The 72,089-nt window shown below is 43.2% G+C and overlaps 1 protein-coding gene across 1 annotated transcript; it reads left to right on the top strand.

Moving 5' to 3' along the window:
- The first annotated feature begins 23,783 nt into the window (after positions 1-23,783).
- LOC124556221 (SR-related and CTD-associated factor 4-like) lies at positions 23,784-64,191 on the top strand. Its single transcript, XM_047130212.1, has 3 exons — positions 23,784-23,913; positions 27,188-27,601; positions 64,037-64,191. Exons 1-3 carry the CDS (start codon positions 23,784-23,786, stop codon positions 64,189-64,191), a joined length of 699 nt encoding a protein of 232 aa, XP_046986168.1.
- The last annotated feature ends 7,898 nt before the right edge of the window (positions 64,192-72,089 follow it).

Raw genomic sequence — 72,089 nt, 5'->3', positions numbered from 1 at the left:
CAGTGCACAGATCGATCAAAGTCCCATTTCAAATCGGGGACAAATAATCGCTGTCTCACACTCTTCTCTATTATTGCCTCTTTTTATAGTCCTTCAGTCCTAGTAACTGCAGTCTGCTCTCTGTACTAGCTACAGATAATCTTTCGCTCCCTGTATTTTATCCCTTACGACTTCATAATTTCAAAGGAAGTATTCCATTCAACATTTTCAAGGCCTTTTCTTAATCTACAAAAACTATAAATGTAGTTTTGTTGACTTCTACAATTCGTTCCATCGATCTGTAGATGATTAATATTTCGTTTTTTTTTCAGCCATCACTTACTAAAGAGGTGGTTCAATAATACTCACACCTGGATGATTTAATTAAATTGACGTAAGCATTATCTTGTTACGGAATGACGTTGGGCACATCGTTACCAGCTAGTCGCCCATCGAGCATCTGTGGATGCGGTTGGTCGGTATATTGTACGCCACAGTCCTCGAACCACCTCTGGTGATATCCCTGGCACTACTGTATGAATCGTGTGGATGCAGATCCCCAAGAAACAACTCGAGCCCCTCTTTGTTTCTATGCTAGACGTTAGGGCTCGATTACAGCACGCGGGGGCGTAACATCGTTCTGAATTTTCGAAGTCAGGGGTCATGTACAGTTCTCAGTTCAACCCTTTATGTATTGCAACGTAATTAACTTGTGATATCAAGTTCATTTCACTCACTTATATACCTGCTGACGTTACAGTCATCATAAAAGGTACACTATTATAAGGGGCAATCAAATGAAAACGAGACACATCTAAGAAAGTAATTAAACTGTTTATTATTTCAAAAGTAATCGCCGTAACTGTTAATACATTTATCCCACTGCAAGGAAAGTCAGTCGATACCTCCATGGAAAATGTATACCGTTGTCTACATAACCACGATTGTAACCAAAAACCAAACTCCGCCCGAACAGACCATGAACGACCAACGGTACTGACCGGCCGTCGTGTCATCCTCAGCCCACAGGCGTCACTGGATGCGGATATGGAGCGGCATGTAGTCAGCTGCTCTCCCGGCCGTATGTCTGTTTACGACATCGGAGCCGCTACTTCTAAATCAAGTAGCTCCTCAGTTGTGTCCCACAAGGCCTGATTGCAGCCCGCTTGCCAGCAGCGCTCGGCAGACCAGATGGTCACCCATCCAAGTGCTAGCCCAGCCCGACAGCGCTTAACTTCGGTGCTCTAACGGGAACCGGTGTTACCAATGCGGAAGGGCCGTATGATTGTAACTACGAGTATACCGTTTCGTCCGAAGCAAATCGACGGCCACGAGTGCCTTCCTTCAGTGTCCACTTGTGCCCAAGGTTGTTTCGACTACGCTGCAGGAGTTCCGCTGAGAAGTCTTTACACATCCTCCATACAGTACCGATCTCTCCCCATGCGATTTCCATATTTGTGGAGTCCTGAAGCAAAACATTCTGGTCGTCGATTTTCTTCGAAGAGATGCACGCCTGGGTACAGTCATGGTTCCGTAGGCAACTGCAAACATTTTTACACATTCTCCCGATCTGAACACATGCGATTCCTCTTTGTGTGGCTATATTAAAGACAAGGCGATTACTTTTGGAATAATAAACAGTTTACTTGGAGTGTGACGATTATTGAACTACATGAAATAAAATCATCATAACTTTTGAACAGTTTGCGTTACGCCGTTCGGACTGCATGGTTGGCCGCGGGGCGTGATGGGAATTAGTATGTGAATATGGTTTGTTTTAGCGACGAAGCCCTCTTTCATTTGGATGGATTCGTCAATACAAAAAAATGGTTCAAATGGCTCTGAGCACTATGGGACTTAACATCTATGGTCATCAGTCCCCTAGAACTTAGAACTACTTAAACCTAACTAACCTAAGGACATCACACAACACCCAGCCATCACGAGGCAGAGAAAATCCCTGACCCCGCCGGGAATCGAACCCGGGAACCCGGGCGTGGGAAGCGAGAACGCTACCGCACGACCACGAGATGCGGGCTTTCGTCAATACAAAAACTGGTGCATTTGTGGGACTGAGAATCCGCATTTCGCGATCGAGAAGTCTCTTCACCCTCATGCGTGACTGTGTGGTGTGCTATCCCCGATTACAGAATACTCGGCGCAATATTCCTTGATAGCACGGTGACTACCGAAAGGTACGTGAAGGTTTTGGAAAATGATTTTATCCCCATTACCCGAAGTGATCCTGATTTCGACAAGATGTGGTTCAGGCAAGACGGAGCTCGACCCCATCGAAGCAGGAGAGTGTTTTGATGTACTGGCGGAGCACTTTGGGGACCGCATTCAGGCTTTGTTATACCCAGAGGCTACCGTCATGGGCCACGATTGACCGCCACATTCTCCCGATCTGAATACATGCGATTTCTCTTTGTGGGGCTATATTAAAGACAAGGTGCACAGTAAAAACCCCACAACCATTGCTGAGCTGAAAACAGCCATTCAGGAGGTCGTCGACAGCATCGATGTTCCGATACTTCAGCGGGTCGTGCAGAGTTTCACTATTCGTCTGCGCCACATCATTGCCAAATTGCCAATGATGGCAGACATATCGACTATGTCATAACCTAAATCGGAATACGTGTAGTGACGTTTACATGATGATGTGACTTACTTACCTTTTTCTTTCCTATAGTTCAATAATTGTCACCCTGTACTTTACAAGAGACGTTCAATAATTAATGTAACACACTATTTCGGTCGAAAAAATGCAGAATTTGTTGTGGGACATCGTGGAATGTTCCCGCTCCATCCCCTACAGTTTCACAAAGTTCTGATAGGTGGCGGCACCGTATGTAGCTTTCAAAATGGCGTCTGTAACGGAGGCGCATTCCAAACAGAGAGCTGTCATTGATTTTCTTTAGGCGGAAACCAGAGCGTCGCAGATATTAATAGGCGATTGCAGAATATCTTCGGAGATCTGGCAGTGAACAAAGGCACGGTGAGTCGTTGGGCGAGGCGTCTGTAATCATCGTAAGGTGGCGTAAACCTGTCCGATCTCCCACGTGCCGGCCCGCCGCACATAGCTGTGTCTTCTGCAATGTTGGAACGTGTGGATACTGTCATTCGAGGTAATCCACGGATCACAATCAAACATCTCGCTGCACAACTGGACGTCTCTGTTGGTAGTGCTGACACATTCCTTCACCAGTTGTGGTACTCAAAGGCGTGTACCCGCTTGGTTCCTCGCCACCTAAGAGAAGACAAGAGCATCAATGGACCATCTGTGCGGAATTGATTGCTCGTTACGAAGCTGTTAGAGACATTTTTTTCGAACATAGTCGCAGGCGATGGATCGTGGGTTCATCACTTCGGACCGGAAACAAAACGACAGTCCATGGAGTGGCGCCCCACCACCTCTCCTCCGAAGAAAAAGTTCAAAACCGCATCTTCAGCTGGTACAGTCATGGCGACGGTCTTCTGAGATTCTGAAGCGATTATTCTATTTGATGTCCTCCCTCGTCGTGCAATGATCAACTCGTCAGTGTACTGTGCTACCCTCAGGAAATTGAAGAAACAGCTTTAGCGCGTTCATTACCACAAAAATGTAAACGAACTTCTCCATTCTCCATGACAATGCAGGGCCCCAAACAAGTCAGCGCATCCGAGAGGACGTTAGAAAACTTCATTGGATTGTTCTTCAGCCGGCCGCTGTGGCCGAGCGGTTCTAGCCACTTTAGTCCGGATCCGCGCTGCTGTTACGGCTGCAGGTTCGAATCCTGCCTCGGGCATAAGTGTGTGTGATGTCCTTAGGTAAGTTAGGTTTAAGTAGTTGTAAGTCTAGGGGACTGATAACCTCAGATGTTAAGTCCCATAGTGCTGAGAGCCATTTGAACCATTTTTTTGTTCTTCCCCGTCCACCCTACAGCCTGAATCTCTCACCTTCCGACTTTCATCTGTCTAGCCAAATGAAAGATGCATTCCGCGGGAACCAGTACGCGGTTGATTTGAAGGTTATTGATGCAGTAAGATGTTGCCTTCTATGGCGACCAATATGGTGGTACCATGTGAGTATACAGGCCCTCTTAGTGAGGAGCGGTAAAGCGTGGGCATTGAACGGAGATTATGTTGAACATAAGGTTTTGTAACCAAAAGAGTAGGCAGTAATATAGTGTATTAGAATCCTGAATAAAATCAATCTGCTTTCAGAAAAAAATGTGCTACATTACTTATTGAACGCCTCTCCTATTTTCATCTATCTCGTTTTCATCTGACTGCCCCTTACACCTTAAATTTCGGCGGGAAACAGTTGGAAGAATTACTGCACCTGTGATGGTAATCTAACAATATTTTCGGCATCATTTGTTTGCTTTACATGAAGATATTGTGAAGCTCACCTTGTTGTAGGAGGCCTGTTTTTTTTGCAAAGCAGCCATAAATATGTTACCATAAATCCTTCGCCATCGCAACCATAAAATCATCATCCGCTAATGTTCGTTCCTCAATACCAGCTCGTCCTCACGATTTTCTGGAGTAACTGACAGTTTCCTGCAATCGTTGCCCGCTTATAACTCTTTCTGTGTGCGCAGCCACAAAGACGATACAGGTGTGGACTGAAGTTGAAGTTTAACCCACTGTAAACGATCCCGTATGCAGACTATGTAAAAGCATAGTAAGATATATGACTTCTGGGAACCGATGGAATGGAAACCGCCAAGCGTGTTCTTTTTAGATGCCATCTGAAATTTAATGATATCTGAGCTCGGAAGAGAATCGCCGATAAACTGGGAGGAGGAAGTAAGTAGTTTGAGTGAGAAGTGACAGTTTCATCACTGGCACAATAATGTGGTATATTTCTGACCAATGGCACACAACGGAGGAAGTCGGGCATCACAGAAGATGCAGAGGAAGAGAGATAAACAGTTAAATAGGACCTGCGAAAATAAGAAACTATTATGATCTATCTGATAGCGCACGGTGCTGATCTGCTCATCACACGCTGATAGTCATACGCCAGCCGACTTTCTGCTGTACTCTGCAGACCCACAGTTCAACGAGACACGCAGCGCCGAACAGTCCGCTAACTGACGTCTTTACGAGATCCCGGCTGTCTCCAGCAAGGCATCGGACAATGAAAGCTATCTTCCGATATCACAGAGGAACTCTTGCTCTCTACCAAGAGTGAGATCACACTCCACTGCTGGAAGAGCTTCTGCAAACTACACTGCCGGAAAAAGTTAGTATACCTGGAAAGACGACGTCGATTTTGATCTGATGACGGCATACGCCTCCTGGGGCATAATAGATGTACTGAAAATGGCTTCAACGTCGTCCGCCAACAAATAGCGTAGTGGCGTAGCTTCCATAGCGACATCTGTGTCTACCCTTTAATAGGGAATGCTCACAGCCAGACTTTTCAGTGTGGTGCAAACGTGTGAAGCAAGCAGGAAACGATGCCACAGGGACTCACTTGTGCTTGCTACAGTCAACTTAGCGAGTTTCAAAGGGGTCAAATTGTGACCTTCCGAATGACGGGATGGTTATTTCTGAGAACTGCCACACAAGTTGGACGTGCTGCGTTAGTTGTGCGACAATGCTGGGATCAGTGGGCACGTGAACATTATTACACCCGTAGAGGAAGTTCTGGACGTCCTCACAGCACAGCTACTCCCAGGATAAACGTGATGTAAGGGCAGCAGCGGCAGATCGTACAGCTACCACAGAACGGATAAGAGGGCTTGTGAGCCCACACGTGTCAATACTAACTATTGCGACCCGGTTATTAGCAGTGGGACTACGGACGTGCATACCCTTTGCCCGTCTTCTACTCACGCCACAGCATCGACGTTCACGGTTCGACTGGTGCCGTCAGAGAATCACTTGGAAGATGGAATGGTACACCGTGGTCTTCAGCGATGAAAGCAGATTCTGCCTGCACGCAAGTGATGGTCGTCTGCGTGTACGACGTAGACCTGCTGAGTGTTCTCTCGTAGAATGCTTTCGTCCAAGACACACTGGCCCCACCCTGGCCTTATGGTCTGAGATGCAATAACCTAGAACTCTCGTTCATCTTTGGTGTTTCTGGAGGAGATGGTAACCAGTGCTCGGTAAGTGGAGAATATTGTTAGACCCGTTCTTTGGATGTTATTGCAACAGGAGGGTGATGTCATGTTGCCGCGCGGGATCAGCCGAGCGGTCTGGGGCGCTGCAGTCATGGAATGTGCGGCTGGTCCCGGCGGAGGTTCGAGTCCTCCCTCGGGCATTGGTGTGTGTGTTTGTCCTTAGCATAATTTAGGTTAAGTAGTGTGTAAGCTTAGGGACTAATGATCTTAATCTTAGCAGTTAAGTCCCATAAGAGTTCACACACATTTGAACTTTTTTTTTTTTTTTTTTTTATGTGTTGTTCCTACAGGATAATGCTCGCCCACACACTGCCCATGAAATTCATCGTGCTCTGCAAGACGAGCAGCAACTTCCCAGCCAGCACGATCTCCAGACTTGTTTCCAGTCGAGCATGTGTGGGATATGATGTGACGAGAAGTGCCTCATGCGACTCGTCAACCAACACCTTTTACAGAACTACGTGAACAAGTCGAACAGGCGTGGCATAGCGTATCCCAGGACAGTATTCGCTATCTGTACGATCGACTGGATGCCAGAGTCTGCGCCTGTATTGCCGCCCGTGGAGGCTACACCACATAAATTTGGGTGTCTCAGCATGGGTCAATACCCGATACCTCAGAACTGCTTGTTCTATTGATCTGCAATGTACTCATTTCATGTACTCCATATACAGGGTGGTCCATTGATAGTGGAACGAAAATCGTCTAGCTTGAAGGGGGAAACCAGATGGCGCTATGGTTGGCCCGCTAGATGGCGCTGCCATAGCTCAAACGGATATCAACTGCGTTTTTTTAAATACGAACCCCCATTTTTACTACATATTCGTGTAGTACGTAAAGAAATATGAATGTTTTAGTTGGACCACTTTTTTCGCTTTGTGATAGATAGTGCTGTAATAGTCACAAACGTATAAGTACGTGGTATCACGTAACATTCCGCCAGTGCGGACGGTATTAGCTTCGTGACACATTACCCGTGTTAAAATAGATCGTTTACCAATTGCGGAAAAGGTCGATATCGTGTTGATGTATGGCTACTGTGATCAAAATGCCCAACGGGCGCGTGCTGTGTATGCTGCTCGGTATCCTTGACGACATCATCCAAGTGTCCGGACCGTTCGCCGGATAGTTAAGTTATTTAAGGAAACAGGAAGTGTTCAGCCACATGTGAAACGTCAACCGCGACCTGCAACAAATGATGATGTCCAAGTAGGTGTTTTAGCTGCTGTCGCGGCTAATCCGCACATCAGTAACAGACAAATTGCGCGAGAATCGGGAATCTCAAAAACGTCGGTGTTGAGAATGCTACATCAACATCGATTGCACCCGTCCCGTATTTCTATGCACCAGGAATTGCATGGCGACGACTTTGAACATCGTGTACAGTTCTGCCACTGGGCACAAGAGAAATTACGGGACGATGACAGATTTTTTGCACGCGTTCTATTTAGTGACAAAGCGTCATTCACCAACAGTGGTAACGTAAACCGGCATGATATGCACTACTGGGCAACGGAAAATTCACGATGGCTGCGACAAGTGGAACATCAGCGACTTTGGCGGGTTAATGTATGGTGCGGCATTATGGGACGAAGGATAATTGGCCCCCATTTTATCGATGGCAATCTAAATGGTGCAATGTATGCTGATTTCCTACATAATGTTCTACCGATGTTACTACAAGATATTTCACTGCATGACAGAATGCCGATGTACTTCCAACATGATGGATGTCCGGCACGTAGCTCGCGTGCGGCTGAAGTGGTATAGAATAGCATATTTCATGACAGATGGATTGGTCGTCGAAGCACCATACCATGGCCCGCACGTTCACTGAATCTGACGTCCCAGGATTTCTTTCTGTGGGGAAAGTTGAAGGATATTTGTTGTCGTGATCCACCGACAACGCCTCACAACATGCGTCAGCGCATTGTCAATGCATGTGTGAACATTATGGAAGGCGAACTGCTCGCTGTTGAGAGGTATATCGTTACACGTATTGCCAAATGCATTGAGGTTGACGGACATCATTTTGAGCATTAATTGCATTAATGTGGTATTTACAGGTAATCACGCTGTAACAGCATGCGTTCTCAGAAATGATAAGTTCACAAAGGTACGTGTATCACATTGGAACAACCGAAATAAAATATTCAAACGTACCCACGTTCTGTATTTTAATTTAAAAAACCTACCTGTTACCAACAGTTTGTCTAGAATTGTGAGCCATATGTTTGTGACTATTTCAGCGCCATCTATCACAAAGCGAAAAAATTGGTCCAACTAAAACATTCATATTTCTTTACGTACTACACGAATATGTAGTAAAAATGGGGGTTCCTATTTTAAAAAAACGCAGTTAACATCCGTTTGACCTATAGCAGCGCCATCTAGCGGGCCAACCATAGCGCCATCTGGATTCCCCCTTCAAGCTAGACAAGTTTCGTTCTTTGCAGTTTTTTCGTTTGACGCTTATTTCGTGAGACATTTGGCCCGGTCACGATCAATGGACCGCCATGTATAGTATTGCAACAATAAATCTTGAGTGATTTAAAAAACCTCTGAAAGGGTGTCCAAATTTTTTTCCGGCAGGTTATCATACACCTGCATTCAGGAGACCACGTAGAATGACGAATGTATGATTTGTTTTCCACCCAGGTCAAGTGATTCCGAGATGCACTGGACAAACGTATAATTTTCTTGTTTTACGGAAAATACGTATTAATAATTAATCTGTTTGTTTAAAATGTATGATGTTCCTTGTTAGCCTCTTTGCAGTCACACAGTTTGCTCAGAAGTCCATATATCTGATGACTTTCAGTTTGCCTTCAGTGATCTGGCACTCAGCTGTGGTTTGCTGCAACTGGCTCCGCGCTGAGGAAAAATTATGTCTTTTCAGCCGTTTTGCTGACGGGACGGTCGCAACATAATTGTTCCCCAGCGTGAAGCCAGTTGCAGCATACCACAGCAAAAATTTAGTGCGCTGCGTAGTCCCTGCAAATGTAGTCACAAGCAACTAAGGAATACCAGTGCAATAACCCAAATGTCTTCTTCCTCGAAGCTCGACTAAAGACTTTCCATGCAATAGTAAAAGCATTTTGCATACTTACGCACATAACAAATGTAACCACTAGTAGTTAACCAAGCAATACCAACAGAACAAATACCGAGAGAGATATGCCGGCGGTGGTTCAGATCCAGCCCAGCCATCCAGGTTTCGGTTTTCCGTGATTTGGTTGAATCTCTTAAGACAAATACCAGGATGGTTCTTTGAAGCGAATAAGGCTGATTTTTTTCCCAACCTTCCCCGAATCCTAGCTTGCGCTCCCTTTGTAATTATATCGTCACTGATGAGACGTTAAACCCTAACCTCCCTTCCTTCTTTCTTTCAGTACCATAACTGAAATTTTTTTTGCTGAAAATATGATTGAAAACATGCCAGAAGGCAGCACTGAATAAAAAAGAATGTTCCATCTACCTTACTAGTTATTTTCTGTATCAACACTTGAGTAACAAGGTGCTGTACGTCGTTGACCTTGATGGTGGTGTACAATTACAGACTACAGACGACGAAAAAGCGCAGCAAAGAGGGAAATATGTGCTTTGCTGCAACAGCTGCGTTCCCACATCGCGGAAGTCATTAAGTTTCCAGTAATACCGTCATAACATGAAGTTACGAGGAAGAATGACTTATGATATAAGGACTGTTGCCAGGGTTTCCTGAAGGAAAACTGGAGACGTAAGTGAAGACAGGAAACATCACGTTTGGCGTGGACCATCCTCGCAAAGTGGCTGGACTAGATGCAAAACAAGCCCGATGAAATCTGTGGGCCACCATAATTTCTAGTGTCTAAATAGGAGTCAACGTTCTACATTTGCATCTGCATGACTTACTCTGCAATTCATGCTTAAGTGTCTCGCTGAGCGTTCATCGAATCACGTGTCAGACTATGTCTCTGCTATTTCACTCTCGAAGGGCACATGGGGAAACGAACACTTAAATATTACCGACCAAGTTCTGATTTCTCTTATTTTATTACGATAATCATTTCTATCTATATAGGCTGGCCTCAACAAAAGATTTTTGCATACAGAAGAGAATGTTGGCGGTTGAATTTACGTGAAACTTGTGTGAGTTATCGCGTAATCAAATGTTTTTAGTATTAATGTGGATGACCTCTCACCTTTCTTTGCTCAAAGTCAACTGCAGCTTTTCCCAACACACACATATCGTGTCTAAGTCATTTTGCAATTGGTTTTAATCTGCAGACAAATTAAGAGGGCTACTCAGGTTATCTCCTAAATCGTTTATCTAGATTAGGAACAGCAAATGGCTCATAAATGACACTTCCTTGGGGGAAGCCAGATATCACTTGTGTTCTACTCTGTGACCCTTCTGAAGGGGAATCACAAATCCAGTGGCATAACTGATAAGATACACCATAGGCAAGAAATTCGATTACAAATCTCTTGTGAGAAACCGTGCCTAAAGCCTACTGGAAATCTAGAAACATGGAATCAATTTGAGATCCGCTATTGATAGCACTCATAACTTTGTGGAATAAAGAGCTAGTTACATTGCACAAGAACGGTATTTTATGAATCGATGCTGGCTAGATGTCAATAGACCGTCTGTTTAGGGGTAATTCATAAGTTTTACTTGCATGTCTGAGAGAACAGACACTGTACAAAATACTTCGACATTAATTTGCTGAATGTGAATTTCTTGACATCAGTATATCATAAATAAACATTTTACCCAATAGGGACACACGAAAATTTGAGCCCGGATTTCCCGCTTATCGCGAGTGCTCCTTTAACCACTTTTTATTTACGATGCTTGGACCTTAAATAGAGGCAACTATTTATTCACAACCGATACAAAAGAGTTACATCTTTGCGCCTGTTACTGTCCTTCAAAGTAGTCATCAGCGTTGTGTAGAACCCGTTGCCAGCGATGTGGAGGGCGTAGTATACCGTTAACAGAGCCTGTTCTGTTGATGGTGCGAATGGAGCGGTCTACTGCCTGTCGAATCTCTGGAGCAGTTCTGAAGCGAATGCCACGAAGTCGTTCCTTCATCTTCGGAATCAAATCAAAGTCGCAAGTACTTAAGTGCGGGGAGTATGGTGTATGGTACAGTACTTCCCAATCCCATCCACCGAATACAGCAGCCACAGCTTGCGCTGTATGCGTCCGCGCATTGTCGTGCAAAAATGATGGGTGGTTTGTGCAGAAAGTGTTGCCGCTTTTTTCTCAAAGCTGGTCGCAGGTGATGCTCCAAAAACAAACAGTAATATTGTGCATTGACGGTGCCGTGGTGGAACGTAATGCGTTAGGATAACACCATCACATTCGTACACGAGAATCACCATAACTTCTACCATAATGGGGTTCTGACACACTTTCGACTTTCGCGGTGACCCATAATGAAGCCATTCGTTGGATTGGCATTTCAGTTTTGGCTCGTACTCTGTGGCCCATGTCTCATCCAGTGTTACGATACGGCGTAAGAAAGCCTCTCCTACGCGCTCATTGCGCTCCTAGTGCGTCTGAGCAGCGTCGTAACGCATCCATTTCTGCATTTCCATCAAGTCATGCGGAACCCATCGTGATGTAATTTTTCGCATGCCCAGGCATACCTTCAGGATGCGAAGCACAGTCGTATGCGCTAATCCGGTTTCGTGGGCGAGCTCACGAATCGTATGGCGTCGATAGCTGTCCACTAACGCGGCAGCATCATGCACTTCTTCTTCAGAGACGCTAGGACGACCTGCCGGATGCATGTCTTCCACAGTTTGCCGACCTTCGTTGAAGGCTTTTACCCAACGTGCCACTGTTCTGTATTGTAATGCCGATTCCCCGCACGCCTCTTGAAGACCTTGATGACACTGTCGTGCTGTACGAGCTCTAGTACATTCAATCTTGATCCAACTCCATTGTTCCTGTTTCCAAAACATAGTGACACGGTTACATTAGACCACTCGCTCATAAGTGACTGTGTTTCCCTCGATTGTGCGCACGCCGGTGACCTGGGACGGGCGAGTCCATTTGCTAGGAGGTAAGGTAGGTACGTCAACAATGTGTGCTATCAGCGACAATAGTAGATTCCATTGCATAGTGTCTCCACAGCAGTGTTGCCACTATTTAAGTTCCAACCCTCGTATTTATTCATTTTCGAAACCCGAGGCCTGACCACGATGCCTCCCCATTCCCGTCCCTGAACCCACCTCTCCCTCTCCGATTTTTTTTTTTTCTGTGGAACGGGAAGGCAGGTTAAGCAAACAATCTTGATTCGTACAATTGTGCCCTTCTCGGGGTAAAGGAAGTATTTAAATAGCAGAAACATACTTAAAGCATAAGTCCAACGTAAAGGCCGCCTTTCCAATGGAACCAACATTACAGCCTACAACCGCAACTACTAACGGTAAGACGTCCGCGGATCCTTCCAACCCGCCATTGAGACTGCGCACGTCTTCACTGACATAGGGTCCATATAGTTCTGTCACTTGTTCCGGTCCTTGAAATTGATATGCATGTAAGGTTAACTTCTCATGCTCAGCACATCCCCACTGCGGGGAGCACCCAAGAAGACACTGCCCAAATAATTATCAAAGGATTGGCGGTGGTGCGGGTGGCGTCGGAGAGTAGAGAATCGTTCCAATAGGAAGGTCCGAAAATTGAGAAAGTGCTTGTCACCATACTGGTAAAGATACAGTGCGGTCAAACCCTTGACCCTTGTCACTGCAAGTATCTTATTACATGGATAAAACGTCATGTCCGGGAAGCGAAGTGAGGTCGGAGTCACTGTAGTTGGGATCGTACACTGGAAGAGAGCTAGTATCAGTCTCTTCAATCTCCACACCTCCACGGCAGACCCACTTTCCAGAGAGTGTCTATCCGTATCAGGTAGATGGCACCGGAAACATAGCAGAGAGCCGGCCATACATCTGAAAGGGAGTCTCTGGCAATTCATGTATTCATGGTTGACCACCAACTACCAAACCACTCTGGCGTCAGAATCGAAGAGAGCACCGTGCACTGAACGCTAGACCACCACCCAAGTAACTGAGCGATCGGATTTCAGGGATGGCTTCTCGTCATCCGGTAATAAACATCATGATTCCTCTTCAGCCGCTCACTGAGCAGGTCAGTGTTTACGTAACTGAAGTCCACAAAAATATACTTAAGGTGAGATAGTGTCAGGGAAAATTGTGCCACTGCAATTGGTAGTTCGTGAGAGACTGGGCCTATTCTTCGACCAGAGCTCCCATGAAGGTGCGCTAGCGGCGAGTCCACATTTTCGTCATTGTGTAGACATGTAAAGCAGATGCTCAAACCCTCACACTTACCATTCCGAGATCGCCCTCGATGGTAGGGAGAGTGAGCGTATTGTGTCGCACTTTGATGATTATTCACTCGCTGGCGAAGTAACCAGTAACTGCGTGTAGCCTGCTTGCTATAGTATTCAGCATAAGGAGAACCGTAGCCAGATAGCGTACTCTCGCCACCAGATGGACACTGACATAAGCCACCCACTGGGCAAAGTTCAAAGGCCGCAGTAAACTGCTGCAGACATCTGTACATATGCCTTGTAGGAGACGATAATGGTTAACTTGCACCGTCCATTAACTGTCGCTTATACAGATGACCCCCAACCATTTGATCATATGCCTGAGTGGGTAAGGGGCTAAGCTTCTTTCCGAGAGGTCTCTTCCGATGACCATTACCCCAGACTTCTCCAAGCTCACGCCGCTTCCAGCTGTGACACCGTATAGGTCAATCCAGTCCACTGATCTTTGAACTTCATCTAGTGTACGCACTAAAAACATCAGATCACCCGCATATGGATGGCTGACAAAGGTATGGTCTCTCAACGTAAGTCCCTGCAACCAGCACTGTAGTCCGTGGAACAGCAGCTCCGTGTCAATGGCATATGTCACGGGAGAGGAATTCCGTCTTATGCAAGACACCTTTGTAGTAACAACATCACAACAGCAAAACTGACAAGCGGTAGACTGCATAGTAGACACAGAGCTACTTGCACAAACTTCCAGTAGCTTCATGTGAGAAGAAAAATAAACTAATAAATCCACTGAAGATATCACAAAAAGTGATGAAACATGTCTAATTGAAAACAAAACTGCAAAGGTGTCTTGTAGAATCCCTCTCCAAACACGGAAAGAAGAAGTACAGCAAAATTTACAAGATCGCATACATAACAACTGATAGGAAGCAACCTTGCCTCACAGAGTGGGTGATAGTGACCTTGGCTGCTGTATGTCCATTGATCACAACCTGTGAAGTCACATCAAGCAGAAGCTGCATGAAGGTGTTAATGAAGGGCTGGGGGAAGGCCAGTCCCTGCAGCAGCTTCACAACATAGTCATGGTGTACCGTATCGATGGCGAGGACAAAATCCACCAAGGCCCCACATACGCAACACGCCACTGCCAGTGCGATGACATCACAGTAATCACCTAGCGCTTTCTGGATGTTGCTGTTATCATTAAGACACATCTTGTCCGTGGATACAACTTGGGACAGGACACTCTGAATTTGGGCGGCCAAAATCCTCTTCAAGGTCTTGAAATCGCCGTTGAGCAGCGTAAGACGCCAGTAATGGTCACGTCTCCCTCCGGCAGACGGCTTGGGGCTGATATAAGGATGCTGTCGACAAATTCAGGTGGCATCTGCACTGCAGACGTCATCAGTTCTTCCTACATCTTAACCCATCAGGGCTACACAACATCGTGGAACATACAATAAACCTCCGTGAGGAGACCGTCTGGGCCCAGAAACTTGTTGGTCGCTTCTTTGCGGAGCGCGTCGGTGACGTCCTCCGCCATTATGGCGTCTGAGAGGATCGCCGCCGCGTCTCCATCAAGGGCTCGAGGTAGTAAGTGGAGGACTTCATTCCTCTCCAGAATATCGTTGTCTTCTACAGAGTAGAATCGCTGGTAATGATCCAAGAAGGCGTGGTGATACCCTTCTGAGCCGTCAGGCGCCTACCATCTGGCATATTCAGCATGGGAAGCAACGCACTGCGACATCTGTGACTTTCACAAATAATGTGATGTGTGGATGGCAGCTCACGCCCGATCTTGTCCTGACTACATGCACGCACAGACTACATGCACGCACATGCACTTCGTGTAAGGGTGCAATTGGAGAACCTCAGCCTGACGTCCTGGCGATCGTGGTTGGGCGGGTATCTCCCATTCTAGCATAAAATGATATTCCATGGTGTGTAGTAGCCAACATATTCCCTCTTGATGACAATGCCTCATCGTGAGATGCAAAACAGATTTTGCGCAATCGATCCGCAACTGGATCATGGAAGGAAACGTCGGATGCCACCTCTCACAGTTCCTCCACATCTCCACTATCTTATGCCGACACTCCAGGTCCTTGAGGAGCACGGCATTCATCTCCCACGAGATCACCACACCTTCTGTCGCAGAAGGGAGATGGTGCAGAGGTAGGTATCATGATCAGTAAAGACCGTCGGCCATATCTCAGCATCAAACATCTGTACCATAAGTCCCTGGGAGACATAGACCTGGTCAAGGTGACTCGCCGAATGTCTGGTAACGTATGTGTATCTATGTCAGGGACCATGAATATTCCGCCAGGTATTAACGAGGCTGAGGTTTTGCACTAGCTGTTGGAGTACCCGGCACACGCTAAAATGCAGCATTTGTTCCTGTTGTGATAGGGCACAACTAAAGTCACCCCTAGGATGATATGATTGTAGTTTCCCTCGAATAATGGTGCGACCATCTCTGCATAAAACTTCGAATGCTCTCTCCTCTTGTCTGTACTAGAGAGTACTTACACATACACGATTCTCACGCCCTGATACGTGATAGCAAGACTTCGTACTGGCAGGAGGTAGGTAACAGCACTGATCACGATGCTTTCCTTCACAAGAATGGCCTTACCACTGCCGCATGGCACCTGGTAAACGTCATATCCACAAATAGTCAGGAACTGGTCGAGGCACACATCCTGTAGGAATATGATGTCGAGATCCGCCACCCGCAACATGTGATAAAACATCTGCAACCTGACCCTTCAACTGATAGTATTGACGTTCATGGTGGAAATCCAGTAGACCTTTCATGGATTGGTGGTATTGTTAGCGCCCATTGGGAGCGGTGGAGGTGGGAGATCAGGAGAAGGCCCCTCTGTCAACAATGGGTCCCCTACAGTATCCATCGGCATTTAACTGTCATGAAATGATGCAACTGCTTTATCTATGACTGTAGACATCAAATCCTCAACATCATCGGCCCACACAGTTGGGTTTTTGTGGTGATCATCTCATGGAATTAACAACGCAGCTGAAGGCTGCAGCACATCTGTGATGAAGGTAGAGACCAAATCTGCCTGTTGTCCATCATCCCAAAGCGTGGCGCTACTAATCGAAACCCATCATGGGAGCCGATGGTCATATCTTCCTACTGAGGGTGGTCGCCACCATTGGGATCTTCATCCTCTGTAGACATAGTCCAGCAGGTATCAGAGAGAAGCCAGTCGGCGTTTCTTCTGTCACTTCATAGCCCATCATTTTTGGACACGAGCGTCAATATCAGGCAACGTCTAGGGGTTGTTGCCATGGGGAACAAAAGCGTCAGTCCTCATCACCAAGTCTGTGGCGGCCAACCTCTGCTCCAGAATTGTTCCCCTTTTGTCTTGCAAGACTGGTGCTTGGGGGTACTTGGGCAGCCCAGATTGTCCATCTGTAGTGCACTGCCATCGCATCAGGGGCTACTCAGGGTCGGTTCGAGGTGCCGGTTCTGTTGACACTTGATGATCAAACGGTATAAATTGAAGGGGTCTCACATGCCAGTAAGAGCACTGTAATACTGAGTGAGATATTCTGCTCCCCCAGTAACAGTGGTGTGATGCAGTGTTTCATTCTACTTGATCTGAGATATCCCTCTTGCCCCGAACCTGAACGTATCTTCAGCTGGCTGTTGTAATTACGATGGCATGGCATCCACCTATTTACAAATAGGATAGAACATGTTTAGTAAGGTCAGCATGCACTTGGTGCATCCCTTTCAGAACTGTGTGTGTGGTGAAGTGTGCCCATTTTTCCGCTGTATGGCTTATCTCAATTCCATAGGGTCTCAATGCTGTGATCACCATCTCTGCAGGCGCTTCAAACAGCAGCTTGAACACACGCACCATGATCTGACCGAGAGCTGCATGTCTAGTTTCACAGGGCCAGGGTGTCCTCTGGGTGTGTCAATTGAAGGTCACTCATATTACCAAGAATCCGTTCATGAGCTGTGTCATCCACCAGTTTTACGTAGACCACATTACTCACGGTGGAGAGGTGAATCCCTATTAACTCATGATTACATAGGATAACGATGAAAAAACTTTTTTGCTGAAAATACCTTATTATGTTTTTTAGGGTGGGAAATCCAAGTATCTTAAATAACTGTATCACCCACCATTTCTTCAAATTTTACAGTTAAATTTATTAAATTAAGCGATTATTTAAAGAATTTAACAGGTTTTATATAGTTAAAATAATTTAAAAAGGAGGTGTAATGAATGTAGATGACGTTGGTAGTACCTATGAAAAACATTAGCTGGCAAAATAGGTCGATTCTATTTTTGCATTAACAGATGTTTTGTTTACTGTCAACCTAACGTCACTTTCCCGTTTCCTGTACATGTCCTCAGTACAATGTCTAATCGTGATTGTAAAAACTCTGCTGACAGTTTTCATTATATATGTAGTGAATTTGTGATTAAACAGCACCAACGAAATATTACAGAGTTTGTGAAAAAGGTTTATCTATCATACTTTGGATCTAAACTTGGTGATCATGATAAATCTTGGGCGCCACATGAGGTATGTTATGTGTGTGTTGAAGATCTGAGAAAATTGTCCAGAAAGGAGAAAAAAGCCTTTAGATTTGCTGTTCCTATGATGTGGAGGGAGACAAGAAATCATTCCGATGATTGCTACTTTTGCAGTGTTGATATTACTGGTCATAATTCGAAAAACAAGATGGTAATAAGCTACCCTAACCTTCCATCCGCCATCCGACCAGTAGGGTATGGTGTGGATTTTCCGGTTCCTGAACCACCAGATGATTTAAATTCTATTCCAGCAGAAGTATTTTCTGATGTACAATGTGATTTAGATGAACCAGATGATGATGAATTCCATTGTAATACAGAAAGTCTAGAGCCCAAATTGTTTACTCAGACCGAGCTTAACGATTTGGTTAGGGATCTGGGGTTAACGAAAGAAAAAGCTGAATTGCTTGGCACTAGATTAAAAGATAAGAAATTATTGGCAGTTAGAACCAGCATATACATGTGCAGAAAGAGAGAGCAGCAATTTTCCAAGTTTTTTCAACAAGAAGGTGATTTAGTGTACTGCTCAGACATTCCCGGTCTGGTGAATGAGTTTCATATCGAATACAAAAAGGAAGACTGGAGGCCGTTTATTGATGCATCCAAAACTAGTTTAAAGGCTGTTTTATTACACAATGGTAACATGTATGCATCTATACCTGTTGGACATTCTGTACATATGAAAGATAACTATGAAAACCTCGAAACAGTGCTAAATAAAATAGGCTATTCTGCTCATGGTTGGATGATATGCAGCGGTCTAAAAGTAACATGCATGCTCCTTGGCCAGCAAGGTGGCTTTACCAAATTTCCATGTTTTTTGTGTAAATGGTAGAGTAGGGCTAGGGATCAACACTGGTGCAGAAAAAAATGGCCTGTGAGGGAGTCTTTAAAACCTGGTGAGAAGAACATTCTACGCAAAAACCTTGTAGATCCAAAAAACGTACTCCTACCATCTCTGCATATAAAGTTAGCCCTAATGAAACAGTTTGTAAAGGCATTGCCTAAAGATGGACCATGTTTTAAGTATCTCTGCCAAGAGTTTCCACACCTTTCAGAAGCTAAACTAGAAGTAGGCACCTTTGTCGGACATGACATTAGAAAATTGATGTCTGATGTTAACTTAGAATCCACAATGACCTTAAATGAGAAGAAAGCATGAGTATCAGTCAAGCATGTCGTTACAGAGTTCTTAGTACATGAAAAAGACCCAGATTATGTTTCTATTATGGCTAAAATGTTAAAGAAGTTTAAAACTTTAGGATGTTTAATGAGCCTGAAAGTTCACTTTTTGAACAGTCACGTTGATTACTTCCCGGACAATATGGGGGATGTTAGTAAAGAGCAAGGAGAGCGTTTTCACCACAACATTGAAGTGATGGAGAAATGCTACCAAGGCCGCTGGAACACCATGATGGGGTACTACTGTTGGTCACTTCACTGAGAAGTTCAGCAAACGACTCATCGTAGAAAAAGCTACACAAGAAGATACAAGGAAAAAAGAGAAAGAAAATACAAACCAATTCCATCTGACAAGTGAAACCTCTATTAACACATATCATTGTTTTAAGCAGCTTACTGTAAATACAAGCCATGCTTATGTTGTAACAAAGCGTTTCATTAATTTTCCCGTTTATCGTATAGCATAGGATTTTTGTACTTTAGAATAAAAAGCATATTGCTCGAAAACTATGGGTTGTACAAATAAACTAAGGCTAGATTTGGATTCAGCTCATAGAAATCTAAAAAGATCAGGTGTCAAAGTAAAAAAGTTTTTCAAACAAAATTTTTCGTTGGCCAGCGTAATTGATGTGGACCTCGTCAAATAAAAATCGTTCTATTTCCAATGTTTTTGGTCGTGAATACTCTGTCGTAAAACTGAATTTCAATGTCGATTTTCGTTGTGGAAATGTCATGGTGTGTCGAAGGAAACAAGTTACACAGAGGAAAATGTAAACTACAGCAACACTGCGTGTGTTCTATCATAGCAAGCACGTAAACAGGACAGCTCCACTGTCAAAGGCAGACTGTCACCTCAGCTATCCGTACAGGCTGCCTGGTCCGTCCCAAACTTCCACATGTCTCGCTGTCTACATCCTTACACCATGCGCCACTAAATTCATCCTTTAATGCTCGCAACATTAGTTGGATTCCCATAACAGGGAGAATGAGACAGCAAGGATTTGAGAGGAAATTTTCATAATGTCGTGTGCCTGCCCAGACTTGTAATACTTACAAGCGTGTCCCAAAAAACAGACACTGTCGATGATCCACAATTGTACGAAATACTTCGAAATTAATTCATTGAACACGAATTTCTTGACATCAGGTGTATGCAGTTATGGCAACCACTCACGATAAGTAGGATATCAAGGTTCGAGTCTCGGCCTGGCACAAATTTTCATGTGTCAGTATTGCGTAGTAAATCCATACCTAATACAGCTGTTGTCAAGAAATTCGCATTCGGCGAATTAATTTCAAAGTAATTCATAATGCTCGAACGTAGTAGATGTTCCAAAATTCTATTGAAAATCGACGTCAGTGACATGGATCTGTAATTCAGCGAATTACTTCTATGTCCTTTCTTGAATAATGGTGGGAGCTGTGCAGCTTTCCAGTTTTAGGTTCGGAACTTCGGGTCGTGCAAGCGGTTGTATATGATTGCGAAATATGTAGCTATTGCATCAGCATACTCTGAAAGGAACTTAATTGGTCTACAATGTGGAGAAGAAGACTTGCATTTATTATGTGACTTAAGTTGCTCCACTACACCGAGGAAATCTACTTCTAAGTTACTCACGTTGGTGACTGTTCTTAATTCGAGTTCTGGAATATTCACTTCGTCCTCTTTGGTAAAAGAACGTCGGAAAACTGTTTAGTAACACCGCTTTAATGGCTCTGCATCGGTGAAGCGAAGGTATTGATTGTGTCTTGCCACAGGTGTACTTAACATACGATGAGAATTTCTTTCGATTTTCTGCCAGATTTCGATGCAGAGTTTCGTTGCCGAAACTATTAAAAGAATCTCGCATTGAAGTCCTCTCTAAGTTTCGAGCTTCGTTCAGTAAAACGTCGCCAATCTCGAAGATTTTACCTTCTTTTAAACTTAGCATGCTTTTTTCATTGCTTCAGCAACAGTTGTCTGACCTCTTTTGTGTACCATCGGGGATCAGCACCATGGTATATATCTCTTAAATGACACCGATACTATTTCTCTGAATATAAGCGACATCCGGTTTTCATTTACATAGTGAGTTTAGAAGGAGCAGGGAATGTCTCTTACGAATGCGTCAAACGAATTTTTATCTGCTGTTTTAAATACATATACTTTGCGTTTACTTTTGGTGGGTTTGGATGTTACGATGTTCAGTCTCTCTGCAACTAACTTGTGGTCACTGATTCCTGTACCCGTCATGGTGCTCCCTGTTTCCACAGGATTATTTATTGCTAAGAGGTCAAGTATGTTTTCGCAACTTTTGATACTGCATTAATACACTTCCCATGTTACTCTTACGGTTATAGGAGTATTCTTGATCCCAAATACATAGCATGCATCCATTGTTTTTAACATCAGTCATTTTTGGAATGTTTCAAGAAATTCAAACAGGTTATTTAAGTAGTGATGCACACAAAGGGATGACAGTTTGGCTGCGACACTTCATATCTACTTCCAACCGCATGAAATAAATCTAGTTACGGTTTACAGTTAATTTTCTTATCATAATGAAATGTTAATTTGTTAAATACAGGAGACAATACAGCTGCGACTGTAGTCTCGTCTGCTTTGCCACGCAAGCACCAGGTAACGACGCGGTCCCTGTCATGTAATGGCTGTGTTGCTCGTAATACTTAGCAAACTGCCCGGCTTTCTGATAAACATTTCTCCGAAAACAGTAACAGCACCGTGTAACTGTACTCCTCTACCAAATCGCTATCTAAAGTCGGCAAAAAAGGAAAGAACTGTATTTTAGTTAAAATTTCCGTAACTGGTTCGATGCATTGGTAGAAAAACAAGTTACAAGAAATGAGCATACTGAAAAAATTTAACCCTTTGTTCACTATTACAATAGAGAGAATATTTTACAAGCAGTCATATATTTCTTTACATATTTGTACAGTTCAACAGCCGAATCAGAAACACGTATAGATATAACCAGTGTTTGATTTGTAAAAAGAAAAAGAAGAGGTTCCGGTATTGTGACCATCCGGGGGAAGGTAGGTGGTTCGAAATTTAGACATCTTAAAACGTTTGTGTTATATCCTAGCCAGTAATGCCACCCGAGCCCGCTGCCAAAAGGTTGGCAGCATCAAAGTCCGGACGCTGTCCGCATAAGCAACGCCAGCGAGACAGGAAATCGCCGCAAGTCTGCGCGCGCCACCGCTGGCTTCTGGTTTCTTAAGCGCTGGAGTCGCGAGCGCTAGGACAGTTCTGTATTCGCCGCTCAGTTGTATACTCGCCGCCGAATTGTGTACTTGCTAGTCAGTTGTGTGTTCATCGCAGCAGAGTTGTTGTTTGTCGTCAGCCGACGCTGACCTAGCCGCTCCGACTCGAACTAGACAGATTTCTGTAGACACGGAGTTCACTACTGTGTTTCTGTATCTTCGTTAATAAAGATAAGTACCGACTTTTATTTAATCAGAGTGTTTGGGTTTTCATCTTTCTGTTCACTGTTCCAGCGGACCGGTCGGCCCGCTATTAAAAGTGTGGCGGTGACTTCGTAAGCCGTTTCTACAGCGAATTGTTTGTCGCTACGAACGCCGCCACAAAACTGGCGACGAGGGCTTCCGAACTCGTGTGCAGGGCTGGTTCAACTTGTTTCTGGTTATACTAATTATAGCGATAAAATTTTGGGGGCTGGTTTAATTTGTGTTCACTATGTCTGCCGAATTACAACAGTTGATCTTGTTACAGAGTCAGCAAATACAAAGTCTGGTGGAAGCAATCGCCAAACAAGCGGCTAATCCTCCAACACAAAAGGAACAAGCACAGGCAGCACCACCTTTCCGTGCTTTTGATGCATCAAGAGAAGAATGGCGAGAATATTTCGCGCAGTTGCAGGCGCACATGACAGTCTACAAAATCACGGGTACTGAGCGGCAGCTTTATTTAATTTCCACTGCAGGCGTGGAAGTCTATCGACTACTTTGTAAGTTGTTCCCGGAATCCAAGCCAGAAGCTTTAGACTATGACGTTGTTGTTAACAAGCTTGCTGAGTATTTCGAGTCGCGAGTTCATGTGGCAGCAGCCAGATTCAAGTTCTTCAGATTAAAGAAACTGCCACATCAATCTAATAAACAGTGGTTAACAGATTTACGGGGCCTCACCCGTCAGTGCCGATTTAATTGTGTGTGTGGAGCTTCCTACAGTGATGTCATGTTACGAGACGCTATTACTCAAAACATTGCAGATTCTCGTATTCGTGCTGCTATCTTAAAGTTGCCTGACCCGTCATTAGAGACTGTGATGAACATCATTGAAGCCCAAGATACTTTTGACTATGCTGAGTGTGAGTTAGATCAGCCATGTATTTCTCAAATTGCCTGTGCTAAGCAAGTTATGTCACGCCCGCGGCCCCACCGGCAGAGTCAGACTGTGAACACTAGCCGGCCGCGTCATGTTAAACACATTCGTCAGCCGCGTGTGCAAAATGATAGTTACGTCTTGCCCTAAGTGTGTTCTTGCTCATCCTCGTGAACGTTGCCCGTTACGAAACGCGGTTTGTCACTTTTGTCAAAGGAAAGGACACATTCAGACTGTTTGTTTGCGTAAGCGCAAGATCAATTCTAGTGCTGCCCAGCCCATGGATATTCATGTTCTTCAAAGCCAGCCCGCCCAGAAGGTCGCCTTTAAAGACTCTTTTATGGTTCGTGTGGGTAATAAACTTGTTCGCAATAAGCCACCCACCCAGCCCTCTGCTATGCGACCCAAGCGTAATTCAAACGCTGTAAAACGTAATGTACAGACTGCAAGTGAAGCGGGAGTTGTTGTTCCACCCGCCCAACCCACGAGTTGTCGTAGGCAGCGAACACGCGCTAAACGCGCTGATTTTGTGTCTTCCGCCTCCACTGCACCGATCCAGAGACAGTGTAATAAACTATTTGTGAAGCTACGCATCCAGGATAAGACCTTCAATTTTCAATTAGACACTGGTGCGTCTGTGACTCTCATAAATAGTGCTACGTATGCGGCTATCGGCCGCCCTAAACTTTCAGCGGCAAAACATACTTTGGCTACTTATAGTGGAGAACAAATTCCTGTGTTAGGTGTATGTAGCGTGCCAGCCACATTCCGTGGCAATACAAAAACAGTTTCATTCACAGTGCTCCGCGCTACAGACAGTGTAAACATTTTCGGATTAGACTGTTTTGACTTGTTTGGCCTGTCTATCCAAGACAATGTGTTGCAAATTAATTCTGTTGTTGTTCCTCAAGACAGCATAACCGATTTGTGTAAACAGTACAGTGACATATTTAAAGACGAACTAGGTTGTGCTGCGAACTTTGCCGCTCATATTACGTTAGAAGATAATGCTCAGCCTCGATTTTTTCGTGCTCGTCCAGTGCCTCACGCCCTCCGGGCACCTGTAGCAGATGAACTTCGTCGTTGGCAAAACAACGGTGTTATTCAACCCGTTTCAGCGAGCCAGTGGGCTTCTCCCTTAGTTATTATAAAGAAACCGTCTGGCAAGTTACGTTTGTGTGCTGATTTTAAGTCGACAGTTAATCCTCAGACTGTCATTGATTCTTTTCCTTTGCCTAGACCGGACGAGCTGATGGATAAGTTAGGGGAAGCTCGTTTCTTCTCCAAAATTGATCTACGTGAAGCATACTTGCAATTGCCCCTCGACGAGCAATCACAACAGTATTTTGTCATAAACACGTCGTTGGGGTTGTTCCGTTTTCTGCGTTCGCCTTTTGGTTGTGCGTCAGCTCCAGCTGTTTTTCAGCGTTTTTTGTCACAACTTCTGGCTAATGTGCCATCGTGTTGCAACTATTTAGACGATATTGTTGTGTCCGGTCGGACGCCTGCTGAACATTTCCGTAATTTGGAGTGTTTGTTTACAGTGTTGGCCGGCCGCGGTGGTCTAGCGGTTCAGGCGCTCAGTCCGGAACCGCGCGTCTACTACGGTCGCAGGTTCGAATCCTGCCTCGGGCATGGATGTGTGTGATGTCCTTAGGTTAGTTAGGTTTAAGTAGTTCTAAGTTCTAGGGGACTGATGACCACAGATGTTAAGTCCCATAGTGCTCAGAGCCATTTGAACCATTTTTTTTTTACAGTGTTGTCTCAGGCAGGCCGACGTTGCAACATCGATAAATGTTCATTTTTCCTTACGGAGATGGAGTATCTGGGACATGTTATTAATGCTCAAGGCATTCATCCCTCCCAGTCACATTTAGCAGCTATTCGTGATTTGCCCGCCCCTCGCAATCTGCATGAATTGCAAGCAGTTCTTGGCAAATTGACGTATTATATTAGGTTTATACCTAATGCATCACAGATTGCTGCACCGTTGCATCGTCTCCGCCGTAAGAATGTTCCATTTGTGTGGTCAGCTGATTGTCAATCAGCCTTTCAGCAGCTTAAAGAGGCTTTATTGAATGATCGTTGTCTGGTCCATTACGACCCTAACAAGCCTCTGGTTTTAGCTTGTGATGCCTCTTCTTTCGGCCTCGGTGCTGTGTTGTCTCACCGAGTCGGTAACACCGAACGTCCTATTGCGTTCGCATCTAAATTGCTAAACAAAGCTCAGTGTAATTATAGCCAATTGGACAAGGAAGCGTTGGCTATTGTGTTCGGTGTCACAAAATTCCATCACTACCTCTATGGTAGACCATTCTATTTAGTAACAGATCACAAGCCCCTGACGTCACTGTTTCATCCGTCTAAACCAGTTCCTCAGCGGACAGCTCAGAGACTACAACGTTGGGCTCTTTTGTTATCACAATACCAGTATGAGATACTGTATCGCCCTACAGCTCAGCATGCAAACGCTGACGCGCTTTCTAGATTGCCGATTGCTGCGGATGATGTCTTCGATTCCTCTGACGACTCTTGCCATCAGCTTGACGCCGATGAGCATCAATCCCTCCGGGATTTTCCGATTCATTATCGTCAGGTGGCACGTGAGACAGCTAAGGATCCTCATCTGAGTTTACTATTACGTTTTGTTCAACGTGGTTGGCCGTCCAAGGCAAAGGACATATCGGATCCTGTGGTTCGTCGCTATTATCCGCAACGTCATCTGTTGTCTGTTTCGCACGGAGTTTTGCTGTTACGCACCGAGAATGACCAGCTTCGTGTAGTGGTTCCCCAAGTGCTCCAATCCAAGGTCCTCGACTTGTTGCATCAAGGTCATTGGGGAGTGGTCCGCACCAAGCAGCTTGCCCGCCGTCATTGTACATGGATCGGCATTGATAAGCAGATTACGCAGATGTCTACAGATTGTTCGACGTGTGCCGAACACCAAGCTGCTCCGCCTCAACGCTATTTTGAGTGGGCACGCCCTGCCGGTCCTTGGCAGCGAGTACATATTGATTTCGCTGGTCCATATTGGCATTCTCGTTGGCTCATCGTGATAGATGCATTTAGTAATTTTCCGTTTGTTGTGCCCATGCAGTCTACAACGTCTGCACAAACTATACAGGCGTTGACTTCAATTTTTTGTATTGAGGGTCTTCCAGAAGTTTGTGTCTGACAATGGTCCACAATTTACCTCTGCTGAATTTGAAAGTTTTTGTTCTGCCAATGGCATTCGCCATGTTCTTACTCCGCCGTTCCACCCTCAATCGCATGGTGCAGCGGAACGTTTTGTACGCACATTCACGGATCATATGGACCGCCTTCGTGCTACGCACTCTCGTCAGCAGGCCCTCATCACGTTCCTGTCGTCGTACCGGACCACGCCACGCGACGGCCCTTCGCCTGCGGAGCTTCTCCACGGCCGTCGTCATCGCACCCTACTACGGTTGTTGCACCCCCCGGATCGACCCGCCGCTTCTGAGCATCGCACGCGTTTTCAGCGCAACGACGCCGTTTTTTTCAGAGTTTATCACGGTCGCCGTCGTTGGGAACGTGGTACCGTGATAAGTGTCCAGGGTCGCGGTTTTTATACTGTTCAAGGTGCTACTGGGGTGCACAGGAGGCATCAGAACCAGTTGCGCCGCGCTGGCCGCCCGGATTCTGCCGCTCGTTCTTTGTCCACAGATTTGGTCCGCGGCGGGTTCCAGCCGCGCCTTCCGACTTCGCTGCCGCCCTCAGGGCAGCTGCAGCAGCCGTCGCCGCTACCACGCCGACAGCCCGTCCCGTTGATGCCTCCCGCGCAGCTTCATCCTGGAGCGCCCCAGGTGGTCACTCCGGCGCCTGCGGTCCCTCTTCCGTCGACACCGCCTTCGGAGCTGATGGACGTCGACCCCTCAGCCGGGCCGCCTTCCCAAGCGGTGGCTGTGCAGCCTGTCGTGCAGCCGCTTTCCTTGGGCACCCCCAAGGAGTCTGACACCGCAGCGCCTTGTCCGGCGCCCACTCAGCAGCCGTCGACGCAGCGTCAGGAGACGCTGCCTCTCTTCGTGGGTCCCGACGCCCCGTCGCGTCCAGTACCAGAAGCTGCGCCCGTGGTCACAGGCGTGCACCCTGACCTCGGTTTTCAGTCGGTGTTTCCCGAGGCCCCGCGCAGCCAATGCTGGGGTGCGGACCGGGGACTGCCACCGACAACAGTCTCCGCCCCGGTCTCTTCTCCTACGCCTGCGGCCAGACCCCTCCCCCGCCGTCGACGCTCGCCACGTCATTATTCAACGATGGTGCGGCGATTTGGGGGGGAGGAGTGTTATATCCTAGCCAGTAATGCCACCCGAGCCCGCTGCCAAAAGGTTGGCAGCATCAAAGTCCGGACGCCGTCCGCATAAGCAGCCCCAGCGAGACAGGAAATCGCCGCAAGTCTGCGCGCACCACCGCAGGCTTCTGGTTTCTTAAGCGCTGGAGTCGCGAGCGCTAGGACAGTTCTGTATTCGCCGCTCAGTTGTATACTCGCCACCGAATTGTGTACTTGCTAGTCAGTTGTGTGTTCATCGCAGCAGAGTTGTTGTTTGTCGTCAGCCGACGCTGACCTAGCCGCTCCGACTCGAACTAGACAGATTTCTGTAGACACGGAGTTCACTACTGTGTTTCTGTATCTTCGTTAATAAAGATAAATACCGACTTTTATTTAATCAAAGTGTTTGGGTTTTCATCTTTCTGTTCACTGTTCCAGCGGACCGGTCGGCCCACTATAAAGTGTGGCGGTGACTTCGTAAGCCGTTTCTACAGCGAATTGTTTGTCGCTACGAACGCCGCCACAAAAGTTTGTTAACGGTTTTTGAACATTTTAAGAGTGTGAATTTGTATAGGTAAAAAATAAAACTCCCATGTGCACCAATAATCTTTTGTTACATTATTTCTCAGATTACGATTTGTTACAAAAAGAAATCATAGTAAGGCGAACACACGTAAATATGAACTATACGATAATGTTTTAACTTTCAGTTTATAAAACTGTCCACAGCTTTGAAAGGTTTTCGTTGCGCGTATTCCTTCTCTCTGTTTCCTTGCTGTTGGTGTCCATGGTAGGGCGCTGTCCACGAAGTAGCCAAGGTTCCACGACTTTTGAAGGGTCAAAACGAATCAGTGGTGGGTCATTTAACTTCAGCAAACGTAATGAAAAATCAGTTTTTGTTAACAGAGAGGCTCTACTGTCAGTAATGATCAGATTCATTTGGTTCACATTCACTAGATGATTCTGTAATCGTCTTGATAGTAGTTGTCAACAGAAGCTAATTTGTGGGATACTTTTTTTTGTTTTCAGTTTCCATCAAAGTTCTCACAACTGTCAAAAACATACTCACGAAATGCTGTAATCATATCTCGTTTGTTCAGTGGCAAGCGCACTGAAAGTGACTCAACATCTTTTTCCCCAATAATGCTATCGTACTACATCTCGAAATCTGCGGTTGTGACTTCTTTTCGTCAGAGGTACCGTGCGTACCATCGCAAATCAAGCGCTGTATATAACAAACTTAATGCTCAGATGAACTGTACTAAGCCACTCGAGGTATGGAGTAAGGGATGGAGCCTGGATAATGACTTTTCATTAAAAATATAACAATTGAAGCAGAAGTTATACGAAAGGAAATTCCAAAATATTTGAATGATGTCTGCGAAATAAGGCAGTGCCTCAAAACTAGAACAGCGCCGTAATCATTCTGCTGCACGATAAATGCGACAGATAATCTTTAAAATTATCTCCTTCCGCATTAAAAAACAATTACATTTTAATCAGGCGAAGAAATAAATTGGCCTTAGAAGCGGATGTAACACTATGGATCATTTTTAAGTCATGAACGAAAATATAGAACGGATTAATGGGTATGAATGTAACATTATCAGAGCTGGTCCGCCTGTCGCAGAGCAGACTCTATCTGACGGGTCGGCTGCGGGCGGGCGTGAATCTTTGTTAGAGCGGCCAGCTGTCAGGACTGTGACGGGCGAGATGAGCGCACTTCCAGGCTGCTAGCCACGAGGCCCAGCTGTCATCGGTATTTTCCCAGGCAGAAAGAGGGGTATCTTCCGGCAGCGTGGTCGCGGGATCAGCTAAGATGGAGGGACCTGTGACTTCGAACATCGTCACTAATACAATTTTAATGAAAATATGTAAAATGCTTGCAAGAAAGAAACCAATGACAGCTTCTAGAACCGCGGCGTGGCAGTGAGACGAGCTCACTGAACATAAAACTACGTTTGAAGCTTTAATATTAAAAAAGTTCTCAACATTATTACTAATACACTACTGGTCATTAAAATTGGTTCACCACGAAGATGTGCTACAGACACGAAATTTAACCGACAGGAAGAAGATGCTGTGATATGCAAATGATTAGCTTTTCAGAGCATTCACACAAGGTTGGCGCCAGTGGCGACACCTACAACGTGCTGACACGAGGAAGGTTTCCAACCGATTTCTCATACAAAAACAGCAGTTGACCGCCGTTGCTTGGTGAAACGTTGTTGCGATGCCTCGTGTATGGGGGAGAAATGCGTACCATCACGTTTCCGACTTTGATAAAGGTCGGATTGTAGCCTATCGCGATTGCGGTTCATCCTGAATTGCTGCTCGCGTTGGTCGAGATCCAATGACTGTTAGCAGAATATGGAATCGGTGGATTCAGGAGGGTAATACGGAACGCCGTGCTGGATCCCAACGTCCTTGTATCACTAGCAGTCGAGATAACAGGCACCTCATCCGCATGGGTGTAACGGATAGTGCAGCCACGTCTCGATCCCTGAGTTAACAGATGGGGACGCTTGCAAGACAACCATCTGCACGAACAGTTCGACGACGTTTGCAGCAGCATGGACTATCAGCTCGGAGACAATGGCTGCGGCTACCCTTGACGCTGCATCACAGACAGGAGCACCTGCGATGGTGTACTCAACGACGAACATGGGTGCACGAATGGCAAAACGTTTCGGATGAATCCAGGTTCTGTTTACAGCATCATGATGGTCGCATCCGTGTTTGGCGACATCTCGGTGAACGCACATTGGAAGCGTGTATTCGTCATCGCCATACTGGCGTATCACCCGGCGTGATGGTATGGGGTGCCATTGGTTACACGTCTCGGTCACCTCTTGTTTGCATTGACGGCGTTACATTTCAGATGTGTTACGACCCGTGGCTCTACCCTTCACTCGATCCCTGCGAAACCCTACATTTCAGCAGGATAATGCACGACCGCATGTTGCAGGTCCTGTACGGGCCTTTCTGGATACAGAAAATGTTCGACTGCTGCCCTAGCCAGCACATTCTCCAGATCTCTCACCAACTGAAAACGTGTGGTCAATGGTGGCCGAGCAACTGGCTCGTCACAAAACGCCAGTCACTACTACTGATGAACTGTGGTCTCGTGTTGAAGCTGCATGGGAAGGTGTACCTGTACTCGCCATACAAGCTCTGTTTGACTCAATGCCCAGGCGTATCAAGGCCGTTATTACGGCCAGAGGTGGTTGTTCTGGGTACTGATTTCTCAGGATCTATGCACCCAAATTGCGTGAAAATGTAATCACATGTCAGTTCTAGTATAATATGTTTGTCCAATGAATACCCGTTTATCATCTGCATTTCATCTTGGTGTAGCAATTTTAATGGACAGTAGTGTAGTTTTCATAATAAATTGTAACAGCTCAACCCATCACGAAAGACACACTTACGATACACCAGATGAAATAGAATATGTGAGCAATATAATAAACAGATTACTTTTCTAATTAAACAGATCTACAAAAATGTTTAATTATTTACGTAAACAGTGCCATCACTATGAAATCCTCCGCAGAGACATAAATAATCTTATCAACATGAGTTTCCTTCTTTTATATTCCAATAACTTTCGATGTATATTTAATTATAGTTGCGATTTATGAAATAGTTCAAGTCAGTGTTTTGACTCGAGTGCCGAATGCCCTACAGTCTGGAACCGCGCGACCGCAGGTTTAAGGAGGAGGAGGAGGAGGAGGAGATTAGTGTTTAACGTCCCATCGACAACGAGGTCATTAGAGACGGAGCACAAGCTCGGGTTAGGGAAGGATGGGGAAGGAAATCGGCCGTGCCCTTTCAAAGGAACCATCCCGGCATTTGCCTGAAGTGATATCAGGTTTAAGTAGTTCTAAGTTCTAGGGGACTGATGACTTCAGAAGTTGAGTCCCATAGTGCTCAGAGCCATTTTTTTTAGCAATATTATTATCCTTCTGGGTTTCAACCGACAGATCCAACTTCATTTCACCTTTGATTAATTTAATCAATTCGCCATTGTGTCTCACTGCTAGTTCAAGGTTTTGTCATAAACATTATTATGGTGAGTTGTTGGACTGTAGAGCGACGGTGTACGCCAACCACTATTGACGGTAGCGAGCCACGTTCAAAGTTATTGGCCGTACATTGCCCGTACTCTAGCAGAACTTACTACTGCGTCGTAAATGTCTGTATTGAAAGGGATACACGACGTGAGGCGTAGGAGCAAGAACCTACGAAAAACTTCGTATGAAGTACCAGTTTGCCTGAGTTTCACAGATTTTGAGAAATATTTTGACTCCAATCTGTCCTGACAGCCCTTGCTTGAGTAGTACTAACGTCGATGAGCCATTACTTGTGTTGGCATACTGGAGAATATATATCAGGCTATCAAAATATTTCCGTCTGAGAGCGTTACTGCAGGTGTATGCAACCCAATGTGACTCTGATACGCGTATACAGGGTGTTTGGGAGGAAAGGTCAATATTTTAAACAGTGATAGTATAAGTGATTCTGAACAAAAAATGTTATATGAACATAGGTCCGCAAATGCTTCGTTAGGGAGGTATGGGTATTGAAAGGAACTTTAATTCTGCAAAACTGATGTGCACTACGTGAACGAATATGCAGTACAACTAGTCCGTAACGTGATTTTCTTGCAAACAATGCACGGGTACATGCCATGTTTACGCTATGCAACTTACCACATATTATGGTCATGTACGTAGTACAATCACCCGTTGTTTGCGCAGATGTGCCGTGTAAGCCGCATTGTGCAGTGTACCGGCGACGGATCAAAAATGGCTCTGAGCACTATGGGACTTAACATCTGAGGTCATCAGTCCCCTAGACCTTAGAACTACTTAAACCTGACTAACCTAAGGACATCACACACATCCATGCCCGAGGCAGGATTCGAATCTGCGACCGTAGCAGTCGTGCGGTTCCGGACTGAAGCGTCTAGAACCGCTCGGCCACACCGGCCGGCGGCGAAGGATCGGTTAGCTGTGTAGTGTATGGTGTTAACTGTGTTCTTACAAGCGCTGCTAACAGTGCCACACGTCTACAGTAATGAGGAATACGCATATATGATGTATGTTTATGGCTTCTGCGACGGTAGTGCTACCGCTGCAAGAGAAGAATACCACAGGCGCTTTCCGAATCGACGATTACCTCATCGCAGGGTGTTTACCAAAGTGTTTATCACTCTGCGTGCAACAGGCTCTCTTCCAAGTAGACATATTTCGTCCGAGCCTGCACGTCAACAAACTTTGCAAGAACAGGAAGAAATAATTGCAGGTGTTGAGCAAAATCCCAGCACGGGCGTACGAAGAATGTCCCTACGTTTGGCCGAGCGGTTCTAGGCGCTTCAGTCCGGAACCGCGCGACTGCTACGGTCGCAGGTTCGAATCCTGCATTGGGCATGGATGTGTGTGATGTCCTTAGGTTAGTTAGGTTTAAGTAGTTCTAAGTTCTAGGGGACTGATGACCTCAGGTGTTAAGTACCATAGTGCTCAGAGCCATTTGAACCATTTGTCCCTACGTTTGAATGCCCCACAGACACGTGTATGGGAAACATTACATGAGGAAAACTTGTATCCATTTCACATACAGCGCGTCCAAAATCTCCACGTTGGCGACAATGCCAACGACTTCAATAGTCATTTGCTTCCATACATACTATTCACTGACGAAGCCCAGTTTTCACGGCATGGAATAATCAACACACGCAATAATCATCGATGGTCACGGGAAAATACACACGCTTCAGTGGATTGCAATTTCCAAGTTCGTTTTGCCATAGATGTTTGATGCGGCATGATCGGTAAAATTTTGATAGGTCCGTTTATTATCAATCTCCGACTGACGGGTGAGAGGTACTTGCATTGTTTGGAAAATTCATTTGTGGAACTATTGGAAGACGTTCCTTTAGCCAAGCGAACTGGAATGTACTTTCAACATGACGGTGCCCCTTCACATGTTACCTTACGTTACCTCAACCGCACCTACCCTAATCGCTGGATTGGCCATGGCGGTGATATTAACTGACCTCCAAGATCACTTCACCTTACACCATTAGATTTCTGTTTATTGGGCTGGATGAAATCAGAGCTGCATAAAGTGAAGGTAAATACACTAGATGAACTCTTTCTTCGTATCATGGACGCTGCTGAATTGATTAGGAACCAGCCACAGGCAACTGAAGTAGCAACACAATATGTTGTCGCTAGAGCGCAAAAGTGCGTTGACGTTCATGGTGGGATATTCGAACCTGTTCTGTGAACTATACAACATCAGTACGATAAGTGTTAAAGCCGTTCGTAAAAGACGTGGTACGTCTTTTTCAACTGAATACATGTAACATGCATGTTGTAATGCATTATGTAGTAAATGCAAAGTAAATAAACATTATGTAAAATTATGTAATATAACTGTACTTCTCTGTAACATTGTTTTCAAGAAAATCACGTTACCGTCCAGTTGTGTTGCGTATACGTTCACGTTGTGCACATCAATTTTGCAGAATTGAAGTTCCTTTCAATACCCATACCTGCCTGACGAAGCATTTGTGGATCTATGTTCATATAACATTTTTTGTTCAGAATTACTTATACTATCACTGTGTAAAATATTGACCTTTCCTCCCCGAACACCCTGTATAAACATCGACAGCTAGACAAGTGGTTAATGTGTCCTTCAAAAGGAAACTTCTTGATTGGCCCTTATATAACTCAATGCTACAGCTTCCATGAGACTTCATCATCAGGAGAATGGCGAATTCAGAATTGAAAGAGGAGCCACACAAAGAGATTCCATATCGCCAAAACTATTCTCAGCTTGCCTCAAGGAAGTTTATAGATACTTAAACTAGGAAAACGAAAAAAATCTGTATCTTGCATAAAAACTAGAAAAGAAATAAGAGGCGACGAGCTAGGCTTGGTAACTGTTAGTAAAGCGAATTAGAAACAGGACAGAGATTTCTGGTCGGATGATAACAGGTGTCGGAACCGCTATGAAGAGGGAGGTAAGCAAAAAATGAAATGATCTTGTGGCATTTTAGCAGGGCGTGTTAATATAAGCAACGCGGCGATCGATTTATTCATCTGAGTATTGAACACCAACCGCCATTTTACACGTTTACATGTCCACACGGCAAGCTGGTGATAAAGAAAGAGCGAGAATGTATGACGAAATAGAGGAATTAAAAAAAATACGTACAAGGAGATGAAAATTTGACGATCATAGATGAATGCAACCCTAATGCAGGAAAAGGAATGTAATGTAGGGCAACAGGAAATTATGACTAAGTGAAATGAGTGAGAGAGGAGTGAGGTATTTAGAGTTCTGTTATGGGAACCAAGTGGTAGCAGCGAACACTCTCTTCTACAGTCAGAAGAATAGAAGACGTACTTGGAAAAGGCAAGGAGCCAAAGGGAGATTTCAGCTGGACTGCTTAGACAAAGATTTAGAGATCAAAATATGGACTAGGGAGAACACCCGGATGCTGATGGAGGTTCAGAGTATAACCCAGTACTGATGAACAGTAAGATTAAATTCAAGAAAATAAAAGAAAACTGAGTATACAATGAAAGGTAATGCTGAAAATTTAGGACAGAAAGAGATGAAGTAGAAATTCTCTGAGGTAGTGACCAATAACCTAAGCAAAATCGTTGAGATTAGGTGACTAAAAGAGGAATGGAAGTTAATAAAGAAAGAAATAATTAAGGTTAGATATGAGACTATAGGTATATCGAAAGAAGGAAATGCTCGAGAGTATTCGTAAAAGAAGAATATTCAGGGTGATTCCAGAATGACGTTAGAGATGTGCAGGGGAAATGGTGTAAGGTGGCTATAATTTCGCTCCTTACAAGCACTCATCTACATACTTTGCTATGATCTACAACCACAATTAGGTATCATTTGCTAGGTTGTACATCGTATAAGTGAATATTTAAAGAGACTGACATTGTCACGTACGCCTTGTAAATAATTGATAATGCTTTTCCATGAAAGATGACGGAGTGTCTTTATTATAAAAACGGGATAATGAATGATTGCCTACACTAGTAGAGGTTGGAACGCCAGTGGAGATGAAATGGCAGGCATAACTCAAGCCCTGGGTGAAAAAAAGAAGCTCTCACAGGTGTGCGTGTCCTGCTTGACGCAGGAAGTGACAAGACGGACAGTCTGGACACCTGGTCGCGGAAACGCAATACAGTGGTGGCTGGTCGGTATTGTAGTTAGGCTGGAAGGATTATACTTCAGAAACTACGAAAAATCTTGGACGCAGCTGAGAGAAACGAGGAAGCGTCACCTCGGAAATCACACAGGCTGGATTATTTCCACGGATTTTTACTCAGAAACGTACCATTGTATGAGTATAGGTATTTCCTCGCAGACAGTCCGCACTGGACGACAAAAGGCTAAAATATGGTTGGTTAGCGTTCGGAAGAATCTGTAGAGAGGGAGAATATTCCGTGGTTTCTAGAATATGAATCGTTTTCTGAGTTACGAGGGAGGGGAGCCGAGCTGTGCTGGGAGGCCAGTGGTGTAGAGAAGTGGTCTTCCGTTTTTGAGCGAACGCGTGTGACGGTCGCTCAGTATCAGCTTTGTTGTTACAGACAGACTTGCTGTCTTTGCTCTCAGGAGAGTTTATAGTTATAACTGTTAGGCACTGTACTGTGGCGAACTTATACGATTCTGGACTTCGCCTCTGGGTTGGACGTCGTCGTTGAGTACGAAGCATTCAGTGTTTGAGAGCACTTCTTCTGCTTGTACTTACATTGAGACATTATTTGAACTCCGTCCTTGTGACTGGGAGTTTGCGGTCCTCGTTTGTAGAGCACAGAGAGGAGAAGACAGTATTAGAATATATTAGTCAGAGGACCGCCTTCAGCCATCCTCGTGTTTGAAAGAATTTATTTTGTGGCTGGAGTTCTTCCATCTTGACAGACGAGTATGAGAATCATAACTCCGAAGTGCCAGATGCACTACATACGGTGATATTGCTAATTGCTTCAGCTTATTAGGGCTATAAAGCTAAACAGCTGTGATCACGTTAGTTTCTTTCCACTGAGGTTCCATACTACCGTAGATCATCTTTGAAAGTAGTGTCTTCTAGTGTTTGGTATGTAGATGATGCCAGTCATTTAGCGTTATTTTTGTTAGATTGCATGGGCATAAAAAGGAGCAAAGTTGGGCAATTGCTCAGAAATTTTAGTTAGGAAATACACACATTTGTAATAAAGAATTGTTTTTTAATATACAATAAATGTATAATAAGAAACAATGATTATCATTTAGTAGTATTAGTTGTCTTAGTCATTCATTTATGTTTAGGTTGTAATTTATATGTTAAAGAGCATTAAGAGATCGTAAGATCTGCTTCAGGGGGATAGTCAGACAGGGCCAAATCATCGTTTTAGCGTCTATTATTTTGCGTTGCGCACATTAGTTTTACACACGCATGAAGGAGCATCTTGGATATGGCGACCCTGCCAAGATTCTACTTACAGTCTTCTGATTATAGTCATAAAGTGGTTTGAAACCCCAGAAATTAAAAATAAAAATTTCCCATTTATAATATTTAGGTATTATTGATAGTGATCACCATCTTGCGTGTATAGTTTGCAGTGGTAAAGTCACACAATAACATTAAAAATAATATTTGTGTATTTTACTGTATTTCTTCTCAGAGGTGTTGAGCTTCACGCCGCTGGCTTCAATTTATTGATATTTAGGTTATGTCGTATTGTAACAATGGTGATCGTTCACAACATTCCCATTAGCTTAGCTCCTTTGTTGCAGATATTTTATGTTATATGCCTGTTACATAATAAATGTGGGCCGCGCGGGATTAGCAGAGCGGTCTAAGGCGCTGCAGTCATGGACTGTGCGGCTGGTCCTGGTGGAGTTTCGAGTCCTCCCTTAGGTGTGGGTGTGTGTGTTTGTCCTTAGGATAATTGAGGTTAAGTAGTGTGTAAGCTTAGGGACTGATAACCTTAGCAGTTAAGTCCCGTAAGATTTCACACACATTTGAACATTAAATGTGGGCAGTGTAGATTGTGTACCTTTAAGAGAGAACTGTTATCAGGGATCAGTCCATGTTAACTAGGGCGAAAGCGCGCTTAGTAGCACAACAGAGCACTAGGTGTGACAATACATAAATGGAAGATGCACGGGGTAGTCAAGAATGCCTATGGGATGAGAAAAAGTTAGCTATGTTAGCAGCACAAGGCTCTGGTGAGGAGACAACCGATCAAAGGGAATTTTGTGAGGATGATAGACACATCAAGCCCATGGTGGGCAATCTGAAAACAAAGATGAGGAACAGAGACACACTGAGGCAATCGTAAAGATACGGGGCTATAATGTAGGGAGTCCAAGTGAACGCAGAACAACTAGGAATTGTGATAGATCGCCATCAGTGACATCGTCAAAAGATAGCATATCAAGGGCATGCAGTGATGACTTTCTTGAATACCAAGAAATGGAAATGGAAAAGGGGAGATCACCTATGAGTAGCAAGAGAAAGTCACAATAGAAGAAAAGATTGAGATAACACAGGTATGTTGGACATCCTTGCTTACCTAAAAGCAATGCGAAGTGAATTGGGAGAACAAATAAAAAAGGGGAATGATAAAGTACGCTCTGAAATGGGAAGTCAAATTCTAAAGGTTAGTGCTGAATGGGGAAGTAAAATTCAAAACGTTAGTGTCGAAATTCAATCAATAAATGATGAAACGAGGGAAATGAAAAACTAGAACGAGAGATTGCGGAGGTCAGAAAAACCGCGAACGAGGCGCGATTACTAGCGAGGGGCGCAAAGCGGATTGCTCTTGAAACATTAGAGAAGTCAGAAAAAACAACAAAGACAGGTAGAGCTGCATTAACGAAGTTGCACAGGCGCGTGAAACAAGTAGAAATAACGCAGCTGCAAAAGACAAAAATTGCACCAAGTAATGCACTGGCCGCGGAGCTCTCCCAATTTAAACAGAACGTAGAAAGCGAAATTAAGCAATTATCTCAGGAAGTCAGGTTGCAACCAAGGTAAAAATCACCTCTCAGAAAAGAAATAGTAGGCGATTTGAAAACAATAGAAACCGAAAGAGCCAATTCAATCTCTACACAATCATGTCCCAGCCAGTCGATATTAGAATGTGCTCGAAAGTAAGTGTTGCTCCTCTACTACAGATTGAAATCGTATCTGCAGAGCAACGAAATATCGCTAGAGATATGGCCCCCGCGTCTGTACAGGGCACGACTGGGTCACAAATTGCGAATACGGAGAACAGCAATGAGATATATCATATGCATAATTGTTACCCGATAATGCGCACCGTGGGACAGTTTTTCCAGTGATGAAAACGTGACAGGTAGTAGAAGAGAGGACGCCCAAGGTAACGGTAGACAGGTAACGTTAGCGCCAAGTGAGAATGGGAGGCCGAGTGGGAAGAAATTCTAATGAAATTTTCGAATTTAAGCATTTCATCTCAGTGCGAAAATTTCAGCATTACGAAGACGAGGGTAATGTTTTACACCGCAAAACTTTTATTGGACAGTTTGTTTTGTCATTGCCTCCTCACTGGCCTCTGATGTGCGAACTAAACTTCGTCTGTTCACATATCGAGGGAACATCGGCTGAATGCATGCGGAACATTGCAAAAACGTGCACGTCATACGAAAAGTTTCGTGGAGCATTTTTAAACAGCTATTGGTCCAAGGAGACAAAGGACAGGATAAACAGGAAATAGTGATGAGCAAAGATTTGAAGAGTTCAGTGTTCCATAGCCCGGTGAAGTATTTCGAAAACTTGACCACGAAAAATCAGTATTTGGACGACCCATGCAGACCGGCTGAGATCATAAGATTGTGGTAAATGACGTTGCCAGTTTCCTACCAGCAAACGCTCGTCGGCCGATGTGAAAGTGATGTAGAAGGATTCAAGGGTATCCTAAGAGAGTTGAAATTCGCTTTCAACGAGCAGCAGGCGCGAGAAAACGTAATTAGAGAGACGTGCAGAGTGAAAGAAGGGAGAACAACGGAGCGAATAATAGAGGCCATAATTGGCAAAACAACGTAAATCGGCCGCCTCGCCAAAACATGGACTATAGATATCGTAGTGGGAACAATGTACAGTAGAGGAACTATGGCAGAGAATATAGGCAACAAAATGAACGCAGGTGGAAGTTACAAAATAATGGCGCATCATGGGGCGACAATAGAGCAACTCGTCAACGGTCTGACCAAGGATGGGGTGGAATGAATAACAACAGGAATCGGGAACAATCAGTTGAAATTAGACCACCTAACCCTGGGAGAGTACGCCAAAATAACATGGAAAATGAACAATGACTAGGCCATACGACGGGCACTAGAGGAAATTCGCCCATAAACCGTCTCGGAAGTAATAATATAAATATTATAGAATATGAGGACATGAGGGAGATATTACTTTATGAAAATGAAACGTTACCCAAACAGGAAATCTATCTGGTGTTAAAAGTGCAAATTGCAGGAATTATGAGTACTGCTGTAATAGACAGTGGAAGCGAACTCTCAGCTATTTTAGATAGGCTGTTCGCTAAATGCAAGGATTAAGTTAATCCACCGAGGCTCACAGTGCAAAATACAAAGGTACGAGGTGTGTTAGTTGGGAAGGGTATGGAGCCGGCTGGAGTGGCCTAGCGGTTCTAGGTCCTTCAGTCCGGAACTGCGCGACCATTACGGTCGCAGGTTCGAATTCTGCCTCGGGCATGGATGTGTGTGATGTCCTTAGGTTAGTTAGGTTTAAGTAGTTCTAAGTTCTAGGGGACTGATGACCTCAGAAGTTAAGTCCCATAGTGCTCAGAGTCATGTGAACCATGTGAAGGGTATGGAAATATCGCAACAAACACATCTAGATTTTGAATGCCAAGGACACCATATGACTGCAAATCTGTTCATAATACCGAAACTAACAGCTGATATAATAATCGGTGTAGATTTTCTATCAGCTCAGAAAGCTATCATTGATCTACGAAGAGGGGAGTTAACGTTTGGGAAAGAGAATAAAATAAAAATCAGATTTGATGAGAAGGCAATAAAAGTTCAAATTCCAGCGAGCTGTTTAAAACCAATTCACAGACCAACATGCAGTTCAGAGTGAGGAGGGTAGAGAAAATAATGAGAATAGAACAGAGTTCAAGTCAGAACGTGAGCAGCTTAATGAAATTAACAGGAAGATTGATTCGAAACTCAAGAACCTAGATAACATAACTCACGCCCCGTTCTCACAGTTTTAATTCCGCCAGTACCTCGTCTCCTACCTTCCAAACTTCACAGAAGCTCTCCTGCGAACCTTGTACAACTAGCAGTCCTGGAAGAGAGGATATTGTGGAGACATGGCTTAGACACAGCCTGGGGCTTGTTTCTAGAATGAAAATCCGCCCTGAAAGGCTTATGGAGCTCCTTCAAAGATTTCACGGGGTTTCGGTGTTTTCCTTACTTGATTTGCGATAGAGCTTTTTGCAGATAGAGCTCGATCCTGACTGCCGAAAATACACGGCCTTTATTGCCTTCGGAAGGTGTTATCAATTCATAAGGCTCCCTTTTGGATTGAATATATCTTCAGCTGCATTTATCAGGGGTTTTAGCAAAATATTGAGCGAAGAGTTATAAGAGAAGCTCACGTGTTATGTAGCAGGGAATACCTGGGAGAGACATAACAAACTCTTAGAGGACGTGTTAAGCAGTTTGAAAAGGTATGGGGTGACGGCAAACATTGATAAGTCTTGTTTTGGGAGCAGTAGGGTTACCTTTCTGGGACATGTGATAACAGGAGAAGGGATTAGTCCCGACCCAGAGAGGATGGCAGCAATTGCAAAGTTTACCACTCCCACAACCAGAAAACAACTGAGAGGGTTTCCAGGAATAATAATTTTTTATAAAAAATGGTACACAGAACAATCGCTTTTGGTATCAGCGTACTATCCAAAAGTGAAAGGAATTACTCTGTTACCGAACTTTAAGCCCTTGCAATAGTATGGGGATTTAAATGTTTGCATACTTTCTGTTTGGTAGAAAAACAAAATTCTATAAGGACCATAGGGCCCTAGAATTTCTCCTGACCGCCAAACTTCCGCATGGAAGACTAGCGAGAAGGGTAGCTGTACTACAAGAATACCAGTTTTCAACCATCTATGTGCCTGGTCCGACAAACGTCATTACTGACGCCCTGTCCCGCTCACCTATGGATATTACAGAAGAGACGGCTGAAGCATTAGATCAAGAGCATTTTCCGTTGTTCTACCTCAAAGGCGTGGCATTTGAAAACTTCGTTACTGTAACGATGCGGAATATCCAGAATCAGCAGGACAAAAACTCAGATTTAGTCAAAATGAAGGAAATATCGAAGGGTCGGATGCAGGTCTGTATAAGACATCACTACCTCTTGAGAAAAGGGATTCTGTTTTATAGGGCAAACGTTAATGATCCATTGTGGGTGGTGTGCATACCAAATGAGTTAATAAATAAGCTTATATGGTGCACACACCTAAGTTACGCACATTTCGGTCCACGAAAATGTTTTATGAAAATGAGGAGTGTCTGCTACTTTAAAAACATGGAGAAACGCATTCGGAAAGTTCTAGCCATCTGTAAAAACTGCCAAATGGCGAAATCCATAACTGTAGGAACCCAGGCTTCTTTATACCCAATTATTCCTGAGAAGCTAAGGCATATGGCAGCGACGGATTTAATGGGACCATTACCCAAGACACCGAGGGGTCATCAATATATATCGGTAGTTTCGGAGCTGACATCGAAATTTGTGACGTTGACACCACTAAAAAGGGCGACTGGTGCAACTGTAGGTAGAGCCTTGTGCAGAGACTTCATAAACCAAGTGGGAACTGTAACCTATATTATCTCAGATAATGGACCTCAATAAAAATCTGAGATATGGAAAAGAACACTAAGGAGGTATAAGATAAAGCCCATATTTATTAGTAGGTTTCATCTGAGTTCGAACCCCGCAGAGAGAACGATGAAAGATTTGGATAATTTATGTAGATTATACTGTGGAAAGAATCATGCTAGCTGGGACGTATTTCTTCAAGATTTTCAGGATGCGATAAACGAGTTCCCCCACAGTACTACACCGATGCCACCTATGATTGTTCTGAAGAATAGGGACCCTCCAGATGAAATTCGAAGACTGATCGAGTTTCCACAAAGTACACACCGACAACATAAAGTCATAGTGGAGGAGGCTTTGCGCAATATTCGGGTCGCTGGAGAGAAGCGCAAGATGCACGCAGACCAAAAGGCACATGTAAGGGAATTTGTAGTTGGACAAAAGGTCTTAGTTAAGTCTTATAGGTTGTCCAACAAACATATGAAGCTATGTCAAAAGTTCTTCAAGAGGTACAGCGGCTCCGTACGGATAAGAAGACTAGCGCACGCAAATGCGGTTGAAATTGAGTCTGTGAAATCAGGAGAGTCTTTGGGATTATATCATGTGAGCCATCTTAAGCTATTTATAGAATAAATCGGAAGAATTAAACTGAGCTTGTATGGCGAAAGTAAAGTATAATGTATGTAGTTATCAATTAAGTTATTACATTGAAGGAATATGTCGATTTATCAATATTTACTGTGCTATTACCATGTTAAAAGAGGTGCTACAGTACATAAAAGGACAGGATGCCGAGGGTGTGAAAATTAGGGTATGTTTCTTTGTGTAGACTATAACTACGTATACAGCAAGCTGAGCGTACACTTTTAGAAGGTATTTAGAGTTTAAGATGTGCTATCTGTCCATGAAGTAATAAAGTAAAAATGAGAAACGTGTGGTACTGCAAAATGTTGTAGAGATGTGTGAATAGGTAAGTTTGTTACCCAATTGATATGGAACGCATTATCAGAGAATGTCAGTATTTTGAAAAAGAAATTTTAGACCTACTTCATGAAATGAGTGTCATGTTTATCGATGGGATCTGAAATGAGTGACTTGTTAGTAATGGTTTGCGGTGACACGCAGGTGGCGCACCGTTATTTGTATATGGAAATGTTGTATTTGTACTGGTCAGAGAGACGTAATAATTGTGTACATGTCGGCCAGTTCTGCGGAATACCCTTTGAGTTTACCGAAATATTGTTTGAGTGTTATAGCACATGAAATGGAAGTGTAATAAGGGGATACAGACATGTAAAATTTAATAAAGGAAGATAAGAATGTTGTACATTCAAAACACATGTCATAGTGGGTAGCACGTAAGGGCATGGCAGTCGTGTTGATAAGCAGTGATTTTATATAATGTACTAACACCTTTACTTTTCCAGGTACCACTAGTAAAAATAAAAAGTAACTTTATTAACATGAGAAGAAGAGAACACCAGATAACCGTAGTAACAGCAGCTCCAGAAAAAGGGGACAGTGACAGAGAAGGTGTTACTGAGTAAAATCATGAGAAAAGGTATTTAAAGTATGATTAAAGAAACAATCAGAAATTTTGTACTAAACTTGCTATGTAATTTATGATTGTCCAAGAAGAAGAGGCCCACCTAATCATTCATTTGTGTATGTCTGTGTGTGCAGACGTGCAGATTATTGTTCACAGTTATTCACGACGACATCCACGACGAAACCAAGAGCCATGAGACCGGACGATCATGTGATACCCAACGACAGTAGTACTTGGAATAGGGTTGTAGTTAGTCTAGTATCAACATTCTACTGGCCAGTAGTTTAAAAATACTTTAACAAGCAGTATTTGCAACTATTAACGTTGGGATTTGGTGAGGATCATAATGCTACTGTTGTATGGACAACTAATGAACATGTATTTTTCATAGGTGTACAGGTGCAAACAGATGTTTAATAATTAAAAACGACAAATATTGAGAAATGTTCTTTTATAATTAACATTTACTTGTACATAGGTTTTGACCAAAATAATAATAGAAAATAAGTGAGCATCTTGGCTGATTGTACAAGTAGAACAATAATAAATGTAAAGATAAGTGACCTCACAAGTAAATGCACCTTAAAATTTTATATTTCATGACAGAGAAATGTCAATGGTTTTGTGTTATGTATTGTATAGTATTTGTGTAAATCTGAAACCAAAAGCTTTGCAAGACACACTGGAAGCAACAACATGATGTGCGGATGGAACGGACCAGAAGCAAGGGACGCCGTTGGCCATGTCACGGAAGTGGGCAAACAGCTGGCCTATTCATGTGGCTACCAGAAGTTCTCAGGCAGCAAACAATGGCGGAGCAGATGACAAGCAGGCATCTGCAGCAACCCCACTGGGTCGAGTCGCGATGGTGTTTAAACGGCCACTAATGACTTGTCTCCACTGTTGTACTACATGATGGAGACAAGATAAACCACTTGCACACATAATACAGTCAGTTAAGCCTACAGAGCAATTGCTAATAGCAGTACAGAACTGTAAACTATATATGCTTATCTTCTGCGGTCCTCTGCCAGACAGAGGCTGATAAACATCATAATCTGTAGCAGTCAGTCACCTGGCACTGACTTCTGAGGAATATGAGTCACACACAACGATTCAAGTTCCATGTATAGTGTCACCAAACAGATAACCTTCCTGTCCACAATTTCCGATATCCTTATCCAAAATACTACATTTATATCAAGAGAAAGAAGTGACATAAAGAACAGAAGAATAGGAACAAAAACATAGTAAAAGAAGAAACACAAAGAGCTGAAGACTAGATACAAATACACTTCTCTTAGCTGACGCAGAAGAATTTTAGGTGACCTATAAAGATCCTACCTGACTGTACCTCCCTCATAGTGTGTGCAAATTCGACGAAAACTTGGCTGTTTCAAAACATACACCCACTTACCTTGCTGTATATTCAGAGGGTCCTTCCGCATCATCAATTCTGCGAGAGACTTGCAACCTGATGGAATCAACAATGGGCTGAGGGTCCAAAGACTGACTTGCAAAGCCACTACGACCGATCTCAAACAATCTTCACTTCCTAAACTTCACAAAAACTGTACCTTCCATTCCTGTACACAAATGAAGATGATAGTGTGTTGTGAAATCCGAATCAGTGTGTGACTCTTGATAAAAAAAAATGCGCAAAATTTAGTGAACACTGAACATTTACACCCACAAACTAACAGTTTCCGATATTTAGCAGTTTGTAACCATCTTGTCCTTATTTTTCAGGGTAGTCTTAAGAAAATATTTGCGTATTTATTCATGTAAAATTATTGTACATCATTCTCTTTGATATGTCCTTCACTATTTTTATATCTTTGTGTATTTCCAGAACTTTATCTGTGTTTGTCTTTATGTAAAATCATTGTTTGTCATTTTCTTTGTTAATGATGCTATGGGTTTTAATGTTTTAATGTATTACATTTTTTATACTGTGAACTAGCACACTAGTTAAAATTGGTGATCGATCCAAACTCTTATTACAAATATTAGTTGTCACAATAAATGTAAATGCAGTTTTTCAAAGAACGCTTTAGAACATAAGATTTTTGAAATGTTTAGGGAAGCACTAGACTTGGTCAATCAGTTTGTGAAATGATGTTTCTTTTTTTTAGTACAAGCCACGAGCATAAATATAACCAAGTAAAAAGATTATGGAGGATGTTTCACAGAATTTTATATCATTGTATAATGACCAATTGATAACCTCTAGAATAATTGGCATAACTGCTTGTTTTGCATATTCAGGGCTAAATGAAGAACATGTAATTTATTGGACGACCACTTTGGAAAGATTAGGATACTTTCCTTTAACATTTCTTGCCTAAAACTCTGTCTTAGGGATGGATCAATGACAGAGAGCATTGGTGTTAAGTCTAAAGGAAGATGGGAACTGCTATTTTTGAAAGAGCATAAAAATTTTGTAATGTCAGTTACATTTATTTTGATATTGTATACTCCAATTGTCATGTCTCAGAAGAATGCTCGAAGCATAATGGGCAGACAGATTACAATAAACATGTAATAAGTAAATTTATGCCAGTAAACCCATGAATGAACGCAGAATTACTGTAGAAGAACAGATCACGATTCAAGTGTTCCTCTGCGCTCGTATTCTTATTAGTTTGCTTGTACAGACAATTGATGGTTATTTTATTTTGTACTGGTTGAGATAATACTATAAAAATTACCCCTATCATTTGATAGGTTGTAAATTGTATATATGAATATTTAAAGAGACTGACATTGTCACGTATGCCTTGTAAATAATTGATAACGCTTTTCCATGAAAGATGACGGAGTGTCTTTATTATAAAAACGGCGTAATGAATGATTGCCTATACTAGTAGAGGTTGGAACGCCAGTGGAGATGAAACGGCAGACAGAACTCAAGCACTGGGTGCGAAAAAAAGCCCGCACAGGTGTGCTTGTCCTGCTTGACACAGGAAGTGCCAAGAGGGACAGTCTGGATACCTGGGCGCGGAAATACAATACAGTGGCGGCTGGCCGATATTGTAGCTAGGTCGGAAGGATTATACTTCGGAAACTACGAAAATCATTGGTTGACCAATGTCGTAGCTAGGTCGGAAGGGTTGTACTTCGGAAACTACGAAAATCTTGGACGCAGCTGAAAGGAACGAGGAAGTGTCACCTCGGAAATCACGCAGGCTGTGTTATTTCCTCAGATTTTTACTCAGAAGCGTACCATTGTATGAGTATAGGTATTTCCTCGCAAACATTCCGCGCTAGACGACAAAAGACTAAAATATGGTTGGTCAGTGTTCGGAAGAATCTGTAGAGAGGGAGATTATTCAGTAGTTTCGAGAAGATGATTCATTTTCTGAGTTACGAGGGAGGGGAGCCGAGCTGTGCTGGGAGGCCAGTGGTGTAGAGAAGTGGTCTTCCGTTTTTGAGCGCCCGTTTGTGACGGTCGCTCAGTATCAGGTTTGTTGGTACAGACAGACTTGCTGTCTTTGCTCTCAGGAGAGTTTATAGTTATAACGGTTAGGCACTGCACTGTTGCGAACATATACGATTCTGGACTTCGCCTCTGGGTTGGAAGTTGTCGTTGAGTACATAGTGTTCAGTGTTTGAGCACACTTCTTCTGCTTACACTTACGCTGAGATGTTATTTGAACTCCGCCGGCCGCGGTGGCCGTGCGGTTCTAGGCGCTGCAGTCCGGAACCGCGGGACTGCTACGGTCGCAGGTTCGAATCCTGCCTCGGGCATGGATGTGTGTGATGTCCTTAGGTTAGTTAGGTTTAAGTAGTTCTAAGTTCTAGGGGACTGATGACCTAAGATGTTAAGTCCCATAGTGCTCAGAGCCATTTGAACCATTTTTTGAACTCCGACCTTGTGACTGGGAGTTTGCGGTTCTCATCTGTTGAACACAGAGAGGAGAAGACAGCATTAGTATGTATTAGTCAGAGGATCGCCTTCTGTCGGCCTAGTGTTTGAAAGAGTTTATTTTGTGGCTGGAGTTCTTCCATCATCGCAGACGTGTACGAGAACTATCACTCCGACGTACCAGATGCCGTACATATGGTGATATTGCTAACTGCTTCGGCTTATCAGGGCTATAAAGCTAAACAGCTGTGATCACGTTATTTTCTTTTCACTGAGGTTCCACACCACCGTAGATCATCTTTGAAAGTAGTGTCTTCTAGTGTTTGGTACGTAGATGATGTCCATCATTTCGCGTTATTTTTGTTAGATTGCATGGCCATAAAAAGGGGCAGAGTCGGGCAATTGATCAGAAATTTTAGTTAGGAAATATAGACATTTGTAATAAAGGGTTGTTTTTTAATATACAGTAAATTTATAATAAGAAACAAAGTTTATCATTTAGTAGTATTAGTTGCCTTAATCATTCATTGATGTTTAGGTTGTAATTTATATGTTAAAGAGCATTAAGAAATCGTGAGATCTGCTTCAGGGGGATAGTAAGACAGGGCCAAATCATCATTTTAGCGTTCATTATTTTCCGCTGCGCACATTAATTTTATACCCGCCTGGACTAGCATCTTGGAGATGTTCAGGGATAATGGAGAAGGGCAAATATACAGGGTGTTACAAAAGAGGTACGGCCAAACTTTCAGGAAACATTCCTCACACACAAATAAAGAAAAGATGTTATGTGGACATGTGTCCGGAAACGCTTAATTTCCATGTTAGAGCTCATTTTAGTTTCGTCAGTATGTACTGTACTTCCTCGATTCACCGCCAGTTGGCCCAATTGAAGGAATGTAATGTTGACTTCGGTGCTTGTGTTGACATGCGACTCATTGCTCTACAGTACTAGCATCAAGCACATCAGTACGTAGCATCAACAGGTTAGTGTTCATCACGAACGTGGTTTTGGAGTCAGTGCAATGTTTACAAATGCGGAGTTGGCAGATGCCCATTTGATGTATGGATTAGCACGGGGCAATAGCCGTGGCGCGGTACGTTTGTATCGAGACAGAGACTCTTCGTGCTCGTATTGTGGATGGCTGTGATACAATACGCCATTCTCCAGGGCTGCATCAGCGCATCAGGGATTCCATGCGACGGAGGGTGGATGCATGTATCCTCGCTAACGGAGGACTTTTTGAACATTTCCTGTAACAAAGTGTATGAAGTCACGCTGGTACGTTCTGTTGCAGTGTGTTTCCATTCCATGATTAATGTGATTTGAAGAGAAGTAATAAAATGAGCTCTAACATGGAAAGTATGCGTTTCCGGAGACATGTCCACATAACATATTTTCTTTCTCTGTGTGTAAGGAATGTTTCCTGAAAGTTTGGCCGTACCTTTTTGTAACACCCTGTATAAGTTTGAAGTATTTTCGATAATGTCCAAGTGCAATGATATCGTGCTTCAGTAGTACTAACGTCGATCATCCATTACCATATGGTGTTTTACCCGGTAACGTGAGTTGCAGGAATGATTTTCGTGTACAGGCAAGCAAATAGAACCAGCAAAGAAACGGAACGGCTGTACAGGACCAAATATCCGCATGGAAGATATCCGGCTCACACATCGTTACAAAGGCTGTTCCAACGATTACGCGAAACAGGGAAATTGGTACCACAGTACAACGACCGAAGACGACGAACTAAACAGATTCCCGACTTAGAAGATGCAGTGCTTGCTAGAGTGGATGAGGCGCCGGCAATCAGTACTCGATCAGCTGGATGTGAAATGAATATCTTCCGCATGGAAGATATCCGGCTCACACATCGTTACAAAGGCTGTTCCAACGATTACGCGAAACAGGGAAATTGGTACCACAGTACAACGACGAACTAAACAGATTCCCGACTTAGAAGATGCAGTGCTTGCTAGAGTGGATGAGGCGCCGGCAATCAGTACTCGATCAGCTGGATGTGAAATGAATATTTCGCAGAGTACTGTGTGGCGAGTATAACGGGAAATGCAGCTACACCCCTACCACCTACAGAAAGTGCGTGCTTTGATTACTGCTGACTTCGGACCTCACCAGTCTATCCTCACTTCCTTGGATATGTACTTTTCACGCATGAAGCCTGTTTCACCAGAGACGGAATGCTAAATAGTCGCAGTAGTCATGTGTGGACCGATGAGAATCCCCACGCTTCAATTGTGAAGAACCATCAACACAGATTATCAGGTAACGTGTGGGCAGCATAGTCAATGAGTACGTGCTAGGCCTGTTTCTTCTTCCTCCCCTCCTCTTAAATACACCACTGAATACAGTGTTTATCAGAGACACACTACCCAGGTTCCAGGAAATATCCCACTTGTCATTCGACGACGTATGTGGTTCCACCATGATGGAGCCCCACCTCACTTTGGACTGAGGGTTCGTGAACACCTGGATCAGATATTCCCTGAAAAGTGGATAGGCAGAGGAGACCCCGTTTCGTGGTCAGCACGAGCATCTGATATCACGGCACTTGATTTCTTCCTGTGAGGACATGTGAAAAGTCTTCTACATGCATACATCTACATACATAGACCGCAAGCCACCGTATGGTACCTGGTGGAGGGTACTATTCACCACTACTAGTCATTTCCTTTCCTGTTCCACTCTAAAATGCAGGAAGGGAAAAACGACTATCTATAACACCCGCACGAGCTCTCACTTCTCTCATCTTATTTTCGTGGTCCTTACGCGAAATGTGTGATCGTGGCAGTAAAATCGTTCTGCAGTCGGCTTCAAATGCCGGTTCTCTAAATTTCCTCAATAGTGTCTCGCGAAAGGAACGTAGTCTTTCCTCCAGGGATTCCCATTTGAGTTCACGAAACACCTCCGTAATACTTGCGTGCTCATCGTACGTACTGGTAACAAAACTGGCAGCATGACTCTGATTTTCTTTGATGCCTTCCTTTAATCCGACCTGGTGGGAATCCCAAGTACTCTAGCTGTACTCAAGAATGGGTCGCACTAGGGTTCTACACACCGTGTTGTTAACAGATGAACTACGAGACGCCTGTCTAAGCTGAAGAGGATCTCCTGGCAAGAATTGTCGCTGCCTGCCGCACTGTTCAAACGACACCGAAGATATTAAAACGGGTATGACAGAACTTTGTACAACGATGGCATGCCTGCAATGACGCTGGAAGACGCCATTTTGGACAACTGTTTTAAATGTAGCAGCTCGTGAAACTTGTACAAGTAAATGGAATTCATTATTACTGTACTGTAGACTTAGTATTTTCGGTTTTTCTGACATCAAATTTCGTGCCTGTTGCTAGTCCGCCAACAGGAGAAATTATCGGAGGGTACTGAGGAGTATTCAGTGGGAATTTGTACATGGCGATCTGGTTTAGGAAGTGGAGACCCCTAGATTGTCCGTTGTAAGAGACTAGGGCGGAACTAGAGTAGACCCACGCTTATACTTTTCTACTCGGTCGGTTCCGGACTAGAGTCCCTTACGTCAGATTGGCACGTTTAGCCTTCCATCATCCATGGAAGTTGGTAATATCATTACGGAATTACGTTGTATAAGATTATTAAGAATGAAGTAGTAAGACCAGTAGGCTCGGAGTGTAGGTAGAAGGGGGGCAGTCTTTTACTATCTCTCTTCCTACTCCCCCTCCTCCCGTACCACAAATATAGCTTACCGCCACACCCACAATTAACGTGCCACTGATAATTAGGGATTTAATAATTATTTTTTATTAACTCCTTTAACTCCTTATGTGGAGCATAGGGCTACAACAAAGGATCGCCATATTGTTCTGTCTTCTGTTAGTATTTTCACTTCTTCCCAGGTTATTCCTTGTTGTTGACCTTCGGCTTCAACTGGTCGTCTCCACGTCATTTGTGGCCGGCCTCGTCTCCGTCGTCCCTGCGGGATCCAATAAATTGCTTCCTTCGCAATATGTTCATTTGGTCTCCTAAGTGTATGCCCTAACCATCACCATTTCCTGCTTCTTATTTGCATCTCAGTTGACTTCTGGCTGGTTCTTTCCCAGAATGTTTCGTTAGAGATGACATTTGGCCCCCGTATCCCCAGGATGTTTCTCAGACATCTGTTGTTGAATGTCTGTAGCTTATGGATTAGCTGCTTTGTCACTTTCCATGCTTCACATCCATATAGAAGCACAGATTTTACATTACTTTCAAATATCCGCAATTTGGTCCTCAATGTTATTTCCTTCGATCTCCAGATAGAGCGGAGAGTTGTAAAAGCGCCTTTGGCTTTGTTGATACGGCTGTTAATGTCCTCTGTAGCACCACCATATGGTGTAGTCATGCTTCCAAGGTAGCAAAACCTATCCACCCTTTCGGTTACCTGGCTACCAAGCTTAAGCTCTCCGGTGTTGTTATTATTTGCCCGTACGTCTTTTGTTTTTTGGGCATTTATTTTCAAATCGACTTTCTTCGCCGCAGATTTCAGATCTTCTAGCTTCTCTTTCATGTCGTTGAGGCTGTGGGATAGAAGGCAAAGGTCGTCTAAAAAATCTAAGTCTTCTAAATGTGTTCCATTGTTCCGTTTTGCTCTCACTTTATCCACTGCTTGCACCATTACAAGATTCAGTAATGTGTTAAATAGTATCGGTGAGAGCATTCAGGCTTGCTTAAGTCCTGTTTTCACTGCTATTGGATCTGAAAGCAGACCTTGATGTAGCATCTGCCACATGTACTTTTCATACATGCACTTGACAAGAGCAATTATTTTCTTGGGAATTCCAAACGTTTGCAGTGAGCTCCGTACTAATTATACTCTAGCAGGCCTTTTCAAAGTCTACAAACAGCATGTAAAGCGGTGACTGGTATTCATATGAATTTTCAGCTATTATTCTCAAGGTGTTTATCCAGTCAATGCAAGAGGGACCTTCCCTGAATCCTGCTTGTTCTCTTCATATTTTCTTGTCTGCATGTACTTTTGTCCTGTTTTGGATTATCCGTGAGAGGATCTTGCTTGCGACTGACAGCAGGGCCATGCCTCTCCAATTATCACAAACCGATAGGTCTCCTTTCTTTGGGAGATTGATGAGCCAGCCTCTGTTCCAGTCATTCGGTACATTTTCATTCATCCATATGGTCGATAGGAGTGGAAGTAAAATTTCTGCTGTTATAGAGGGATCTACTTTAAGTAACTCTGGACTGATTTGTCCAGGCCCGGAGCGTTTCCATTTTTTATTTGTTGGACTGCTTTAGCGATTTCTTCTTTGGATAGCGGTTCTACGTTAATAGATATATCTTGTGGGAGCCCTCCCCCATCCACATTAAGTTGAGTTACATTGACACCTCTAGTTTCACGGTTCAGAACGTTCTCAAAATGTTGTTTCCATCTATGCACCTGATCTTCTCGATTTGTGAGTAGTTTTCCTTGCTTGTCCTTTATTAGCATATCACCCCTAAATTTCTTATTTGACAGTCTCCTTGTGATTTTATGTAGTGTATTGTTATCGCCCCTGTTAGCTGCTGCCGGCCAGGGTGGCCGAGCGGTTCTAGGCGCTATAGCCTGGAACCGCGCTACCGCTACGGTCGCAGGTTCGAATCCTGCCTCGGGCATGGATGTGTGTGATGCCCTTAGGTTAGTTAGGTTTAAGTAGTTCTAAGTTCTAGGGGACTGATGACCTCCGATGTTAATTCCCATAGTGCTCAGAGCCATTTGAACCATTTTGTTAGCTGCTGCCTCCGCCTTAGCTGCGGGATTATTGATGAAGGTTCTCTTATCTGTTCTGAAACTCGTCTTCACCATCATATTTAATAAGGAGAGTTTCTGTTGGTTTTCTTCTTTTACTTCCCTTGTTTGTGCACAGTTTAGCCGGAGTTTTGCCTTCCTCCTACGCTGTACTGCATCCCAAGTATGGTCAGAGATCCAGTCTTGTCTGCCGTGGTCCTTTGTTCCAAGAATATCTTCGGCAGTCCGTGCACAGGTCGTTTTCACTGTATCCCATTGACCCTCAATGTCATTCTCTTCGGTTCCTCTGCTCCGAAACGATTTCTCAGTTGGATCGAGAACTCCTCTCGGACTTTTGTATTGTCCAACTTTCCAAAATTGAACTTAATCCTCTTCTGCCCGCAATGTCGCTTGTGTGCAACTATTTGTAGACGGGCTGTTGCTAGCATAGAGTGTGGTTTTAATAATAACAAAAACAAAAATTTAAAATGTTTTAAAATAATGACAATAGCTGTGTTCATCAGAGGTTAATACAGTGCTTTCGCTTTTGGGAGGGAGATGGTGATCTCTACCCTTTCGATCCGGATTTGGTCGAGGGTCTGTAAATGGAGGGTAACTGCCCCTAAGAGAGACAGAAGAGGAGGAGAAAGTTCATGTGGAAGACATAGCTGATCCAACAATGGTTTCAGAGTTCGACAGAACTCTTAAATAATCTGAGCATAAAGAAGGAAGCAGGAGTCGATGGCATATCTTCAGAGTTACTGAAATCCGCGGGAGACGTAGTGACTAGAGCGTTATTTGAGTTGCTGTCCAAAATCTCTGATAGAAGTGGCTTACCATTAGATTTTCCTAAAATCATTCACATGACATTGCCAAAGAAGGCACTTGCAGATTGATACGAAAACTATGTGACGATTAGCCTGACAAATGTTGTTTGTAAACTACTGACAACAATAATATACGGGATGAAGCACATAAAATTTGCATCCCTTTTATTTCGTCAACGGCTCAAATTATCGAAACTATGTTTTCAGCAAATGATACTAGGCAGAGGGGTACGTAATTTTGTTCTTAGGTAATGTTCTTTAAATCTTGTATCATCCGAGATACTGAAGCTAGTATTTTTTTATGCAGCGCTGTACTTTTTTAAGCGGCATTCAAAACCTATTGAAAAGGTAGTAACAGTGATATTACGCTCGTTGACGCTGATGTTGAATTTTTTTATTTATTTGGTTGTAGGTTGCAGCCACCAGCTCACCAGGTACATTTCCTTTGTACATCTACATAATATTGACTTTTAAAATTTACATGTTATATTAACATATATACATGGCTACATATAGAGATTTAAACATTCAAAACAGAATATGAAATTAAAATTTGATGTCTGAGTCCTTAAGATAGATTTCTATGACGGGATAAACGTATATACGCGGGTACATATACAGATTTAAACAACAAAAGAACAAGGTATTTTGTGGCTGGAGTCTTTTAAGTGAGCAGCAAATGTGGCTGCGTTGTCTTCGCTTATTGTCGTGTGTTATTTAAATCGTGTAATAACTTTTCTTCCTGTTTGTCCAGTACACAATTTTGGGCGTTCTTCACAGTTAATTTTGTAGATTCTTGGCTGCGAAAACGGTTCTGATCTAATTGGTATGTGTCTTAATAGTAGTTGTAGATTGTTAGTGGTTCTGTAACTGGTGTATAATTTTGTATTTTCGAAATATTGCGTAATGTTGTCGGAAATAATACCTAGATATGGCCATACAAGAACTTTATTTTTCTGTGGTTCGTTATTGTCTCTGGTTAAAGTTATTTCATCAATGTGATTGGCATGTGTTTAATTGGTTTTCTTTTTAAATAATGTGTGTACTAAGTTTTTAGGATAACCATTACTTATAGCTACATTTCGGAGACGATCTAGTTCTTTCTCAGTTTTCTTCTTTTTTGGTCTATGTAACATACAATGAAAATATGCGACCTTGTGTGGTCTCGGGTGGCATGACTGGTTGTGGATAATGATGCCTGTTATCGTTGGTTTACGAAAAATATCGAATATGTGTTCGGATTTTTCGTTCCAAATTTTTAAATCCAAAAATGTATGCTCTTCTTTTTTTCCCCTTTCCGTAGTGGAATTAACTTTTGGATGCAAACTGCTGAACTGCGAATGCATGACGTTACTCTCGTCTATTGTGCCATCGAATGGAATTAAAATGTCATCGACATATCTACAGTAGTGAAGGATGTTTTGGCTGTTTGGGTGAACTTTTTTTAAAAAAATTCTTCTAAAGTGTTAACGAAAATATCAGCTAATATGCCAGCTAGGCATGAGCCCATTGCTACCCATCTTCTTGGAGATAAATTTTGTTCTGAAATGAGAAATAATTGCAGGAAGTGATTTATTGTAGAAGTTCTGTTATTTCACAAATTTTTACTTGAATGATTTTCTTATATTTGTGGTTTTAATGATCTCTATAGTTTCTGTTACTGGAATGGTTGTGTAATTGTTAGATATATCGATTGATATGAGTATTCCACTTTCTGGTATTTTTATATTTTTAATTTTATTGACAATATCGTAACAACTTTTCGAAGTATATTCTTTCTCGTATGTGTAATATTGCTTGAGGAGTACGTTGAGTTTTTATTGACAGCATGTGCTGGGCTATTAACCATGTTAACAATTGGACTAATCGGGATTTGTTCTTTATGTATCTTTGGCTGAGCACGAAATGATGGTGTTGTTGGATTCATTATAATGGAGTCTTTTATATATTTTTCTGTGGATGTAAAATTACATCTTTCTAGTGTTTTCTTTAGTTGTGCATTAAATTTGTTGAGGCGAAGATGTAGCTGATAAAGCAACGAATCACGGAGAAATATGCTGCAAAGTGTTTACACCGGTGTCCAAAATTAAAGCAACAAAACGTTACTTCCCCGTGTTGTGTCTAATTCACGGTATAATCATACAATATGTCAACAGATGTCCGTACAATCGTGTTCTGCATGGAAGATGGCTTTCCGGTCAAAGGACCACCATGTCAAGATGACGTCAGGGCACCTATCAAACGGCGTAGTGTTTGCCGGCTAGTCCAACATCCACAATCGCTGTATATACAGTCACAGACGGTGCAGTATGGCACAAAGAAGATGCCTACCAGACTCTCTGCGGTGGAGGAATGGAAGCAAGACAATCGCAAAACGATGTGTCCCGAATGCAAATCGTTCTGTTGTTCCTCGGATGTGGCGACAATTTAAAGAGACCGAGACAGTATCCCAAAGACCAGGGCACGGCCGACCACGTGTGATATCAAAAAAGAGAGGACCGTTATTTGGCCGTAAGGGCACGACGGTATCGTCTTAGTACTGCACGGCATCTGGCGTCTGATCTCGTAGCATCCGCTGGACGTGTTGTATCGAGGCAAACGGTGTACAGAAGGCTTCGGCAGAGTAGCCTTTACTGTCGGAGACGTTCTGTACGTGTACCTCTGATGCGTCTTCATAGATAGGAACGTCTAGAGTGGAGTCGTCAACATGCCACCTAGACGGTCGAACAGTGTGCCAATGTTCTTTTCGCAGATGAGTCCCGATTTGGTCTGGAGAGAGATTCTCGATGCATTCGTATCTGGAGGGAACGTTGAACACGATCTCGGAATCCGAACATTATGGAGAGAGACCGATATGAAGGAGGATCCTTAATGGTGTGGGCAAGGATTATGTTGGCCACACGAATACCTCTTCATGAAATTGTACGGGTGAATTGGCTGTCAGATATCGCTACCAGATCTTGGGACCTCATGTGCTGTTGTTGCGAGGTGATGTAGGCTAGGACTTCGTATTCATGGACGATAATGCTCGACCTCATAGAGCACGGGTGGTTGATGTTTTCTTGGAAACGGAAGATACTGCACGCACAGGGTGGCCTGCTTGCTCTACCTGTTTGAGTCCAATACAGCATGTCTGAGATGCGCTAGGGAGACAGGTTGCATCACTTCACAATCCACCAACCACTCTCCAAGACTTGCGAGCAGCTCTGCAGGAAAAATGGGCGTTATTGCCTCAAAATGAGGTTGATGGCATCATTCACAGCACGCACCATTGGTATCAGGTCTGTACGGCTGCCAGAGGTGGTCTCACTGCATACTGAGCACACAAACCAGTTGCCAGAACGTGTGTGCAAATCCTTTAAGTTGGAAAAAACGAAGAACATTTTTGTCTACCGTTATGCGTGTTGCAGTTGTTTACGTTCTGTGTCCTTTACATTGTTTCTACTTTACTATCACTTTTTTCTGTTTTGCTGCGAAATAAATGCGACCTTCCAAAATTTCCTTTTGTTGCTTTAATTTTGGACACTAGTGTACATTATCATCTGGAAACCACCCTGTTGCAGTTCTGAAGTAAATGCATAATTTTTTGCACTCAAATTTTAGTCTGAGGTGTAGAATTTGTTTTGTGCTATTTCTGTTTCACGTAAGCATTCTATCTAAATTTTACTGACCAATACATTTCTGTCCATAAGAGTTACACGCCCTGCTGCAGCATAGAAAAGAAGTGAACCTGCGGTAAAACGCTCCTATCAGAGCACAAAAAATGCGAATATGTTCCGTTTATTTAAAAGACTCTGACTGAAAAGGCGAGTACCAGCCGCCTCATTCTATCTTCCTCACCACCTTTAAAACTTTTCCCAAAAGTTTTTGCATGCAAAGATATTCATGCTTCTTTTTTGCCGAGAGAGGAGAAGACAGTGGCAGTGCCAAAGAGAGAGAAAAGTAATAGATACTGGAAGATAGTAGACAGTGGCTGTGTTATAGAAAAAGAAAAGGACACAATGGCAGTGTGAGAGAAAGAGAGGGGGACAGTGGCTGTGGAACATAGTCGACAATAACAGAACAGTGCTAGGAAAAGAGTGAAGGTCACTGTGCCGGAGGGCCACGGAGGGGAGGAGGAAGAAAGAGAAAGTGGAAGTGGGTGAGAGCCAGCGATAATGAGAGAGAGTGTATATGAAAATGACAGTGAGGAAGAGAGAGATAGTGACAATGGGAAGGGACAACAGCAATAGGAAGGAAGGAATGAGAGAACAAGAATGGCTCTGAGCATTATGGGACTTAACAGCTATGGTCATCAGTCCCCTAGAACTTAGAACTACTTAAACCTAACCAACCTAAGGACATCACACAACACCCAGGCATCACGAGGCAGAGAAAATCCCTGACCCCGCCGGGAATCGAACCCGGGAACACGAGCGCGGGAAGCGAGAACGCTACCGCACGACCACGAGCTGCGGCCAGAGAGAGAGAGAGAGAGAGAACAAGAGGGAGACGGTGACAATGAGAGGAGATTGTAGTAGTAAGACAGAACGTAGTGGACTGTGTCTGTGCCACAGGAGGCAATAACAGAGAGATGCAAAGAGACAATGACAATGAGTTGGGATGAATGGGTGAGTGAGAATGGGAAAGTGAGAGTGGATCGATATGAACTACTTACAGCGATGGACTAGTGCGTGTGAACGAGTTACAATTAGGGGAGCTTGTGGGAGTATGAGGTTAGCTGTGTGCTAAAAAAAGGGCAACTATTTTCGCATGCCAAAATTTCTGGGAAAAATTTTAAAGATGCTGAGGAAGAGAGGATGAGGCAGCTGGTACCTCGCTTTTCAATGAGAGTCTTTTAAATAAACAGGAACATATCCGCAGTTTTTGTGCTCCGATAGGAGCATTTTCCGGCTGGATCATTCTCATTCGGTTAAATCGCAGCTTCCTCGAAAGTTCCGGTAGCATATGGGCATAAAATCTTTCTTTATTTCTTTGTGTTGCTTTTCACTCCCTGTTCCATTCTCACTCAGCTAGCTGAAACTTTGACGCATCAGGTAAATGGAAAGGCGAATGGCGACTTCGGTTCTTTGGGAGAATTCTAGGAAAAAGTTTGGGATCCGTATGAAGTCGGATTAAAGGAAGACATTTAAGTAACTCAGAGGTGGGCTGGTAGATCTGTTACTGGTAGTTTCGAACGACATGCAAATGTTGCGGAGATGCTTCGAGAACTCAGATGAGAATTCGTGGAGGGAAGGCGACGTTCTTTTCGAGGAAGACTATTGAGAAAATTTAGGGGATCAACATTTGAAGCTAACTACAGAACGGTTCTGTTGCCTCTAACATACGCTGCGTAAAAGGACCACGAAGATAAGATACGAGAAATCAGGGCTCATACGGAGGCATATAGATAATCGTTTCTCCGTTATTCTATTTGCGAGTGGAACAGGAAAGGAAATTACTAGTAGTGGTACTGGGTACTCTTTGCCATGCGCCGTAATCTGGATTGCAGAGTATCGATGTAGATGTAGATGTAGAATATGCTAAAGTTGAAACGCAAGGCGGCTGCAATCGCCTTCTGCCGTGTATTTATCGCCAAGCGCGGCTCTTGCGGCAGGCTACACTTAAACAGTCGAAAGGCTGGGTACAACGACAGAACCTGGGATTGAGACCCACCTCCACTTTCAGTTTTTACATGTTTATGACGTATTGTTGTGAGAACTTTCAACGCTAACTTTAACAAGCGTTATATCACTGTACTAGCATTTTCAAGAGTTTTCAAATGCCATTAAAACAAGTACAGTGTTCCATTAAAATCATATTATCTTTAATATCATGTCCGATTCAAGAGTCAAGAGTATTGCCCTCATCCTGTATAAAAGAACGGAAAGAAAAATTGAAAACAGCCTTGAGGAATACCAGTTTGGTTTTAAGAATGGGAAAGATACCTGAGAAGCAATTCTAACGTTGCTCTTCGCAGTGGAAGGTAAATTAATTATTACTATGCCTTCCCAGAGGTTTACACTAAGTCAATGTAAACCTGCGTAGCTGGGTCACGACGCGAAATCGTCTTTGAGTGTTAGACTTTACAAAACTTTAAATCGAAGAAAATGCTACTTTAGCCAGCACGAAGATGGGGGTAATGGTTTGGGTGCACGGTGGTGTAAACTAAACGTACCTCTTGCCTCGGTAGCGCTAGTTTATACAGAGAATGGCGTAAACTTTCGGACAGCGCGCAATTCAAATGGCCGCAACGACAGCACAAAAAATCCTCTTTTAAGCGTGGTTTTACTCCGTAATTTCTTGTTAGTTTCACAACAAAGTTACATCACTGAATTTTTCTCACACAGACATGTTATTCTGGTGCAAAAAATACCACAGTTATGTCTTTTAAGGATTCCGTACCTCAACCGGTAAAAAAAGGAACCCTTGTAAGGGACAGTCAAATGAAAATGAGTCAGATGGAAGAAAAGTAAGTAAACTGTTTATTTTCTTAAAAGCAATCGCCATAAATGTTAATACATTCATCGCATTGTGGACAAGACGGGCGACACCTCCATGGAAAAACGTTTGCTGTCCCCTACGAAACTATGATTGTACCCAGGCGTGCATCTCTTCGTCCGAAGCAAATCGCCGGCAACGAATGACTTTCTTCGGCACTCCAAAAATATGGAATTCGTAGGAGGGAGAGACCGGGACTGCGCTCACCATGCGATTTCGATATTTTTGGAGCTCTGAGGAAAGACATTAGTGGTCGTCGTCTTGCTTTGGTCGGAGGTGCACACCTGGGTACAATCATAGTAACACAGTCTAACAATCCTACCACAACAAAGGTCAGCATTTAATAGCGATTGCAGTGTTGCTCACGCTGCTAAATACTGCATTTTCGGGCAACAACAGTCATATTATGTGGAAGGTGTCATTAGAGCACAGTTAATAAAGTCATTTCATGTAATAATCAAAAAACTAAGCACTCATCTTTTTGTGTTTCCCACGCTGGTCTCGTCGTAAAATCATGGCTCAATCGTTGAAAATCTAGGTGGTTATGATTCCAAGCTCGGATGCAAAGGGGTGTAGGTTTTATTCTGCTATATTCAAAAGTTTTGTAGATGCGCTTCACAAACCATTCTTGAAAATTACACTTTTGCTGGACAATGGTGATGTAAAAAAAAAAAAAATCAGCACTCCGAAATTAAGTTACACTTCCTTTTAATTGCTTTTATTGCAATATCACGTGACACACTAACATCACTTCACAATACAAAACATACTTGGAAACATCTTCCTCACAGTCACTGTTAAAGTTCACATTTTATAAGCGGACTACAATACGCGTCTTTCCAACATGACGTCCAACACTTGACTTTCTCAACGTCCGACTCTCTAACAACTAACTAATAATCGCTTACGCGCCCAAAAATCAGAGTTACAAGTACGTCAAAGATCATAATGACAAAAGAAAGAATACACATAAGAATAATATCATTGCAATATGAACATATCGATGTATCAAAAGTGAAATCAAATCTGAATGTTATCTCAGAAATATGTTAAGTAGTTAACAGAAATACAGTAGAATATTACTGGTATCGAGGGGTTCAGGTGAGGTTCCATAATGGTTACGTAATTCAAGTATCATTACAACAGGCACCCGTAAACATTTTTCCATGAAGGCATTGACCGTCTTGTCTCACAGTGGGAAGAATATGTTAACAGTTACGGCAATTGCTTTTGAAATAATAAACGGCTTACTTACTTTTTCCATCTTTCTAGTTTTTATTTGACTTCGCCTTACAAGATCACTTTGTTGTCCGTCTGTCCGTCAGCCTGTTAGGAGCCCTTTTTCTCCGGAACAAGTAGAGATATGAGGCTGAAATTAATGCCAAATACTAAAGTCTACGGTCCGCTACATGTGTAAAAGACTTAAGCTTCTAAGTCAAAGCAGTCAAAAGATACGCCCATTTATGTCACATATTTTGATGCTCGAAAACTCACTCACAGAAATAGATCAGCGGTAGTCAACCTGGTCCCCAGTAACCAGTAGTGGGTGTTCCAGCTTTCATGGTGGATGGTAGGCGGTAGAGGCTTAAGGGAGGTAGGACGTCAAACGGGCTGACTTGGAGCAGGAGAGGCACCACAGGACATTTTAATTTCCACTGTCTATACTTTTACAAATTAATTTATAAAGCTTTTCCAGCATGACCAGGAAGGAGTCAGGATTCACTCTCATAGCAAAAGAAGTTCAAAAACGTAACAAAATATTTTTTTTATATCTGAAATTTCATCAGTTTTTCACTTATTATTGGCTGCATTTGTTCCTATAAGTACACTTTTCTTCATAAGTAGGAGAGATTCTTCAATGAATTTTGCACATCATACAAACCATAGTTACAAATGTATGAAACTCTAGAATTTTCCAAATCTATTAAAAACTGTGGTAAAAATTGAGATAATTAACTATAAAATTTGAGTTTCTTCTAAATATGAAGTTTAAAATGTAACAGCGTATTCATTTTTTCATAAATTAAATAAATTCTAGAATTTCGTACACCTCTAAGTACGGTTTGTGTGCTGTGCAAAATTCATCGAAGAGTCTCTCCTACTTATGAAGAAAAGTGTACCTATAGCAACAAATTCTGCCAAAAGTAACTGAAAAAAATGATGAAATTTTACATGTAAAAAAAATTACTTTGTCATGTTTGTGAACTTCCACTGACATGAGTGTGAATCCTGAAGCCTTCCTGGTCATGCTGACAAAAATTTATTGGTAAAAGTATAGACAGTGGAAATTAAAATGTCCTGTGGTGCCTTTCCTCCTCCAGGTTTTCCCGTTTGACGTCTTACCCCCCTTAAAAATCTTTTTTTGACATAAAGTAAGCAATTATTATTATATGCACTATCTTGGTGTAACTCGGCTTTATAAATTTTGAGAAACGGAGTTACTTCCTTGCTCTACAAATCACCATTGCTGGGGAACTGGTGAGGGCTTAGAATATTTTATCACTAACAGAGATACAAAAGTTGGCGGTAGATAAAAAAGGTTGACTACCCCTGCTGCAGAAAAGCTATCTATGTGTAAAGTTAAGTTTGTGGGGAACACTCAGAATGCTAGTCCTACTGGCAGTTGTCTTTCTTTTTTTTTTCAACTGATGCCTGTATCACCATGCTTAATGAAGTTCTATGGAGCCTGATACTGCAAATATTTTTTACGAATCAGAAGTTATTTGAGGTGTAAAAGTGAGGGGCCTCACCACGTATGTGAAGCTTTTCCTGTTCCGTTCTGTAAGTAAATTGAACGGGAAGAAACGTGCGGTAGAATAAAGAGGAGTCTCTGGCACGCACCTTGCGGTGGTTCGCGCTGCAGAGTGCGGAGCAGACAGGTCGCAGAACGCCCCAAGGCTGCGGAAGGCGCGCTGGCTGCGGACGCGGGCGCGCAGCTTCTGCTTGGCTCGCAGGCGGAGCGAGAACTCAGCGAGGAAGACGGCGGCAGCGTGCCACGGCGCGGCCTTCCGCTATTGATCAGGCGCGCGTCTCCTCCCAGCTACCACCCCTCCGCTCTCACCTATGTAACCAATGCACCGTTCCGACTCTTCTCTAATTTGAAACCTAAGACGAGAATGTTGTCGCGGGGTAGCAGTCCCAGCTCGCCGTGACATTCGACCGCGAACTTCGCTTCACCGTCGTGTGACGTCACCGAGCAACAAGTCGGCGCGCTGGTTCTGGAGGCAGGGCTCGGAGCTTAGCCGAAGCTAACAGATCCACCAAGTCTTTACTCATCGGGAGCGCGGAACCCAGCCCCCCCCCCCCCCCCCCACACACACACACACACCCAGACACATACAGATAGACACAAACACACTTGCTACCCGATTCCACACCGAAGTTCCATTCGGCATTTAGCGGATGATGCTGTAGTATACAGAGAAGTTGCAGCATTAGAAAACTGCAGCGAAATTCAGGGAGATCTGCAGCGGATAGACACTTGGTGCAGGGAGTGGCAACTGACCCTTATCATAGACAAATGTAATGTATTGCGAATACATAAAAGGAAGGATCCTTTATTGTATGATTATATGATATCGGAACAAACACTGGTAGCAGTTACTAAGTGGAATGATCATATAAAATTAACTGTTGGTAAGGCGGGTGCCAGGTTGAGATTCATTGGGAGAGTCCTAAGAAAATGTAGTCCATAAACAAAGGAGGTGGCTTACAAAACACTCGTTCGACCTATACTTGAGTATTGTTAATCAGTGTGGGATCCGTACCAGGTCGGGTTGACAGAGGATTTGGAGAGGATCCAAAGAAGAGCGGCGCGTTTCGCCACAGGGTTATTTGGTAAGCGTGATAGCGTTACGGAGATGTTTAGCAAACTCAAGTGGCAGACTCTGCAAGAGAGGCGCTCTGCATCGCGGTGTAGCTTGCTGTCCAGGTTTCGAGAGGGTGCGTTTCTGGGTGAGGTATCGAATATATTCTTCCCCCTACTTATGCCTCCCGAGGAGATCATGAATGTAAAATTAGAGAGATTCGAGCGCGCACGGAGGCTTTCCGGCAGTCGTTCTTCCCGCGAACCATACGCGACTGGAACAGGAAAGGGAGGTAATGACAGTGGCATGTATAGTGCCCTCCGCCACACACCGTTGGGTGGTTTGCAGAGTATAAATGTAGATGTAGATGTAAAAGGAAGTTCTTTCGCAACGGACGTCATGAGGTCAGTAAAAGACTCGATGTTGTTACAGAAGGCAGCATCGTACTCGGACCACCAGTCTTTAATCACATTTGACATACAGGGTGATTGTTATTAACGCTTACAGACCCTCGAAACAAAGTAGATGACGCTGAAACAGGTAATTTAATGTCAAACACATGGGGCCGCAAAGATTGGGAAACACCCCAAAAAATGTATGACAAATGTTAAACATTGGAAGTCACTAGGTGATGTACATCGCCCACGCGCAGTACTTAGGTTTGTCGATCCTACCGTCACCGGTAGGGGCAGTGGTACACATCGCTCCGTTAGGCTGCTCTGTTTCCGAAAACCTTTTGTAAGCCGGCCGGAGTGGCCGTGCGGTTCTGGGCGCTACAGTCTGGAGCCGAGCGACCACTACGGTCGCAGGTTCGAATCCCGCCTCGAGCATGGATGTGTGTGATGTCCTTAGGTTAGTTAGGTTTAAGTAGTTCTAAGTCTAGGGGACTGATGACCTCAGATGTTAAGTCCCATAGTGCTTGGAGCCATTTGAACCATTGTTTGTAGTTTGAAGTAAACCAGCGGAGGCCGCCAGACCGGTAATTAAAATAATATATGCTACCTGATTGTAAACACATAATTATCTAACGCAATGCAGAAAAATACTGCCTCCCATACGCAAGATTCAAACCCTCAGCCCCATGCCTACGTAGGCCCGGAGCCACACCTAATAATTGACTTCGGTTGGGATGATCAGGTGCAACAGACTGATAGGCTCCCAAAGCGATCTCCTGAAGCGACTAGGTTCAGCAACTTTTGCAATCAGAATAATTGTCAATTTTGAGGATGTAGAAATTAGTAAGCTAACATACTTTGCATACTTCCACTCTCTGATGTCCTACGGAGTAATATTCTGGGGCAACTCAACACTTAGGCAAAAGGTATTCACTGCTCAAAAGAAAGTGGTTAGAATAATGTGTGGGGTTCATAGTGGCACATCTTGTAGGTATCTGTTTAAAAGGTTAGTAATCCTTACAACTGCTTCACAGTTCATTTACTAAGTAATGAAATTTTTTCTCAACAACATGGACCAGTTTAAAATCAACAGCGGCATTCATGATTACGATACCAGAAAAAAGAAAGACTTACACTATCCTTTACTTAACCTATCTTTGGCACAGAAAGGAGTAAAATATACTGCTATAAAACTTTCGGATAAATTACCAGATGAAATAAAATGTCGGACAGAGAGCAGTAACAGTTTCAAAAACAAATTGAAATCATACCTCCTTGACAACTCCTATACCATAGATGAATTCTTGAATATGAGTAAATAAATCTGGAGATATAATATATGCATTTTGTGCCATTTAAGGGAGTGGGATAGATAATAGAAATATTTAGGTATAACACTATAATGTAAAAAAAAAGAAAAACTTGTTTCCTGTGCGCATTTCTTGTGCATTTGACACGTTCCACATCATAACGGTTTTTCCGTGCTATTGATCAATGTAGACACGTAACTAACTAACTAACTGCAGTAAGTGCAGCGAGGTATGTCATCTCGTGAAGTCACATGTTCAACATTTGCCATCCACTTTAGAGGCATTTACCGATATTTGAGCCACGTGTGTCTTATATTACATTACTTGTCACAGCTTTATCTACGTCGCTTCGGGGTTTTTTGATTTTTTATACGAATCACCCTGTATACTGAGATTTTGTTTTAACTTGCGACAGCCAAGTATCTCGAAAATGAGGCATCGTACGAAAAAATGTTCTAGGTGAAAAGTTAATATTAGTATATTGGATATCTGCCTGTGGTACAAACGGCCACCTCCTAACTACCCCTCCTGCGTGGGCGGGGTCAACTTTGTATTTTCAAATGAGATAACGGTTGTCCGCAGCTCGTGGTCGTGCGGTAGCGTTCTCGCTTCTCGCGCCCGGGTTCCCGGGTTCGATTCCCGGTGGGGTCAGGGATTTTCTCTGCCTCGTGATGACTGGGTGTTTTGTGACGTCCTTAGGTTAGTTAGGTTTAAGTAGTTCTAAGTTCTAGGGGACTGATGACCATAGATGTTAAGTCCCATAGTGCTCAGAGCCATTTGAACCATTTTTAGATAACGGTTGATATTTATTTTAGAAATGTACTTTAGTGTCGGAAATTTGATTGTACAATACAATATGGTTAACCGTTTCGATGTCTGGTTAGGAACTACGGTTAGTATATGTACATGCGCATACATAGGAAAACAAATCCACTACTGTACAGCCACACTATTGACGACAAACAGCTGGACACAGCGTCTCCCGTAAAATATCTAGGCGTAACTATCCAGAGCGACCTTAAGTGGAATGACCATATAAAACAGCTAGTGGGAAAAGCAGACACCAGACTCAGATTCATCGAAAGAATCTTATCCCTGTGGTGCGTGAATTTCACTGCAGTGGACAACATTTAATGGTTAATTCTCTGGCGTTTTCAATCATTCATGAGGCTGAAAAAGCATGCAGGACACAACATCAGTAGGGAGTGCCCACTGCAGTGAACTGTGTGCATTTGCAGCCTCAGAACTGATTGAAAATGCCAAAGAAACGACCATTAACAGCTGTCCACTGTAGTGGACGCTATGCGCCACAGGGTTAAGGAAATGTAACTCATCCACGAAAGAAGTGACTTACTAGGCGTTTGTTCGCCAAATTCTTCAGTATTGTTCATCTGTATGAGATCCCTGTCAGGTAGGATTGATAGAGGAGATAGAGTAGATCCAACGATGAGCGGCACGTTTCGTCACTGGATCGTTTAGCTGGTGAGAGAGCGTTACGGAGATGTTAAACAAACTCCACTGACAGACGTTACAAGAGAGGCGTTGTGCATCATGGAGAGATTTACTATTGAAATTTCGGGACAACATTTTTCAGAAGGAGTCAGACAACATATTACTTCCCCCCACGTACTTCTCGCGTATTGACCACGAGGAGAAAATTTGAGAAATTAGAGCCAATACAGAGGCTTACTGACAATCATTCTTCCCACCACTATTCGCGAGTGGAACAGGGTTGGAGAGGTCAGACAGTGGTTCCGAAAGTACCCTCCCCCACACACCATTAGGTGGCTTGCAGAGTATGATGTAGATGAAGATTTTGTGTGATTCAGGAATAACGACGTGACTGTAATAGTTTTCTGTTCCCATCGGGACGCATGATTTCGGCGAGTCCCCTTGCCTCTCACAACAATTGTAATTCACAGTAAAAATGCTCAGACTGACAAACTTATATTTCGATACATTTACTAATTAGTGCGTGGAATGCAAGTACACAAGTTGAAATCATTGTGAATTGCATTTATGGTGAGTGGAAAGGGTACTCACCGAAATCACTCATCACAATGGTGTGGAGGCAATGGGACTCACCGATATCAAGCATTCCGATGGAAAAAGAAAACTATTATGTTCACATTGTTGTTCCTGGGTCACGGTAAAAGTTGTTTCTAACCAGACATTGAAACAGCTAACGATAGAATAGTGTACAATCAAATTAGCAACACTAAAGCAAATTTCTAACATAAATATCAACCGTTGTGACAAAAGTTTACATTTACATCGTAAACGAAACGTAGAATCAAGTGCGTCGGTTCTTAATTGCAAAAATAGACATACTTGATATTTGTCAACTACAGCGCCATCTACCAAAAACAGGAAACAGTGGTTTGAGTAAACTGTACCTATTTTTTGGCACAGAACCCGAATATGCAATAAAAATGGGGAAGGGGGGTTCCATTTTAAAATACAAAGTTGACCCCGCCTACTCAGGAGTAGTTAGGAGGTGGCCAGTTGTAGCAAAGACAGATATCCCCTTTACTAATAGTAACTGTTCACTTAGAACTTTTTTTCATACGATGCATCGTTTTCGAGATATTTAGTTGTCTCAGCTTAAAACAAACACCCTGTAGTCTTTAAAGACGTCTGCGACCATTATAGGAGTAACTATACGAGTTAATCTTCTTCGGTCTTATTGCTATGTTTGTTTTCGTGGCCATCTTCCGCAGCAGCTGTTGTACTCAGTTGTTATTGGTTTTTCCGTCTTAAGCTTACTGCAGTTAATGAGTAATTTTCACTAGTCACGATCGGCTTTTATTTATATAGCATCTTCTATGGTCATTCTGGAAATATGGGTACATGCCTTGTCTCTACATTTTGATATTTATTTATTAACAAAAGTATTTCCGTATAAAATTTGTTTATTTATCTTGCGGTGTTTTCTTACCTCCTGTTTACACATTCTGCAAACCACTGTTTTTCCTTCGTTCATAGCTACACTGTACTCCTCATCAGATAGCAGCATTAGCGCCTAATTGGATTCAATATATTGCATGATATCTCTGCAGCAATCTCAATTAGCCTGAATCTATTACTGTGATTAGTTGTGTAGTTGTGTTGTCCGAAATTGAACCACGAGAGGGGATCCTGTCCCTGTGACTCTAGTGACGTGCTCGCTTCGAATTCGTCTAGGGCATAGTGGTCTAGTTCCGATAAAAAAGGTAGCAACTGAAAAAAGTTTGACGAGGAATGCCGTGTGGAACGAATATCCGGACTCGCCAATGTTAAAAAAAAGAAAAAATGCGAATCCCGTTTGGACCATGAAATGTTTACGTGTGTCCTCTAACTTAGTTTTCAGCTTTCCATAATGTGAATAATCGCCAGGAACGACGAGTGGTTCGGATTTCACGCTAGACTGTAAAGGCTTTTTTCCTCGGATACAGGAGTCGCCAAAGAGTCGTCCAATTGATAAATTTGCACCAGGGCGTTGAGCCTCGTGGAATTATTGTTATCGAGTGAGCAACAGCAGAAAATGTTACTTAAGGGGGGGGGGGGGGTAAAATTGGTCAAAAATATTGAAATCTTTTTGCGCTATACAGTTCTGTAGCATGTTAGAAATATTGTCTCCAATTTTCAGAGTTTAATTAGTGCAAGAAATGATTTAATGATTTAAAAGCCATCTTGTTTCAACCAATGCACAGTGCCATTTCCCCTACACAACTCTCTCCTTGAAGACAACTGTAGAGTATATAGCGCTGTGAGCCCGTTCACGATGTGATTAATTATGATTTATTAAAGAAATGCACACATGGTGGAACACAAAGCCCGAACGAAAGTTTTAATAACTCCATTTAAAAGAGACGCCCAAAGATGACATTTTGCTCATCTACTATTGTTAAAATTTCGTCATATGATGCTTGCCTGGTGTTTCGCGGTGGTAACACTGAAATAATCAGGACCCTTATGAGGCTAGGATTTGCTGCAGGTTACCTCACTAAAAAGTCGTTGAGGAAGATTAGTGGTGTGCGTATTGCAAGGTCTGAAATCTCAGAGAAGGGCCAAAAGGGCACACCAGAAAGGTCAGACTAGATGAAAAGAGCTACATGAAGACCAAAATGACCAAATGAATGGTTATGGGCAACATTAACGTACTTGTTTCTGGCATCAATGATAGTAAAATCTTTTCTCTACATTTCCCGAAACTTTCATTTTACAGTGTACAGGGAACATTTTCCGCTGAACTACTGCAGATAAAAAAGTGAAATTTGCTACAGACATTTTACATACTATGATACAACATCCTCTAGTCCAAAATTTTTCAAAGTGTATTACTGTCAAATTTATTTGCATTTTTGTGTAACAAAATTTTCTATATATCATTAACAAAAATTTAAAAAAAAAGGCTGTTGCGAGAGTTTGTAGATTGACATTAAAAATCTGGTACACAAATTTGTTTAACTAATTACTAAGAATAACCTAACACATTTTGAAAGTTATGAGTAGCGTAACCTTTGAGATAATGTTACTCATGTGATAACATGTGTTCTTAAAGTTTTCGGCAACGTCTTGATCAATTTCTTTTACAAAAACTTGAAAAAATATCCCTATTATGGCCAATAATATAATGAAACACATGCAAAATTTGATTCAGTTATCTCTCAAACAGTAAAAGTTGCGTTCACTTCTAGGCATCCGTGTCTTTTCTCATACGTCTCCCTTAAGTTGGCATTTATCAAAGAATGAATGCAGTTTATGGTAACGTGTGTGTTGATGTTGACATTGTGCGGCGCTTGGTAAACAAACATAAAACTGGCGGACCTGGAACAATGGAAATCTGTGACAAACAAAGAGTTAAATGATCCTTGTCAGCAACCAATGCGTTTCACAAGTGGAGAGAAAATACGTTAAACACAGACTCTTCGAGCTGTAAAACAGCAGCTCAAGGAAATTCGAGGTGAATAAGCAGTGTTTTGTTGCAGCAAGACGGTGCTAGGCCGCATGCTGCACGTGCCATTACGGAGGAGCTTAGGAGGCTGAAACTCACAATATCCGTTCCGCCATACAGTACAGGTTTGGCTCCCTGTGACTTTCAATGAAAAAACCCAGGCGATGGTGTGGATCTGTTAGCAAAAACATACGGTGTCTTTTGCGTGACAACGTCGTGGAACGTTTTGCAAAACGTTTATCTAATTATCTGTCTACTATATTGCAACATGAGGCTATATCATTGAAAAGTTAATTCTATGAAAAATTTCAGTTTTTCATCTACTAAAATATTTCCATCCTGTCACTCGTACTTTTCATGGGGGTATTACTTCGTCATTCTACCTTCAGAGTGCTGTTATTTTCTGTTATTCTTTTATATATACTTATTTATTTACTGGCCACTGAGAGAGTAACGTGGTGCCTACAAT

Source organism: Schistocerca americana, chromosome X, assembly GCF_021461395.2.
Source record: "Schistocerca americana isolate TAMUIC-IGC-003095 chromosome X, iqSchAmer2.1, whole genome shotgun sequence".
NCBI lineage: Eukaryota > Metazoa > Arthropoda > Insecta > Orthoptera > Acrididae > Schistocerca > Schistocerca americana.
The sequence above is the reverse complement of the archived record's forward strand: the minus strand, read 5'-3'. Positions and strand labels throughout refer to the sequence as shown.

Excerpts from the sequence above, each read along its gene's own strand:
- LOC124556221 (XM_047130212.1), top strand. The coding sequence starts at position 23,784 with ATGGATATTCATGTTCTTCAAAGCCAGCCCGCCCAGAAGGTCGCCTTT. Across the intron at positions 23,914-27,187 it reads CTCTGCTATGCGACCCAAGC|ATTTGGTCCGCGGCGGGTTC; the intron begins GTAATTCAAACG and ends CTTTGTCCACAG. Across the intron at positions 27,602-64,036 it reads AGCTGCGCCCGTGGTCACAG|AGTGCGGAGCAGACAGGTCG; the intron begins GCGTGCACCCTG and ends TTCGCGCTGCAG.